At 33.6% G+C, this 72089-nt stretch overlaps 3 protein-coding genes across 3 annotated transcripts; all 3 read left to right on the top strand.

Moving 5' to 3' along the window:
* Window positions 1-9789: 9789 nt before the first annotated feature.
* Window positions 9790-13285, top strand: Smp_173900 (hypothetical protein; the record flags this gene model as incomplete). Its single annotated transcript, XM_018789194.1, has 4 exons — window positions 9790-9843; window positions 9883-10104; window positions 10778-11318; window positions 12867-13285. 4 exons carry the CDS (start codon window positions 9790-9792, stop codon window positions 13283-13285), a joined length of 1236 nt encoding a protein of 411 aa, XP_018654662.1.
* A 7348-nt stretch (window positions 13286-20633) lies between these two features.
* Window positions 20634-22753, top strand: Smp_087980 (putative pyruvate dehydrogenase; the record flags this gene model as incomplete). The annotated part of the gene is made up of 2 exons (XM_018789195.1): window positions 20634-20909; window positions 21493-22753. 2 exons carry the CDS (start codon window positions 20634-20636, stop codon window positions 21679-21681), a joined length of 465 nt encoding a protein of 154 aa, XP_018654663.1. The 3' UTR covers window positions 21682-22753.
* Window positions 22754-40619: 17866 nt separating this feature from the next.
* On the top strand, window positions 40620-58736 carry Smp_170020 (putative neuropeptide receptor; the record flags this gene model as incomplete). The annotated part of the gene is made up of 3 exons (XM_018789196.1): window positions 40620-41717; window positions 47381-47590; window positions 58668-58736. The coding sequence occupies 3 exons, from the start codon at window positions 40620-40622 to the stop codon at window positions 58734-58736; spliced, it is 1377 nt and encodes a 458-aa protein (XP_018654664.1).
* Between the last annotated feature and the right edge of the window lie 13353 nt (window positions 58737-72089).

A 72089-nucleotide genomic window follows, 5' to 3' on the forward strand; every position in this document is an offset into this window, starting at 1 on the left:
CAGACTACTACTACGAGAAGGCATTTGATAGCGTGGACAGGACAACACTATGGAGGCTTCTTCGACACTATGGCGTCCCTGAGAAGATAGTCAATATCATAAGGAATTCCTATGATGGACTAAACTGCCAAATCGTCCATGGAGGACAACTCACCGACTCATTCGAGGTAAAGACCAGTGTTAGGCAAGGTTGCTTACTCTCACCCTTTCTCTTTCTCCTGGTGATCGACTGGATTATGAAGACGTCAACATCTGGAGGAAAGCACGGGATACAGTGGACAGGTAGGATACAGTTGGACGATTTAGACTTCGCAGATGATCTGGCTCTCCTATCACACACGCAACAACAAATGCAGGAGAAGACGACCAGTGTAGCAGCAGCCTCAGCAGCAGTAGGTCTCAATATAAACAAAGGGAACAGCAAGACTCTCCGATACAATACAATATGCACCAATCAAATTACACTTGACGGAGAAGCTTTGGAGGATGTGGAAACCTTTACATATCTGGGCAGCATCATTGATGAACACGGTGGATCAGATGCAGATGTGAGGGCAAGGATCGGCAAAGCAAGAGCAGCATATTTACAACCGAAAAACATCTGGAACTCGAAACAATTGTCAACCAACACCAAGGTTAGAATTTTCAATGCAAATGTCTAGACAGTCCTACTGTATGGGGCGGAAGCCTGGAGAACTATGAAATCCATCATCCAGAAGATACAGGTGTTTTTTAACAGTTCTCTACGCAAGATACTTCGGACCCATTGGCCAGACACTATCAGCAACAAGTTACTGTGGGAGACAACAAACCAGATTCCAGCGGAGGAAGAAATCAAGAAGAAGCGCTGGAAGCAGATAGGACAGACACTGAGGAAATCACACAACTACGTCACAAGGCAAGTCCTCACATGGAATCCTGAAGGTCAAAGGAGAAGAGGAAGACCAAAGAACACATTACGTCGAGAAATGGAGACAGACATGAGAGGAATGAACAAAAACTGGATAGAACTAGAAATGAAGGCCCAGGACAGAGTGGGTTGGAGAAAGCTGGTCGGCGGCCTATGCTCCATTGAGAGTAACAGGCGTAAGTAAAGTAAAACTAAAAAACGATATATGTGTGTTCTAATCGTATAAATGTTAAGTATCTAGATTACATATACTTATATCCCTTGTATCATGAGCTTTTTTTGACCTATTAACTACTATAATACGTCCTACTGTTCTTAGTTTATTCCCAATCTATGAGTTGACACCTCCCATGCAGCCACTTTTAGCCTGGTCTTGTACAACCTTTATTTTTCATTTTATGGTGTGGTCTGGTCTGCTTGTATATAAACTACATATGCCTGAGATATATTATTTGTACGGTAGATGAGGGTTTTGTGTCCTGGAATCGACTGGCAGGTCCAGGAGGGAGGCTACTATATGGAGGACCAATAAGGATTCAGAGTTGACTCAAGGCTGCTAGTGCTGCCTGAAGTGCCATTCTTTAACACAGGAGCAAGGCCATAGATGCTGATATGCTGATTGGCGATTTCGTCTCGCAATATTTGAAAGGGCCATAGTCAACAACAGATTTTATTTTTAAAAATTATAGGTTGTAAGCAGGTAATGAGAATCTCACGAAGTTAAATCAATCTATATCATTCTGTTAAAATCTTTATTCACGATCATTTCAAGATAATAATCAAGATTCAGTAAGTGAAAGATTAAAGGATAGAATAAGACCCGGAAAAACAATCAGAATTAATAAACCCTATACTGCAAATTGATCGAACACCAATAAAGAATAGCAAAAAGGCTTCACAACTACATCCGTGATTCAAAGTTACGAGGTTGACACCCTATTAACAACCCGAGCAATAATAACTGAAAGTATATGAGATGTTCGGACAATATGAGAGTCTGTGGGGTTTGTTCAAACAACCAAAGAAATGAGAAGATATAATCTTACTCTTCTCAAAATTATAATCTCTATAATCTCGGAAGCACCTGGGGAAAATCTGATGGCACATACTTTTAGGTGATAACTGTAGCAGTTCTGCAGGTTTTAGCCCTCTACAACATAATTGTTTTAAAAGCATCGACTTTGAACCTGCAGGACAGTTGTTTTGAGCTCCAGATATTATTCAATTGTTCTTGCTTCACCGATTTGTGCTTTGGATTCGCATAATTTCTTCCATGTTTATCAAAATTACTAACTAAGTACTTAAAGTCTTCCATCATTTCGAGAACTTAGCCGTGGAGTGTGATTTAGTTGGTACTCACTGTTTTGTGCTTGAAGATTTTGGTTGTTCCTCTATAAACGCGGGGGCCTACTGCCACGGGAGCCGCCGTTGTACCGGAAAGTTTCATCTGCATTTTATACGATGTATGGGCAGTCGAGCTATCATCTGCAAAGTCCAGACCATTCAACTGTCTGTATTGTTCACATTAATCCCTGCTTCTCACAGTATGTAGAGGTCTTAATCATACAATCGACAGCCAGAAGAAAGCGAAAGACGATAGTAGGCAGCTTTGGTTGACACCAGTCCTCAAACGAAATCTATTTGTGAGCTGCTCTCAGTGCACAGCTTTGAGGTGCAGTCACTCCTACAAATTCTACATCAATATGACCTCAAGCACCTCATAATGTCAGAGAATCTTCTAAGGGGGATTTATATATTCACTTTGTCAAGTAGTGTTTAGTTGTAAGCGACCGAATTTTCAAGTGATTTTTATGGAAGTCAGGTCGTCTATCTCCAAGATCGGCATGCGTCGAATCTTTAGTTCTGTTTGATAATAGTCGGTCGATTACATTGTCTGACGCTGACTGTGGTGTTATACGTTTTCAGTTCTCACAGTATGACTGTTAGTTGATTAACTGATGAGCTATCGTTGTTCCAGAAAGCAATGCGGAATTCCCTCAGTCTGTTAGTATCTCTAAGTAAGGCTGTGTCATACTTTTGTAATGGTGCTTTCCCAGCTTCAAATTTGGCTTGGCCGTCACCAGGTGATAATCTGAAGGTCTATTGGTTTCTTTTTTCGTTCTTAAGTCTTCGAAGGATCCTCTGGACTCTTTACTGATGTATGTGTGGTGAATTTTTTTTCTGTAGTGTTGCTAGTCAGATCTCAATAAGCTCTGTGTATGGGTTCGTGAAGTAAGAACTTAGAATTTCTACCCATTAAGATATCATAAGTGTATTGCTTTGATTAGCAACAATCTACCCAGTGCTCAATTTATGTGAAGTTATCGAGTCAAACCTAGGTAATGATACCTTTGTTTGTTTGTCCTGAAAAAAGCTTTGATGATTGTGGAGCCGTTGTTTTCTCATCCTCAGAGCACTTTTAGTGTTTCCTTGAGAGGGGAAGAAAAGGGTCAATGGAGTTTTGTGCATGTAGGATATTTTCCTCCTGATGATCAGAATACAATGGAGGGTCTGGTGAAGTTGATCTCTTCTGTCCAGATAGTGTTCAATGAGTTCCACTGACTCTGAGTTAAGTGTAGTTGTATATCATGATCTCATCGGGTATTAGAATGGTCCTTCCGGTCTCCCGTGTTGTCCGAAAATTTCATGTACCATCAATGATTGTATCTGTAATAGTTTTCACTCCGGTTGTCAGAAGGCGAATCAATCTAGTGACTTTCGAAGATTCTTTTCTTTCATTTACAGGGATCACGTTAGCTCTACTTTAAATTTACTCTCCTATGGGAAATTTCAGTAATTTCACTAATTTTTCTTTGGCTGTTAGTATAGTGGCGATATTATTGTCCTCTGTTTATGTTTGTCAGCTTTAAGCATAACAGACTTCGTTTACACGATTTCAGGACGGCGGTATCTCCAGATTGATGCTAAAATTTATTGATCTTGACAAATATTTTGTACTTTTGTTCCAAATATACTACCCCTATCTGAAATGGACCATGATAGGATTTCGATCACCCATATTAGGTCTCGCTTCACACACAATATATCTGCTTTGTCTGGAATGCCTTCAACTCCTTAAAAATCTCTGATATTTCAGTAAACGGCTTCAAAAGAATAACAGGAAAAATCATACGAATCCATGATCGTCCAAGTTTCAACGTTATTAGGGTTTTACGCACCGACATAAAGCGGGAGTCCTTCTGCTCTCACCCATTATCTAGTTTTAGTCACACAATATTCAGTACGATTAAACGAACCACTACCGGGGGACACATTTGTTACCTGTCTTAGTAAACCTATCCGGTCAAACGGACTTCCAGAATTTACTAACCTTCAAATATTCTATTGTTGAAATCATGAGTCGTTTGAAGCTAGACCACCATGGCAAACCTGGAAGCACTGGACGGCCGTTTCGTCCAATTATAGGACTCCTTAGTAGTGTGCACCCGCCTAGCGAGATTCGAACCTAGGACATATCAGTCTCGCGCGCGAGTGCTTAACCTCTAAACCACTGAGCCGGCATCCAGTGGTGTTAATGTCTAACTTCAATTAATCCAGGAAATTGAGCAACCGTTCACCACTGTCTTCAGTGAGTTACCATGTCACAACAGACCTGGTTGAACTCCACTCATGATTTCAACTATAAAATCACTATGTAGGACATCAACGTTGATGGTCTATGTCGAAATGATTGGAGGCCTATTCGAGTTAGGCGGGGACGGTGTAACGAATAAGCTAACTTCGAAGTTACACCTCGCGACCAGCACCATACGTGGATTTCCCCATCGATGTATCAAGGGATCATGGATACTCGGAAGACTGTACAACACAAAGGACGTAATTACAAGAATATATTAGTTAAAGTAGATACAAGCGAAAGTAGGACCACTGCCGCATGGGCCAGTCCATGGCATATGACTGACTGATGCGCTTTGACTGTCCCTGACCTTGACAGGGATCGATGATCTGTTCCATATTCAGTGACCCAACTGCCGGATGATTTGGCTAGGGTTCAATGACATTTCACTGGCCCTACAACTAAAATCCCCACAAAAAGCCCCTTCTTCAAATATTCGTCAAAATCATTACGATTGTTGCACTAAATCGGCCGAACCTTTATGAATGGATCCAGAACAGCTCATTGACGTCAAACCTCGAACATGAAAATACCGCTTGAATCTTAACAATCCAGTACGAAATACTACTTTTAGAAATCAAAGTGCTACTCTGTCCCGTTCCTTACCAGTGTTTTTGTAAGTCCTTATAAGGCAAATAAAGTGGGAGATACTTCTCATAAGTCTAGAGGAACAACGAACAAGCTGCTTTTGTCCAACACATCCGTTTGTTTGTACCCGTGACCTTGGGGGTTGACGCGGGTCAGCGACTTATGACTCTCATGGTTGGTCAGATTGATTGCTTTTAGTTTCGTCCTAAGATTGTCTTAATCCGAGACGTGTTATTTCTGGTTGCTGTCCACTGCTTCTGGTGGTAGATGCAAATACATTGTGTGCGTTTTCTGCGCCGTCGACTCGCCTTTTTTCTCATTCACAGTTCTCACTATGCCTGCTCCCCTAGTACACAAAGTACTTTTTGGCTAGATGCAAACCATTACGTTTTGGCGAGTGTGCCAAGATGATAAGTCCATTAAGTAATGTGGACTTAAACTTGGCCCTAATTAAGTTACCAGGAGTACTGGGATAGTGCTTTGTCAAAAGGGGGTAGCTTTTTAACGGGTTAAACTATCTGTTTCTAGTTTCGGTCCTATGATTGTCGTAGTATGAGACTCGTACTATTTCTGGATTTTGTCTTTTGCTCTTCATAGTAGATGTGAGTGCACTGCGCTTTCTGAGTCGTCAATTCACCTTTTCTTCTTTTCTCTTTTACAGTCCTCACGCTACTCTGTCTGCTCCCCTAGTACACAAAGTATTTTTTGGCAAGACACGAACCTCTATACTTTGTAAAGTAATTGACTTCCCGCCCTGTTTTTCTTTGTTTGGAGGCTTGTTACTTGCGTTTATCAACTTAATTACCAGAGCTTTTCGTCTACGCATTTAAACTGTTAAGTCTTCACGTAAGTGTATCCTGTCCACTCTTTGCTCACTTTCTGTTTTTATAGGTCATCTTGCTGAATTAGCCCTTGCTCCTTTAAACCTACATATACAGTGGACGACTGTTTCTAATCACAAATATTCACAGGTCAAGCGTAAATATTCTAGCTTTTACGGGTCACAGTGTGGTTTTCATATTTTGTGTATTTGTGAGGTGCATTGGACAGCATCTAGTTCTCGTGGAGCCGAAAGTAATTTGATGAGAAACGTAAGTGGCTAGGTTCGCTCATTTTTACATATCCGTTTAAAAGATTTTGAAAAGGGTTATCGCTTGTTGAAGTTATATTCAGACACTAAGAGTGGTAGTTAAATGTCATATTTTAATGATTCGTCAACGTTAATTATCAAGAACTTTATGCTTAGCCTAGGTTTCTGATGAGTCAGCCTATACTCAAAGAATGTGCCAGTATGCTTCAAATGGGTGCGTTTAACGGGTTGTTGTCTTGTTCCTTTGTAGCAATCAGCCACCTGTGGCTCCGGATGTAGACCTTGATATGTAAAAACCAAAAGTAAAGAGATTCCAAAAATCAACTTATGGTGCTATGCCGAGTTGTCAGAAGTCTTTTCTAAAGTGGTTCCGGACAAGTTGCTTAGACCACTTCAGATGAAAGTTCCAAAACTTTGAGTTTTATGGTGTGATGGACACGTCCAAACGATTTTTAGAAACGAAGATATTCCATTTAACTTACTCTTACAACAAGATTACTGATTCAGTTATCTCTTGCTGTCAACAGATTGGTGATACAAGAGTGACTTCTTGAAACCATGCTGTTGAAGTACTAGGAAGTTTGTCGATAGATAATCATGTAGTCACATCAAACACCAAAACTCCAGAGGTGGCCAACTTGTATGAGTCTCTGGCTGTTTCGGTTACTACCAGGATCTAAGTAGTAAGGGAATGGAAGTCAATAAACGCTCCCCAAAACCCGTCTTACGGTAAATACACGGGTTTTCGAGTTAGCTACTTTCAATTTATAGGATAATAAAAGTATCATTATTATGGGCTTATATGATTCCACGAGACACTGGAGCAGGTTTTTCGGTCTATTGTCTGAATTACAAGAATATCACGGAGTTTCGTTTTTTGGTCTTGGCTTATTGACTTTTTGTTTTTAGACCGTCCTTCAAAACCTCTTAAATCCTGGGTTGTTATTTGTTAGGTTCCACTGTTTTTGACACGTCAAAGGGATTCACTTTCTGTCCTTATAGTCGACAAATACCAGAGATAAAGAAATTATACTGACTCGGTTGGTTAAAAACTTTTAAAGACTATCTTACTTCACATATTTTCCCCTGTATGTTGAAAATCAATCAATAATATTATGGTTAACTTTTTTATACTATGGCTTACTGCAGTATCTTGACGAACTGTCATCAAAATTGTTAACCACAAGTGAAGTTCGCTGGGGTTGTCTACTACCTATTTTATTTAGTTTTATCATGAACATCCTCCTAGAAATAACTCACTCTTCCTCAAACTCTTAAGGGGTTTGATATGTCATGGGACTCACTTGACCTAATATATGCAGTCGTATTTGGTGAAAACTGACAAGGCGAAACCTTCTAACCGCATCAAACAACAGTCCAAGCGTGTTTGGGTTACGTTTCTCCTTCTGAAAACAGTATTGCTCCACGATGGGGTGTGGCCCCCTAAGAAAACCACCTGCTGCAGTCTGGGCACCTGGGCAGTATCACAGCCCTCACACAAATCGAATGAGATTTGTGAGGCGCATATTTATCTGGTGCTTCCTTGTACCAATATTTATGTGTTTAAATAAATAAAATAATAAATTGCTCCACGAATGGTCTGCATCGAAGTATGGACCGATGATAGGGAGTGGAGCAATTGACTGCGTCTACCACCACTTAACTTGGAAGTCTAGTCTTGAGAGGTTGGTGTCTTATGGCAACTCGAGTCAATGTAAGTACGTACTGAGTTCTACGTTGTGACTGAATGACGAAATCTCGTTGCAGATTTAAAAAGACTGGTTGGCTTTTGTCACATGGCATAGACGGAGATGCCCGTCTATCAACTAGTGTGTATACTGCCCAGCAGTCTGTTTGCGTAGAGGTTGGTTCTAAAAGTTACAAGAGGCCAAACCAAGATATAGTATTAGTCCATAAAGTCAGTGACTAATGTCCTGGGACGTCAGCGGATTCGGATTACCTGGTTGTGGTTCGCGCGATAACCCTGACCAGTTGTTGGAGGCTTTATGTAGCATTGCTCAAAATCAGTCACAATGGTGTGGATTCATTCATTCACTATCTACCTTCCCTTTGATTTGGAATTCTGATATTCCTTTATACATACCTTCCTACTATTATTTCGAACTATATCTCAAATGTTTAGGAGTTCTCCATATCATAGCTGCTACATTATTTCAGTATGTTCTGCAATTCGCCTTGTTAATTTTACCTCATCCTGGCAACATGGTATGTAAACTTGAGCCAGCGCACATCTTTCCTAGACTCTAGGTTGATGATGACTGACTATCGCTTACGACAGTCTTGAAAATCAGCTTATTTTCAATGAGTTGGCGAATATTGCAAGAGCTGAATATGTTAATCTATAATGGTCTAACACTAAGCGTTATGTTAGTCTGAAGACCTCAGATCCAAATGTCGATATATATATTTTTATATTTATCTACGGATAAACTCGATTGTCTCGACTAGTGGTTAATAAAGATACGAAATCTAGTGAGATAATATACTTTATACTTACATTCGTATCTTTCAGTCTGGAGATAAAGTCCAAAACGCTTCTTCTTACGACTGATGTGTGCAGATGTTCTAAGATTTAAACTGAACACATTTTGTGTTATAAAAAAGATTTGCATATATAAAAATAGGCAAAAAAAGATTGGAATCCTATTAAAGACGAACTCAAATCAATTCAACGGTATACATCTGACAACCACTCACTAGTGAACTAAATTTCTCTGAAATTTCACCAAGTAGATGGGTCTACGGGCTCGTTAAGCAGAACTGTGCATAGGAAGGGCTCCTCTCTTTGCCAATACACACAATTCTATAATTTCACACCGGACCGCTACAAAAGAAATCTGGTCAGATGTCTTACAAGCAGAGCAAAAACGATCTACTCAGAGGATACCATAAAGGAGTTGGAATTTATTGATAACATGCTGATGGAGATAAGCTCCCCGAGTTCGCTGGTATAAGGCTAAAATCCCAACTCGATTTACTTTTATTCGGGGGAGATGACGTACATATAAGTTAATGGCAATCAATATCTTTTAGTTCTGGAGAATATTGGATAGGTTATATTTGGACTAATGGCCAATTAGTTGTAAACTGAACGCTGGGAAGCGCAGTACTTCTACAGATAGATGTGTATACAGTGTTGTTAGCTTCAGAAAGGGTTTTGTGGAGATTTCAGTATTTTTCAAAGTTGAAATCATGAGTCAATTGAAGCTAGACCACCATCAAAAACCTGGAAGCACTGGACGGCTGTTTCGTCCTATCATGGGACCCCTCAGCAGTGCGCATCCACGATCCCGCACTCGCGGGATTCGAACCCAGAACCCACCAGTCTCGCGCCAGAGCCCTTAACCGGTAGACCACTGAGGAATTCCATAATAGGACGAAGCGACCGTCCAGTGCTTCCAAGTTTTCCATGGTGGTCTAGCTTCAATTGACTCATGATTTCAACGTTGTTAGCTTCATTAATTTACTTACCATCTTTGATGTTGAAGACCAACATGCCATTTTGAAGCAAATTACGAAATGAAATTTAATGCTTTATTTAGTATGGTAATTGATGTTGCGTTGCTGCTACTGGATTACTATGGTGGTTGTAACTTCGTATTTATCAGAGTATATTTTATTCTTGTTTTCCCCCAGGTTGTCATTTCTTTGAATTTATTCTTGAAAAAGCCTTTTTACCAACCAACTTACGGAGAACTACTTCGAGTTGCTTGTAAACGGCGGATTCATGGATTCACCGATGGTCTTGAAAATATCATCGAAACAAAAGTTTCTGAAACTGATGTTAGTAAACGCATTTCTGGTCAAGAGCTAACATACAAAGGAAAAAATGGGCGTGTCATATTTTCAGCCAATCAAGTAATTCTTACTTTACACGGTTCTATTTTATCATTTATCCTCCAACAGTGCTCAAATAATTATCTATTTCTTAATTGTTTTTAAGTATTCATTAATGATTCTGATATATTATTCACGTTGGTTTAAATTATTAGTCGTTCTGAGATCACTTGAATAGCTAGTCTTCTAAGCCATTTTCCTATATACATATAGTTGCTCTTAAAACATTTTATGGTTGGATATGCTTATACAAGGTTATGTGATGCGTTATTGAGTTCATTTTATCGCTTATTTTTCTCAGCTGGAAATGTAGTCGTCATTAATCCGTCTAATTACCAGGTGATCTAAATTTGCATTTAACTTTTAAGTGTAGTTGGCATCTAATAGTAAACCGCATTCGCCGTCATACTTAGTCGCTATGGAATATTGTTGTATTTTCATGATATGCTATTGTTATCAATTTTTTAACCGTGTTTATCTGTTTAACTAACCGAAATTCTAATCCTGTTCAAATTCGTAGGTTTGCTAGTTTATTTTACCAGTGTTCATTCATAGTGCCAGATCCATCTTGTCACTTATTCCCTGTACTCGTAAATAAACTGCAAGATTTTTATGTTCTTATTGCTTTCGATTTCATATTTATTTGTGTCATACTTGTGTTTGCTGTATCACCAGCTTTTATTAATGAAATTAGGTTAGTGTCAATCGCCCGGTCGAAGATAGGTGGATGGCTTCTCATTTTGGTGAAGGGGATTTTAATTCTCTTACTCTCAGCGATTACAAACAATCGAACGATGCGAAATTGGCTTATGGTGGCACACTATTTACAGTTGTTGATGGGCATGGTGGACATGCTTGTGCTCATGCAGTCAATTTGCTACACAGTGATTACATAATTTCTGGTCTTCTACCTCCAAAAGTATCTGAAATCGCTTTACGAAATCTCCACCAAATTAAGGAGTTACGTACTCCGCGTTCTATTTGTGAGTTGGCGGTCACATTATGGATGACTTCTGGTGCAGTGGTTACTGGGGAATCTGAACGTATCGGGTTTGGTTTTAAAGCGGATAAAAATTCCAGATTTCCCAATCCTAATCTAACTATGCATAATCAGCCTAGTGTTAGCTGGGGTCCCTGGGGTCCATGGGGCCCTCTACCGTTGTCTGTACGTGATGCACATATTGGACACATCAGTAAATTTCTTGAAGAGTTACTGTCAACCTATGATGAAAGGGGTAGGTCGCACAATTTAGATGCTTAACTTACACGATTTAAGTTTTTCCAGCTTTTATATATTTTCGAGTTGATTTAGATTTCATGCGGATTATTTGGATTATAATTTATATGATTGGTTAATTCCATCACCTTCGATTCTATTTTTGGTGGTAGAGAAGCAGTTCATGATTGTTTTCAGTATTTTGATGTAATTCTATCAATCTTATCTGATAGCCTTTCGGTCTGGTTCAATATCCAATCCATTTGTACCGTTGTTTTGCATCGTTGGTGTTATTTGTGTAGCATCTTAAAACAAAAGACATTTGTGTCAGGTTTCATGTTGTTTATGTTAATTTGTCTGCAAATTTTCGGCATAGAACTTTCAACAAAACGATGGTTGTAAGGTTTGAAGTTCACACCTGAGAGCAAACTAATCAAGGTTTGTTATCAAAACTTAACAGTATTTCTAACAATCCAGGCTTCATATACGTTTATGCTTTGTCGCTGTGTAATTCTCTAAATAAGAACGTTTACAAGGTGTCAAATTAGTGCAGTAGTGTTCACATTACGGAAAGCAGGGTCTATATCAATATCCCTTTCCGTTTTTCATAGACTTTGAGGGTCATGGTTTTGTTTTTCTTTTGCCAAACATAAAGTCATAGGGGAAAATAAAATCTTATTTATTTGCGTTAATTCCAGTAATTCACTAAAGTTTCGATCAAAACATAGGATTCAACTTTAGTTTCACCTTGTATTTTTCATTCGCTGACCATTCATTGATTTATATCAATATGTTTGTAAACTTTTTATCGAAACATCTGTTGTTTGCTTGACTAAATAGTTTTTAATACTACATACTATTATCCACTTGTTAATACGAAAGAAAACATTGGGTCATTTAACTAATACAATTACTGGATCTTTTTTAATCTTAAAGTGAATATGTATATTTGCGCCTCTTCATCGTCCTATTGTATGCGCACTAATGTAATACAAAAGACGTATCATGCGAGTGTTTTTTCTTTTAAACCGTATGCTTAGAGTTTCATGGCCATCTAGAGACCTTAAAAGAAATGCGTTTAATTCTATCTTTGTCATGTTCCTCTAAGTAGCTTCTTGTTGATTATTTTTTCTAGTAGGCCATTTCGCTTAACGATTTACTGATTAATTGGCAGTCGATTAGCAGAATAGTTGACTTAATCCGAGTTTTTTCTTACATGAGGGTTGTAACAGTATAGTCAGTCATTGATTGCCAGTTCGGACCTTTTTCCTCAGCTGTGTTAACTGTAAGTTGAATAAATTATCAAAGTCGATATACCTTACAGGTCAGGCAGTAACAATTACCGCAGTAATCAGTGGTTTGAAGTATAATTGAGCTTAAACTATAGATAAGTCAAATTATGGTCTTCTTTTAAGCGACATATTCGGTATTATATACGTTTGTTTTCGTAAGCTGTTTTTCAAAGCAAATCGTGAAACATTTTATTAATGAATACTTAGCTTCACGGAATTTATTATATGTTTGAAGCGTTATGGTTTTCGTAATATTTTAAAAATTTTCACTTCAGAGTTTTTCTACAGTGATAATAGTGAGGGTGATATGATTGATCCAGATGGGTTCATTACTGCTCCATTAAATGCGATTAAGGAAACTGTTATGAAATACTCCGAGCCTTCATCTTCGTTAAGGCGATCAGAAGATCCCACTTTGTCCTCAGGTTTGTTAGCTAAGTTTAATCTTCATTCTTTTGATTCAGACTTCGATCAGTCTGTTGATGATTTGCGCAACTATGTAGCGGCTACTGCTTGGGCCCTGAGGAACGGTCTCCTTCGAATGGATCTGGACATGTCCTTGGCAGCATCCCCTACTTTCCATGGTCCTGTTTTAGACAAAGCTTTGTTGCGTATTGTGTTTGCTGGCTGTGTAGCAACCTCAGTCTATATACCTCGACATCGAAAAGAAATTTTTGCTGCTCAGGTGAGTTGAAAATCACTATATTGAATTTTTAAGTATGTAGAGTTTTCTGACCCATAAAAATACTTCCTTGGTAATGGAAGGGGGGTCTAAATCATTGTAATTATACTTAAGAACATACTTTTGTTGTCGAAGATATATTTTGATAAACCTGGTGTTGGGAATTTTGAATATATCCATTTGGTAACAAAAGAGAGCTTGATACCTCATTGCTTTTTGTCGATTGTCGTGCTTAGAAACCTTGATTTTATTGCATTGTCTTTTGTTCTAGTTTTACGCATGATTTTATCGTGACATGGTCTTACGAAAATAAGTGATCGGGTTTTTCCCTCACTTCATTAATTGTCGTGTAATGAATCTCTGGTTTTACGCATATATAAGACAGAATCTAATCTGATTTTTTTAAAGTTTTACGGTGATATCAAGCATTAAAATGTTTGTTTGTCAACCACCGAAAACTGAACGTAGTAACCCACTCAGAAAAAGTCTGAAAAGGTTATACTACAAACTGTACTATAGTTAGACTCAATCGAATTTTCCGGAATTTCCACGGCAACAAACAACCCATCTAAATCTTTAGATTATTTTGTCATATTTTTCAGAAAGAAATAATATAACTATTAGATCGAGACAGATGGTTAAGACAAACACTAACATCTTATTCTCTATTAGTACATGACAAATTATTTAGCCTACCAACCGCCACAAACGTGTTAATAACAGTAAGCTTTACTAGCTTTTCCTAGTTAACTATTCTGTGGCAGTTAGTTAATACTTCAGTTATCATTCTTAAAAAATGTACATAGAAGACAGTTATTTTTTAATAACGTAAACAAAAATGTAATTTGTAGGATGTATGAGTCCTTTCCATTGTGTTGTGTTAATATGAGTATGATAGGCGTCAAGTTTACATATGTCGATGACCAGAACAAAATACATCATTCATTTTTTCGTCTTTTAATAATCTGCCTGCATCATTGATTTACACTTGAGAAATCCTGATTTCCATGAATAAAGCTCCCTCAACAACTGACCTGATTTATGTGCAGGATATGCATCTTTTGTTCTTTTGCTTCAATAGGAAACTTCAGTACGGAAAATAACTGGCTAAAGTCATAAGCAGTGATCCTTATTAGAGCGTATTTATGGATAGAATACTTATTCGTACTAGACGTACAGAGGTTATCTTGTAGCATTCAGTGTCTTATTTTGTAGTGGAAAGACAGCATTAGTCAAGAAAGTTGTATGATATACACTTCTTTTACAATGGATGCAAAATCTGTTACATCTCTCTATAATCTGATGGTATCTATTCTTATAATCTATTCACTATCCTAAAAATTTGCTTGAATCCTCTTTCTCCAATTTATTTTGGAGTTTTACATTATCACGTTAACTAATGGTATTTTATGTGTTGATCAAGTGATTTCATTTCAATCCCAATACAAACAATTTAACGGCTACAGTTCAATTTGTAAAATTTGAATTTGATATGATAGATTTTTGTTTATTGTAATGAATATTTTGCCCAAATCTAGCGTCTGATGCAACGTTAGAGAGAATGCCTAGTGGTTCGCTCAAATCTACTGTTAGTTTTAGACATTGAAGTTATAAAAGATGGTTTTCACTTGATTTTTCTCATTTTCCTTTTCAATAAAAATCATGATTTGTGTGTTTATACATATTCGTTGCACCATTTTTGATTTAGCTTACATAATGGTTTAGTGAAGCGTTGGCTATTATTCTTTTTAGTCATTTATAGCTCGTTCGGTGCATCTGGGAGCCCTAAATGTAATTACCAAATAATAAAAACGTTATCAAAGTTACATAGAGATACATTTGGTGAAATTTCCAATCGTTTTGATATGTCCATAATTATAGCAAATAGACTTTACAACTCGTTTTCATCCTCTTATTTCCGGTTCAGCTAGAAATGCTAGATCAGGTCAACTACTTTTGAGTCGACGGAACCCGGGAATAGATTAATTTAATGACTGCTTTTAAATCAACCGTAGCACCAGCTGTGTTAGATATAATAGGTGTTCAAATGACGGTACTTCCAGATTGTTGAAGGGAATGCCGGTAGATAAATGTAATCTTTAAATGAACCGTAACATTCTTATAAAAGTGGCATAACCTTGATATCGCCTAGAACTTTTTATTTAAGAATGTAATCTACACTATGTAAATTATGGTGCTCTAAAAGAAACTTGTTAAATATTCTGTTATCATAAGCCATTTATCACAGGCGTTCTTTCTTACAGACTGAGGCAATCGGCGATCGAGAAAGGTCAAATGGGATTACGTTCAGTTCCCAAACTCTAGCTAATATCCCAGCCAATAGCTAAAACTGGACCACCATCCTTAAAGATCTCAGGTGTTAATCCGCTGCTATCCGCCTCTTTTAGATTAACTGTGGTTTTCTGTACTTGACTCAGTTGAGGGGGGGGGAGATGATTTTGACAACCCATTCAGGTTACTTGATAACTGTAGGCAACTGAAGGGTCACTGAGAAGAAATCAAACGTTTCTTCAAAGTGTTCTGGGTTGGGAGTGAAACCTTGTCCCATCTTTTATAGGAGAGCGGAAAATTCTCTATAAAATTTTTTCTTTGCTTCATCGAAACTGCAGTCAGTGTGACCGTAAGCAAAGACCACGAAGGAGCTACGTTCAGTGCCCCTGTTTATTTGCGAGTTCTTATTGACAGCTCACAAATGACTGCCTATTTGAATTCGGTCTAGGAGAGCTTTTTCTGTGTTTGAACCTAATATTATACCTACACTTGGTGTTTCGGAGACACAACACACATTAATGACACGGGATTCTAGAGTAGTTCTGCCTAAGGATGTCTGTTAGCTTATTTGACATAAAGTATAAATATCAAAAGCTCCGAGATGTAGTTTAGAGGACGGTTTCAGGAGACATGAGATAACATCCCGTGTAGTCAAATTTCCGGTAGTAATGTTGAATGAGGTATAAAAATGATGCCATAGGAGAAGGGTTGATGGTAGGGATGAAATAAGTATTGAAAAACGAGAAAAGACTTTAATCGTAAGCAAGGCGATCTCAGTTGTTGTCCAAGCCAAATTACGTTATAGGTTTAAAATTGAGACCCGTCATTTAAGAGCCAAGTGGTTAGATCACTTAGATGGTACTGCACTACCTTATAAACATTGCTACTTTCATAATTGGTTTGACATTTATTCATTTTGATGTAGGTAGGTGATTGTGGAGCTGTAATTGGAAGTTATTCACCTCCTTGTGAAGTTCCAGTTACAATTCCATCTTCGATAGACATCTACACTCAAACCTCTGGGGAATATACTAAAGAGCATTGGGAAGCCAAGCTGTTGATTCCTCCTCATACATCTGAAAATGAAGCAGATGTTCGGAGAATTAAATCTAGTCATCCTGTCCATGAAGCTGAATTTTTAATTCGAGATGGTCGACTTCTTGGTAAGGATATTATCCTATTTATATTTCTGTTTCTTAATAATTACACATGGTTTCATAATAGTGAGCATATCGATCTGCTGAACAAAACTTTTCCTACCCATTATCAAAATATAAGCAATTGTATGTTAAAGTAATGACTAACTATTAATGTATGGTTACTGGTAATTTTCCTAAGTTGAGTGAACAAAGTCTGACCGTTGCTGCTACCTTGACGTGGTGGTCGGGCTTGCCTATCGTGATGAACCAATCGAGCTACACTGGCTGGAACAATCGTTCCTCAGTGTCCTAACATGCCAGGCAGGTAATTTGATGGGCGGTTAATCTAAAAGGAGCTAACCCAAGGTTCGAGGGCGAAGTCGTACTGCTGGCTGTACAGGGGTGTGACGGCAGTAAGGTGTTTCCTTCAGACAACCAACATAACAGCGATGATGCTTTCCCACAAGGAGAGGTGAGGTTAGAAAAGTTCGATCCTTAAAATGCACACTTCTCAACATGTACGAAGCTAACACGAAAATTACTCTACTGAAACTTCGCTCCATACTACACATTGAAGCCTTCAACGTACTCAACCAATAGACCAATAGGCCTCCTTGGCTAAAACCCTGGAATCTCGTTCCATTGATGTATGTTGTGTCTCCAAAACATGCATACAGGATCCTAGTGGGGTCATACACTTCACTTAAGAAGTCAAGTGTAAATAAGACAATATCGGGAAAAGACGACACTCTTATCTGCTCTCAGCCCAGACGTTTAGAACGATGGGCGGAACACTTTAAGGACCAGTCCAGGCAGCCTTCAGCTACTCTACAACTTCTCACCATTCCCAAACATCCTGAATGGAACACTGAAGTAGGTCCCCCGACTCTAATTGAAGTTCAATAAGCTATGGCTAGTCTGAAATGAGGAAGAGCAGCTGATGAATTGGCTCCAGAGGTCTTTAAGTATATTGGTCCAGTTTTAGAGATTAGGTTGACTAATATTTTAGCTAAAATCTGGGAACTGAATACAATCCTATCTGACTGGTCGCACTCACTGATTGTCCCAATATATAAGAAGGGACCAAAATCTTCTTGTGATAATCACAGAGGGATTAGTTTGACTAATATAGCATCTAAAATGCTAGCCTCAATATCGGGTGCCTAACTAAGGCTCGTGAACTGCAAACACCAGACAATCAGGCTGGCTTCAGACCTGGTCGTAGCTGTATCGACCACATATTCACTTTTCCTCAGGTTCTAGAACACAGACATCCTTATAGGTGTCCGACAATGACAGTTTTTCTTGAATTTAAACCAGCATTTAACTCTGTAGACCGAGAGGTTATGTGGCAGTGTCTGTCATTGAAAGGTGTACCTCAAAAGTCCATAAAACTTGTGAAGACTCTTTACTCGGACACTACTAGTCGGGTCAGAGCTGATGGCGAACTGTCATCCGACTTTGCAACCTCAAATGGTAATCGGCAGAGCTATCCACTATCTCCATGTCTGTTTAATTTCATCATAGACCTACTGCTGGAAATAACTTTTTCGTCGACTGAATTTTCAGGAATCGATCTCGTACCAAGAGGTCCACTTATCGACTTAGAATACGCAGATGACATAGCCCTGTTTGGTGAAGACGCTGACAAAATGCAGTGTTTTTATAGCACTGAGTGACAATGCAAGGATATCTGGAATGTGTTCCTCCCCTCAAAGTCCAAATTGTTGCCCCAGGACTGGCCGGCGTCAACACCTGAACTAAGGATAGGGAGTGGAGTAGTCGAACGTGTCGACAACTTCACCTATCTTGGAAGTCGTCTGGTCAGCCCTAATGGGTTGGTGTCTGACAAAATCTCAGCACGGATTCAAAAAGCTCGTTTGGCTTTTGCCAACTTACGTCACCTATGGCGAAGGTGAGATATCCATCTATCAATTAAGGGATGAGTATACTGTGCGACAGTTTGTGCTGCTCTACTTTACGGCTACGAAACGTGGCCATTAAGAGTAGAAGATACTCGTAAGTTACTAGTATTCGATCACAGATGTCTTAGACCTATTGCCAGCATCTTCTGGGATCACCGTGTAACCAATATTGAGGTTAGACAAAGGGTACTAGGGAATGATGGTAAATCAGTTGATGAGGTTGTGAATCTTCATCGACTGGAGATGGTTGGGCCACGTGTTACGTATGCCTAAACACTGATTACTAAGACGCTCAATGCTGACTAGTGTTGGGGATGGTTGAAAGAATGTTAGCGACAGCCAAACAAAAACGTGGCATCAGTCCACAAAGTCACTAACCTCTGGTCTGTGCCATGTTGGTAGATGCAGACTACTTGATTAGAGTCTGCGTGACTATCGTAACCAGTGGTTGGAGACTCTTGGTAACATGGCTTAGAATCGATCACAATGACGTAGGTGTATGCACTCTTTGTCTTTCCTTAAACCGTGAGATTAAAATTGCTTCATACCTTTATTTCTACGAACTAATTCTTTCTTTCTGTATTATATCGTTATACACAATCTTTCTTTTATATATTACCACCATTGAAGTAACTACTATGAATTTGGTGTTCATCTTGTTGTGTTAATGAGGTGTGGCAACTTGGGACGATGCATATATGTGCCTAGTCCTACGTTGTAACTGACTGACTGACTGACTGACTGAATGAATGAATAAAGCAGGACATTCAATAGAAATCTTTGTTCACACTTTACTTAGGTGCTGAGTAACTGGCTGATGGTAAAGAATTTTCGAAATAAACATATATATTAATTATTTTTAAAATCTGTATTGTCTGTATTATTAATTGCAAGTGAAAGGCTAGAAGAACACAACTGTTTATCCTGATTCCCAGCTTGTTGTATTTATGTGTAACCTACGTGATCGAAAAGTAGAATACAGTGCAGAATGGTGTATGAAAAATTGTTATTCATTATCATATTGGATAAAGTCTTGATGCCAGTACTTTGATACTTGTTTACAAACTCGGTTGAATCAAACTTCGAAAAGAATAGTTCTAGTGAAATAATCTCTACTTGCATTACCAGGGTTAATCTCAGTGTCTAAAATTTGGGAAACTATGTAAAGTACTTTATTTCGGTTCGTTTCGTCTTGCGATTTCATTCGCTTCTTAGAGGGAGATGTACACATAAATGAGTCTGGTCATGGTATGGGAAGCGTTAATTTTATCCTATATTTGGGAATGTTTGAAGTGTTTTGTATAATAATTCATTAATAAGTGAGAATACAGTTGTGGGCGCGAAAATAAGATGTCCGTCAACGGTTTTATTGTTTTCTTTTTAGTTAGTTACAATTTAGTGAGCGCGATCAATGTGCAAGTGAGAATGTTTGCTTACTGAAGAGTCGTTTTGCAAAGACCAAATTTAATAAAAATTAATAAAAAATTATTTTATAGAGTTCAGATCATGAGTCAATTGAAGCTAGACCACCATCGAAAACCTGGAAGCACTGGAAGGCCGTTTCGTCCTATTATGGGACTCCTCAGCAGTGCGCATCCACGATCCCGCACTCGCGAGATTCGAACCCAGGATCTACCAGTCTCGCGCAAGAGCACTTAACCGATAGACCACTGAGCCGGTATCCAACGGTGTTAATGTCTAACTCCAACCGATCCACGAAATTATTTTCCAATGAAAGAGCAAACCAATGTAGGCATATGTTTCTCTTTTTTCTCTCGAAAGCACGTAGCATTCTAACTTAAAAGTGGCCACACATCTTGTATTTGCTCTATTGGAGAACTAAAGTCAGCTGACTTACTAGTAATAACGTGATTTCAATTTCATCTAGTTGACGTAAAGTTGTCAAACCGTACCATACTACTTGAAATAGTATAAGTAGTTTTCAACACAAAAATATTAAGATATATTACAAACTTCCATTTTGCTTCATTTTTAGGTGAATTAATGCCTTTACGTGCATTTGGGGATATTCGTTTCAAATGGCCAACAGACGATTTGAAGAACATCGCACGCTTATTGGATCTCCCTCCTAATTATCCCATCTTTCCGCGTTTTTATGCCAGTCCACCGTACTTAGTCGCCACACCTCAAGTTTTGTGGAAACCCCTTTCTCCTCTTTGTGATCACTTCTTAATCTTGGGAACAGATGGCTTGTGGGATATGATTTCACCCGCAGAGGCTGTGCATGTGGTTGCTCGTCATTGGTATGATTATAAAGGTGTAAGTTTTTGTGTGTAATTTTATGTTTTGTACAACAATATTGCGTTAATATTGAAAAAGTATTTTCCCTCGTGTTTCACAGATTGTTGAGTTCACCTGCGACAAGGGTATAACATCAAGTTGTTTTGTTAGACATTAAAATTTTATTCTGTTTTTGAGTTCAAAGCCTTTGTTAAAGTGCTGTGGTCCAGGGATTAATGGACTCAACATTCAATCCCTTTACTGTTGAAGAATTTTCTATTTGGATAATCGGGCAGTATATGTAATCATCAACAAACAACGTTAAAATCAATAAAAACCTCATTGTTTAGTCGGAATTTTCAGTGGTTGGTAATTAAAGTCACTACAACTCTTTTGTTAGTATAAAAAGCGCAAATTTTCTGGAAATCGAGGATACGCCCTGATAATAAGTATCAAAAGTGGGATTTCAATATCTGACATTATTTCTATAAATCGAGCTACAAGTTGCAGTACATCATAGTTGTTGTTTGCTTTAGAGTTCTGGTCATTTTGTTGCTCTTCAATTATGCATGTGTTGGTTACTATCAGCCAGTTAATTTATACCGTATCTGTTTTATTTCAGAATCCATCTTGTTGTTCTGGGGATACTGCTGCTAGTCGTTTAATTCGAACTGCACTTGGTGGTACAGAAATGAATTCCGAGCAAATAGCCTTACACTTTTCAATGCCAGCCTCTTTAGCTAGATATTATCGGGATGATATTACTGTCATAGTTGTTTACTTACCTACTGCTTTCTGCGATTCTATTTAATGATTAATTATTACTCATATGTAATTTAGATTTGTTATTTCTATTTCAACCCTAGTTCTCATCTGCCTATACTCTTGTTTACTCTTCCAAATATCTTGGGTATCGGTATCATATGCACATAAATGAAGTATTTCACACAATCTAAAAATCTGTATGTTGATTAGTTTCTGGTGTTTACTCAGCAATGTGATAAATACTTTTATAGTTCCTTTATCCTTTGGCTTTATTAAGTTATCTTGTAATGTAAAATAGTATTAGCTATCATCGATTAGTTAACTGACCACCTCTTAAAACTCGATGTATATTGAAACTGCATTTAAATCCTTTCATATATATTATATTAATTAATATAAGTTATTACGATTATTTTGCTTTTAGTCACGTTCTTATAGTAAACTTTCGCTTTTAACTCTAACCATAATTTTCTACTGAAGTTTCTGATGTAAGTCCGATAGAATGTATATCATTATAATTACTGTTGTTTGCAATTGTTCGAACTCAGTTAAATCACATTTCAATACTTAGTTACCTTAGTTTACTTTTCATTTTTAAAAGTTTTATTTGATGCTTGTGTATCTAAAGTTTGTTTATCATAAAACCACAAATGTGATTGTAAAAAGTGGCACAATTAGGAAAAGAATTACTCTCAAAAATTACTGTGATTATCATCCTACTAATTAGTATACTATTGTCATCAACCAGGTCTCGTTAGTTTAACAATTTTATTTTATTCCGTCAAACTGTGAACATAAAGTGCAAATGGCAACCTTTTTTGGTTGCTGTTACTAATGTTATTATCAATAATGTATAATCACATACGTTTTAGCTTGTTTATGTGTGTTTACATTGATCTTTTGTTTTCAAATGTATCCAATTATTTTTAATCCATTCTTCTTATTCTACCTTACCTTCCTATACTTTCGATTCATTCATGTCTGATATTCTTGAACAAGAGAAGCCAATATACATTGTATTCTTGAATTGTATATTTCTTATTCATTATCTCTTCGAGCTATCCGCTGATAAACTTATCATTATCCACTTCCTTTCTTACTGATCTTGACGTCTCTTTCCGGGGAAAATACGAGGTTAAAAAAAGAAGAATCTGAGAAAAAGTGACCATGTATCGTATCACTTTTCTGCCGATCATCAGGTATGAGTTCATGTGTTATAACTTGTCAATTTGTTTTTACTCAGTGGTTTTAGTATATTTGTGTAAAATAATGAATTACAAATCAGAACCATCTCTATGATTAAATATTGTTTGTACATAAAAATCCAATATAATTCTTTACTAGTCACATTTTAAACAATTTTACTTGGTATCATTTATGCTATCATATTCAAAAAGTTTTTTTTACGGGTTTCATCGTTTATGAGCCTAAAAAGACTGATAAGTCACGTTCGGTGTTTAAAAGCGATTGATAAGAAACTCCGAACATAGTTTTCGCGCTAGTTGGAACCCATTCTCTGCGCTTATAGGCAGTTTTGAAGGAACTGATACTCTGTGAGATTTGAACCCATCAATATCAAAGTCAAGAGTATTACCACTAGTGTATTCATGAGGTAACTTCTGCTGTCGAATAATGAAATTACTGTGGTCTATATAAAACCGAATATACTGCATGTTAGTAGCCTATCATTAATTTTAGATACAATTAACTGGACATCAATCCAATAGTTTCTCTTAACTAGTGTCTTGTTTTCTTTAAATATGAGTCCATGAATGAAAAAATTAATATCGTCATCATGTTAAGGCTTGAAAGTTTTAGTTCGTACATTTGCACTACAAAAAACTAGAGGAATTCCACCGATCTAGGTTTTGTCGTAGTCATGATGATTCAAGAATAAGATTTAAGATAGTTATATCATTAAAATAAAAATAATGTCACGATTTTGTCTTCAAATGTTATACGATCCATACTCTCATCGAATCATGTCGATGATAATTTTATTCTCATGGATATTTAAGTTATTTGAGAAATCCATTTATTTGCAAGAAATAAACTGTCATCATCAACCTAACTCAGAAAGGAATCCTAGCATGAGTTTTTCATCATGGTCACTTACACTTCGAAGTTCCATTTGATTAACAGCAATAAGATTTTAAGGTAATAAAACAGGTAATGTGAGAAAAATGTTTCAGTTTTAGAAAAGACTTTTGCACGTCAAATTATCAGACTAGTTTCAGTTGGGTTCGCGAATCGCTTGAAGAATGTCAGGTACAAAACGAATGAAAAGAGAAAAGTAAATAGCTTGAGACAGACACATTTGTTGCGCATCTGAAGTAACATACCTTGTTGCTACTTTCTAGGCTATTCTCATGTTGAATTTAACAACAAGCTCATTTAAACCCCAGGGGATCATTACTACTTTCCAACTTTCTCATTCAACTTGTTCGTTACAATCAAACGAAACGAGTTACGCTCATAATAAACTATTGGTTCCCTAAAATCATTCAAGGTCAGACGTGTTAATATACCTAATTCTTTAGAATAGTCGCTCACGTATCTTCAGGTGTTATGTCTTACTCCTCTTTCATCGTGGTGTATTTTGAAGCATCTCCCCGAAAATTTGAATAGAAATGTTTTTTTACATCCATATATTATCTCCTTTTAAATCAGATTAAACGAGTAAACGTCAAAAGTGATGAACTCTGCTTTCTCTATCATTTACTATGTAAGAGCAAGCATGTTTCATAATTTTCATATGGCAAAGCTTTGTGTTTACTGAGATTATCGAAGGTCACTGAACAGTTTGTTAGCATTGTACTGAAAGACATTACGAAGCAAAAAGTGATAAGCTTGTATGTGATAATAATTGAGTTATAGGATTTTGTGGTACTGGTTTTTTTTCATTAGTGAACCTCTGAGAATCGAACAAAACAGCACTAATTATTGATAACAAGCGTTTCTGAATTGTTTAGAAAGGATATTTTTGTCGAAAACTTCCCGCAATAATGCTTGTTACAACACATTTATAAACTGTCATGAGAGATAACAACATAGTATGCTAATGTACTTTGGCTTCGATTCCACAATGGATTTGGTCCCCGTGTTTGCTAAACTTAGTCTGTCATCAAACTATATGCGACTTAGGAATACTAACATCAGTAACGCGAAAAATTAATGAAAGGAACTCGCTTACAAACGGAAAGGAAGTAAAATCAGTATAATATGTTGTAATACTCAGTAGAATTATTTTTTTTATTCTAAATTGTCCTGATATAGCCTTCATATGTTATTGATGTTATGTTATGTTATTGATGACAAAACTATAACATATTTTGTACAATTAATGTCTATAGAGAATAAATAAGGAGCTTCTTAAAGTAGTTTATCCTCACCCACGTAGTTCGTCATGTGATTTAAGGTCGGATCAAATATTTCAAAAAGCTTACATTGAAAGTGTTACAGTGATTCATTTCAGAGTTCTAGAAGTCAACACAAATGACTTGTATCTGACCGGTGGGGTTACAAAATGACTATAATAGAACAAATAGATAGTAATCGCAATGTTTGCTTAAAAGATGTGGGAGTTAAACTATCTTAATCAACGAAGAGTAAAACGTTTATGAAAAACAGATTAGTTTGTAAGTTTAGAAGGAATTAATAAAACAAGTAAGACTTTAATAGTAAGTGAAATCCTGTGAACCACAGAAAGTTAACGCAAAGTTACCTTTGAGGTAAAAAGAAAATCCCGAATAGATTAACAATATTTTTAAGTCCATGGTATTCGTGGTTACTTAATAACTGGAAATGGAATTAGGGGCCAATAAAATTAAACAAGAGGTTAGTTAATTTGCTCTATTCAAACTGCATGGTCGAACGTAATTAAAATTTGTATGCTCAACTACAGAATAACACACCCATAACTTGAATTTACTATCACAGTTGTGACGATAAAGACATTCTATTATTTAGTAGAGCATAACTAAAATGTTGACAGCTATGTTACCACCACCAAAATGCTTGCTTGTGAACCTTGTACACATTTTTGAGCAATCGAATACATTCAGTATTACTGCTTTCCATTCATTAGTATCAGATGACCTTTCCATATGCTTCATCCAATTTACTTGTAAAATGTCTTCTAGTCAAATTTCTGTAGGCCATTAAAATTAATGAAATTCCCGATTTTTCGCTGCATACCTTTGAATCTGAAATAGATTCGAGTATCTAGAAACAAGTGACCCAGTTGTTTAATTCTCCTAATAAAGTGAACCGCATGTCAAAGTTGTTTTCACTAAAACGATTTCTGTTCTCAACCAATTCGAAAGTTGGATTAGAAAGTCCAACACAAAGGACTAAAACATACATGCATACATATTATTTGGGCTAATAGTATAGATATCAGCCTAAAAATTACCATCTCTATAAGAAGTCTCAGTTTTTAAATATTAAACATGACAAATTTTTGGAGAACATTTTAAATAAGTAGATTGTTGGCGAAAAGGATGTGTTAGTAATGTCGCGTTTCAGTTGTCTTCATTAACACTCATATAATAAAGAGTACTTAAATTGTTTTTAGAATTAGGAAACCTATCGAAAAACACTAAATTTAGGAACATCATCCTCGATCTTTTCATTTCCTGACTATGCTCATATAAGCACGGGAAGGTAGGTTTTACACTTCAGTTCATATATTCACATCTGCAATAACCACCTGGGAATAGTGTTGTTTATTTCCCCATAAGTAATAAAAATAGTACTTAATTCACTGTTTGCAATTATGGATAATTACTACTGGGGTTAAGTAGTCTGATGATTACAAATTAACACGTGTCAAGCAGGTATCAAGAATTTGTGAAGCATTAATTGCTACGTATTAAAAGTGGTAATCAATGAAGAGTTTAGAAACCTATACGTACATATTTCACGTATCCCATCACTTTTGCCATAGTTAAATGAATACCGAGTTTCTGATGCATACTTCGTGGTGTTTGATATTTGGATCTAGCACTATCAGCTATTTGGGTTAACTAGAACTATATTTGTCGAGAGAAATTTACACCGTTATGGTAAATGATATTCCTGAAGATCAATTCAATCTAGCTGTATTATTTGAATATAACTTTGTTTACTGGGAATAAAACCTATGAGATTGAATATTATTATTTGTCGTGATAACTAACCAATATATGTTATTTGCGTTAAATTCGATGAACATAACAAATATTCATAAACTGATTAACTAATTGTTTTATTCTCAAACGGCTGGTCCCAGCGGGCTTTTTGAAGTGGTTGGATGTTTTATGAACTGTTACCCCCTACACTTAAGTCCATCTAATATTCACGTTCAAATGAAATAGTTGCCAACTGTACGAAAACCTATTCATAATTATCTAGCTAACCGAGAATTTGTGAAACGTGTTACATATTATTTGTTAGAAATTATTAGCATAAGTAGATGGACTGTAAATTCTTTAATAGTAAGGTGAGAAATTAGGCTGGTGCAATTAGAGATGAAAAATATATTTAAATCTCATGAAAACTAAACCTCAGTAATTAGTTTCAATATTATCTGAACATCTTTATTCTTATTTTGGACATACACGATGATTCATTTAACTTATGTGAATTTTCGAACTAATTATGAGTCGAGAAATTGGTGAATTATATGTTTATGAAAATTCTCCTATTGCTAAAAGAGAACTTTAATATGTATCCAGACGTTAAGCTATAAGAATGTTAACCTGTCAATAATTTAACTATAAGGCCTGAATGAAATTTTCAGCTTCTACATCATTATAATATAAGGAAAGTAATTTAGAAGTCACGAGATCAGTTTAGCAATCGAAAGTAGGAATCGATAAACTTAAATCATATGTCGGAAGGGGTTTTTGTAGATATTATGATAATTTTAATAGTTGAGATCATGAGTAAATTGAAGCTAGACCACTGCTGAGGAGTCCTACAATAGGACGAAATGGTCGTCCAGTGCTTCCAGGTTTTCGATGGTGGTCTAGCTTCAATTGACTCATGATCTCGACTATTAAAATTAAATCATATAGTTGGAAGGATGAATCAACGATACAACTTGTAAGTCGAATCCTAATTCAATACTTAGTTTTGATAACTAAAGAGATCTTAACATTCGTAAAGCAAAGGAGAAAAATGTCAAAATTAATGGATTGTGTTTAAAGCGTTACCATATACTGATGATCTCATTACTACACGCCACAGTCTTTGAACAGGTTTTCATAGAAAACATTTATCTTCTTCGGTTGTCACTGTAGGGTTTATCTAAACTTGTGATTACAAACGATTCACAAATTAATTCAAGTTCTCAGTATGCTGATACTATCTATCGGTTACTATTTTAAGTTCATATAACTTACTCTAGCTTCTCAACAGGCCAATTTATCCATTCTTCTTGAGTCACGTTTTGACCTTGTTAATTATTCAATCATCAAACTTGAATGTTTTTATATGAGCGTATGTGTGTGTACACTTCTTATCCTATTTATCACATGTCTGTCATTTATTTTTATCTGACTATAAATATTGATTAACGCTTGCTTAAAAGGAGTTGGCTCACACACCTCCACTGCACGTCATTTCGCTTCTCTCTCTTCTCTTCGTCCCTCTGATTGTTTGTTCTAATCACTGAGGGCATGGAATATACATATTCAAAATCCATTCTCGTATTTGACTTATTTTAATTCCGTTATACACTAACTCGAGTTAAGTCGGTGATTTTATACGAGGATTGGCTAAGTGTATATTACAATAACAAGCAATCAGAAAAATGATCAAACGAGAGTCAGATAAAGGGCCACACGTATCCACTAGTTTTAATGATGTATTTTTTGTCAAACATGTTTTTAGATATAAACAATAAGGCGAAAAATTCGGCGGAAGTTTGAATACGAGTTGAACATTCGTCTTAATGAAGCAAATTTATTTGAGTCTCTATCATGTTACTATAGATATTATGAATATCGGACTTCTTCAGTATTTCTTAACAAACCCTTATTTATATTTTTTTAGTAAATGTTTGATTTCTCAAATCTTATTTTGATCAATTTAAATGATATACCTTTAACCTTCTTACTTATCTGTTGTTATCCATGACCAATCATATTTCCAATAACATACTTTCCTTATTCATTTTTGTGTCTGAATAATATCATGGGGAATGTCGGTGTGTGTTTTAAGATTTAATTTGAATTTCAAATGGTGGCAAGATAAGGATTGTAATATGGTTTTCATACCACAAAACATAAGTAGACAATTATATTTTCCCGAAAATTTTATTTCAGTTAATCTTTTCTGCTGTGGTTGACATAGGAATGTCTATTTCAAAATTTATTAGAGTTCACATTGAGTCTTCATGCTGACACAAATACGTTTGGTTTGTTGCTTCCCAGTATTTTAATTTAATTATCGGGTACCATTTTAAAACTCACAATATTGAATTAAACCCATTAAGTCACTAAACAAAGTAAAGACGCTTCAACGAAGAAAATCTTCTTCACAACGATGCCATTTACAGAAGCTGTATAGTTGTATTTGTAGTTATTATTTACACAGTGACTTGGAATGAAATCGTGGCCTGATGTGTCATTAAAAGGGGTGCAAAAAGTTAATCAGAATTTAAAGTTACCTGATACTCAAAGCGTAATAAGAATGGAAATACAATTCATAAAAGTATGAAAAAATAACTGTACAGTTGACGATTATGAAATCGTATGAGCAAACACATAACAACAAAATACTCCAAAAAAATGAGAAGAGGAGTTTTAAGATCATGGGAAGTCAAAAGCCTGAATATACTGTTTCTGAACACAAATATCAGGCTTGAATTGATGAATTTCTCAAGCCTCTGTTATTGGCAACTTTCTAATCTGGCCTCTCTCTCTTACTTTATGAATAATTCCGAACGAAGAATCTGGTGGAGATGAACAGAATTAATAAATTATTCAACAGTCAACCTGGTGGCTGGTTGGAATTCTCCTTTTAATAACTGATATGACGGGAGAGGATAATATGATTTCGGTCAATATTTTTGGACCAATTAATTAGAAATTTCAACCAGGGTGACGGGTGTGAACTTTGTTCCATGTGATAATTACATTCCCGTATCAATTCAGGTGAACTTTATTCGGTGTGTGCTTTTCAGTAACCATATGTTTTCCCTCTATATGTGATATTGCTACGTGTGTGTAAAGATACGTATATAAATGATTGTATTTTAGTCTAATGACGATGTGATTTTGAAACTTGTTGTGGAGGTATTTTTGAAGATTCAATAAATCTTCGTCGCACCAGTATTTTGCGTTCTTACTATGCATAGAGAGAATTGCAGTGGTTTGCGCTTCAAAGTATAAACACAATATGTTTTATGGGAGCAAGAAAACTGGTAGATATATGTTGAGGTGCTCCAAAGATGGTATTTATCCTTGACAAATCCTTGTGTTAAGCATCTGCTGGAAAATACAATTTAAAGCTCAGTTGAATGAAAAGATTTCTCTGAGGTTTCGGATAGTCGGCTTCTTAAAGTCACTGCAGTTATTTCTCATGAGAACGTAATTTTCACGAACAAAATCTTCGGTAAAGTAGGGGTTATTTTAGTCAGGAGTTCTAGTTTCAGGTTGTAAAACAACTGTCACTGTAAAGGCATATTTGTAGAGAGAAATTCAAAGTCGAATGAAAATTTCCACCCCTCAGAGAAAATGATGTCTGTCGAATCGACAATAGTAAAGGAGTCAAATACGGTATGTTTTCTGACCTTATTTTTAAATGGCTAAAGAATTCCTACCAATCATTTGGAAATAAGATGATCTGGAAAGTCGTTTATACCCATTATAGAGTGATGAGGGAAGTTTTTTTTTTACATACTATCAGAAGTTTATAAAGTCGTGGGATAGTAGAACCAGACGGTCTCAAGTGTTCAAATAAGTCACTACTAATATTGTCTTGTCCTTCCCTAGATTTTTGCCAATTTCTGTTCCATCCAATCAATTGTATACTCCTTCGAAGTTTATTCAAAGAAACTGATTGTTTCTGTTATTAAAAAGGATAATTTATTAATACAATCTTTTTTGTCCATGAAGATGATCTCAGTACACTTATCTAAACTAATTACCACTAAATCATTATCTGTTAAAACGTCGTTTGATTGAAATTTGTCTTCTTTTGATCAAAATCATTTCTTAGTATATTTTATGTTGATGCATCAGTGGGAGCAGTCAACAACGTTCGATTTGCATTGTTTGAATTTTTTTCTGAAACTGTTTAAATCAGATATTTGCTCGATAATTACTTTGAACTGTGTTTTGTGTGAATTTTATCAATATTTGTTGGTGTCGCGAAATTTCCAACTAAGCGACAGTACCTGCGGATGAAAGAAATGACGATGAATGTGGAAAGTTCAAAAAATATACCACTACTGTTGTGACGAGACTCTGTGAAAACATAACTTTAAAGTTTAGGAAGAATCCAGGAGGAATGCAATCGTACACCTTACTTCCTAAAACACCCGATAAATATGTGTGTAATTTTCTAGCATTAAGTTATCCATCTTCCAACTGCAGGCTATGTCACTACTCTTCAAAACAGTAATTCATTCACTGAATTATGTAACCAATAAAGTCTTTCCGTGGTTATTTTGGCAGTATCGTTTTGTACAGGGATAATTTTCATTAGTTTTGAGAAGCAAGTCTATTTTCAATCATACTTAAATTCTTTTTTTTTGAAGAATGATATGCATCTTATTTTGTTGCTAGATCATTCTACTTTCCCGCTATCTGAATATTCATACGAAGACAGTTAACCATAAGTTAGCGGCTATCAGTTGTACCTCTTGGATTCATACGACGAACTCCACTGCGAAGTGGTGCATGGAGGACAGCTGGCAGTTATATTTCAAGTAAGGACCAGAGTCAAACAAGGCTGCCTACTCTCCATCTTTCTCTTTCTTCTGGTGGTTGACTGAGTTATGAAGACCTCCACATCTGAGAGGAAGCACGGAATAAAATGGACAGGTTGAATGCAACTAGACGGTTTCCACTTCACAGATGACCTGGTCCTTCTATCCCACACACACGAACAAATGAGGGTCAGGGAAAACAGTGTATCAGCAGCCTCTGAATCAGTAAGCCTCAACATACACAATAGAAAAACCAAATCCTCAAACAGAACACGGAGAACACCAACCCAATCACACTTGATGGAGAAATTTTGGAAGATGTGGAAATTTTCACGTATCTGGGTAGCATCATCGATGAACGTGGGGGATCTGGTGCAGATGTAAAGGCGAGGATTGGTAAAGAAAGAAAAGCATTCCAACAATCGAACAACATATGGAACTCAAAACAAATGTAAACCAATATCAAAGTGAGAATCTTCAATACGAACTCCAACACAGTTCTGTTGTATGGAGCTGAAACATGGAGAACTACTTCAACCAACATCAAAAATGTGCAAGTATTTATAAATAATTGTCTACTCAAGATAGTGAATGTCTGTTGACTAGCTTCCAGACGAAGAGGAAACTAGGAAAAGGCGTTGAAAGTGGATAGGACAAACATTATGGAAATCACCAAACTGCATTACGAAACAAGCGCTAACTTGGATACCTGAAGGGAAAAGGAAAAGAGAAAAGTTGGAGAACACACTACACCGATAATCAGAAGCAGACATGAATAGCAACTGGAAAGAACTGGGAAGGATTGCCCAGTTCAGAGTTGTATGGAGAATGCTAGTGTAGGGCATATGCTCCTCAATGAGGGGTAACAGGTGTCAGTAAGTAAGTAAGTAAGTAAGTATCAGTTGTACCTCGATGCCTGATATTTTATTTCCCATTTTTTATTTTCTTATGTCACACATCATTTAATTGCTTGTGAGCATACCCTATCGCTGTCACATGAAAAGGTAAAGCTTCGTTTAGATCCAGGTATCAGATCTAATATTTGAAAGGCTTAACGTTTATTGGCCCGATATTATTCACGTTTATAAACGATTTTTAAAAAGGAGATATTTATTATAGTCGTTTTTTTTGCACAAAATATCAGGTTTCATTATTTCAATTTTGATGAATATTTAATCTACAATTTTACGTTGTTGCTTTAATCTTTCTGTGATTCTTATTGATTTTGACAATAGCTATTTCTATGTTTGGATGTAAGTCACACAGTTTAAACAAACCTTTTTATTTCTGTTGATAAAGATCTTAATGCCTTTGACCATTAAATTTCATGACAGATATTTGATATGTCGCGTTGTTATTTAACAGAAATCTGATTACAAGGTGGACGAAAATGCATGATAACATTAAAAAAAACCCATTTAGCACTGTAAACGATAATACAACGTTGGAGATACATATTTCTAGTATGGTAGATGGAATAACTAAGGGACTTTGAAAATACTAGTTTCTATATGTTTTATTGAAATTAACAGCAAGATATGTAATCAGTAATAGATTATATATATATATATATGGTGTTTCGTAATCATAGTTTAGTGACAAAATACTGTCATCAAATGTGACTGTGAATTCATTCTTATACAGTCATGATTAAGTGTCTAGAAAAGTTTTTCATATCAACCAGTGATGTTTTCAAATGTACGTGTAAACTGCATACTTGTATCAATCAAAGAGTTTACCGCTATTTTCTTAAGCTTAAATAAAATATTACTTCTCTGCGATACATTTTAATAACGTTGTTCAGAGGTATGTTGTACTGCAAAAATGAAATGCATAATCTTTCAAGGAAAACTATAGCTGGAGTGACACAAGGGATAAAGACTTAAATAGGAAAAAAACCACGTTCATGACTATTCAGTAATTAGTTGTCTTTAATTGCCATCTACGATTTTGAAGCATTAATGTCAATAGATATAATTAAAGTCTGATGGAATTTTATACGTGAGTAACTGTTATAAATTTATGCCTGGCTTTTATCACGTGATCTATCCACCAATCGAAATACGACTTGTCTAATCTTAACAGTGTACCAAATCAATGACGTTCAACTGATATGAGAAGTCTAGCGTCCTTATTGGTCCCTTATCCACCTAGCCCTTCCAATTGAGTCCAGAACACCAATTGCAGCTTCAGCTATGCGAATCATTTATTTCAAGCATACTCGGTTTATATACCAGACAGACAGACCACATCACACCATAAAATAGAAAATAATATTTGTACAAGATCAAGCCAAATGTGGCTGTGAACGTGGGAGACAGTAATCAATAAACTGAGTATAATTTAGGAACAGTAATTAGTACAATAGTAATTTATAGGTCAGAATGAAGCTTATAATAAGGTGAATATGTATATACACAATCTAATTACTCAATAGTTAAACAATAAGAATATGTATAGAATAATAGTCCATTAACAGGTCCCGGAAATCACCCGTACTTATGTCTTTACTAGGATATAACAGTAACGATTCTAGCTAACATAATCCAAATAGTACTGCCTGATTTGTAAGTGACATCTGAAAACTAACAAATAGGTTAACTTATTAATAAATCAACGTAATAACTAATTAGTGATTCATGAGAAAATGAAAAACAGATAAATCATATTATGGAACTGAAAAAAATAACAACATTATTGAAAAATATGTAGCATTACATATTTAATAAGAATGAAAAAAAAAATAGAAATACACGATATTCATCACTAAGCAGAAAGTAGTCTCAATGGAACAAAAATCAAGCTGAAAATGAAAAAAGCTTGATTACTTCCATTCCCTCTGAATTTTTAAATTAGTTGACATTCACATGCTTTAAGCTGAATTTTTTGTACAACAAAAGTCGTACTGTTACTTCAGTTGTTCTGTTTGAGGGAAAGGAATTGTTGGTTTTCGTAGTAATGTAGGTGAATATTGGGATTAAGGTGTATTTTGTAAACTAACAGAAAACAGAACATCATTTAGGATTATGAAGTGGTTCTATGCTCATTTTTAAAGTGACACTGGTAATTTTGAGGGCCTTAAATTAGGGTAGTCTAGTAGGGAATTAAGGCTTAGTTTGTCATCATCTGTAAATCATTTATCTATATCAGTCTATATATGATGAACTATACTTTCATTAAGCTCCACGTTTTCTAGATTTTACCTAGTCGCTTAATTTTGGTCTATTAATGCATTGAGTTTTAAAATGCTTGTATGTAAATGCGAAATAGTCGAAAATTAAGAAACTTGTACATGAAAAATCGTTTCTATATTCAAATGAAATTTGTTTGGAACACTGATGATTATTCTTCATTTGTCTTGTTTTTTTCTTACACTTTTGTCTTTCTTTATATTTGAAGTTGTTTTCTAACCGTACTTTTTTCCTTTCAATATAAGTTTCTTACATTAGTCATTTATGCTTTCTGAATAGTCGGTTTGTTTGTTTGTTTGTTTGACATTTATCACGCTGATGTGGCATTTACTTATCTCCTCTATGTATTGAAATATGTTTTGTACGTCAGTAGTTAGAACATGAGCTTATCTTTTGAAAACACGGCCCATTTATTTTGTTGTCAATTATTTACACTTCATTTATATATGGTTGATTTATTCAGTAATTTTTTGTGTATTTTAAGGATTAACTACTGATGAGGTTGAACTATTAGGTAATTATTTCGTAGTCAGAAATGTGTTCACTTTTCTAAAATTATTGAAAACAGTTTGTAACCAACTTTGGAAATATGATGTTTATCATTTTCCGAAAGACTTCTCCATCCATAAATAGGTCTACTCAGTGTTTACGTAACCTAATACCGTTTTCCGTTTCTAATTGATTAATTATTTAATACAGTAAAACCCCTTTGTATTTTATTATCCATTAAACGTTTTTTTAGTAAACTGTTTTCTATTTTACCCGAAGACTGAATTTTAATAGTGACCATAACAGACATAAAAATCACCTAAATTTACTAGAAATTATACATTTCTGGGATGAGTCAATTGAAGCTGGACCACTATGGAAAATCTGGAAGCACTGGACGGCCGTTTCGCCCTATTGTGGAACTCCTAAGCAGTACGCATCCACGATCCCACCCCACGAGATCCGAACCCAGGACCTACCAGTCTCGCGCCAGAGCACTTAACCGATAGACCACTGAGCCGGCATCCAACAGTGTTAATGTCTAACTTCAACCAATCCATGAAATTGAGCAACCATTCACCAATGTCTTCAGTGAGTTACCATCTCACAACAGACCTGGTTGAACTCCACTGGCTACTGCTTCTCTCTAGAACTCCAGGAAATACTTCATGGAGTCAGTCACTAGTGAGCATATGATCATTTTAGTAATCTCCACAAAACCCCCCTCTGATTTCTGGAATGATTTGGTCCCATGTGATTACGTTAAATTTCGCTAATTCATATATATATATATATATATATATATATATATATATATATATATAGATCCGTGCAGTGAATCACTGTGTACTTTTTCTATTGGCATAAAATAAATTTGGTTATGAATAACATTTTCAAACTTTACATATTTACCATTTTCTACACAATAAAGTATGAAAACTTGAGGTCTTAAATCTTTTTTTTTCATATTAACGCAACTTCAGAAAAGTATGCTTTTCACAACACATTATTAAGGAATCATATTATCAGTGATTATCATAAAATTTGTTTACAACGTTATCACTGTTCATAGGGTTGTGTTTTCGATTAGAGTGCCGTTTTAGGTGATGCTTAGTGAAACTGATAGGAGATTGATCAGCAACACTGAACTTGATAAACTGTTGCTCAATATTTAGCTTTAAAATATTCTTTTAAGTTTGAAATCACAGGTATAATTTCCATTTGTCAACTGAAAAATTGGAGTATCTGATTCTTCATTTTTCCAGTCATATACCAACATTTGACAACTATACAGAAACAGTAAGACCTGGAGATCTTTTTATCAATTACAACCACATAGATGTTTCAAACCACATGAAGATAATAAAACTGTTCACTTTTCTATGAATTTTGTTTTTTTTCTGATCCTAGATCAAAGCTAACCTCTGTAAATAATCAACCGGATCTGTCACTACGAAGTTATTGTATCCTCGCCAAATTACAGACAAATTTACATAAAATTTGGAACATAATACAAAAATTGCCCTTATCAGGAATATGCGATTAGTTAGTACAACACTTGCTTATTTTGTTAGGTCTACCACTCTTTTTGGAGAATAGACCACCTACCAGTGATCTCCGGAAAATTGTCATGGGCTCTCCTTTTTACTTGTTGTCAAGTGCTATTGATTGTCTTGATGTCTTCCTCCAAACGTGGACTCGACGTGTCATTTGATCTACTACTTGTTCTTTTGTCTTTAGAACTCCACGTAAGGATTCCATTATGAATTGTATCCTATCCACATTTAGAGTATTTTCCCTATTTCTTCCTCAACTCGAATCTGGTCTGTTCTGTGCCAATGTAGCATATTACTGATTGTCTGTGAACAACGAACCTGGATTATGTTATGTAGTCAGTTATTTATGAATACGCGTATTTTCGTTGATGACTGTAGTAGTTCCGAAAGTTTCGGCCATCTACAATAGAGTTATTTTGACGTTAGTTTTAAAAACTCTGACTTTCGTTCTGCGGGACAGTTGTTTTGAGCTCCCGACATTCTTAAATTGTAGGAATGATGCTCTTGCTCCATCCACTGGTGCATTTGGATTTGTATAAGATCCTCAATATTCATCGATGTTGCTCAATATGTACATGAAGGCTTCCACCTCTTCGAGAGCTTAGCCGTGAAGTGTGATTTAGTTGATAATCACTGTTTTGTACTTGGGGATTTCGGTTATTTCTCTATGAATTCTGGGGCACACTACTACGAAATCCGCTACCACATTGGCTATCTTCGTAGTTGGTCTTAATGTGCTTCACACAGACTTGGATGAAAGAAATTAATCATACTCGTCATGCGAAATTATATAAAATGGAAACTATAGTGTTTTATATCAGTTTAAGGTCAACTGTTCAGTTTGAGTAGAGACATTATTTCTCAATATTTAGTGACAACTAAATTATAACCCAATTTTTTAGGCTTCGAAAATTTTTATATGTAATTTAGTCATATATTTCATGTTTTAATTAACTTTAGATATTATTTCTAGCTTTATTACCTATTCTATTGTTTGTAATATTTGGGTTTATGACAGAATATTTTGATGTCATAAACAATTACAAGTGCAGCAATTATTTGTTCTATTGAAGTTGGATATTGGCTAGCTTTGAAATCTTGGATGAGTCTTTGTTTTCTTCGAGTCCTGAACTGGATGTACCTGCAACTAAACGTTGATGTTCATTACGAGATTCTGATCCAGTACTTATCTTTTCAAACGCCAATGTGTTATCTATTAAGCTCAGTTTATTAAATTGTTCAACGGGCATCAACATTAACACTGTAAGTTAATTCAACTGACATACTAAATAAAACGTAACGTCGATTTGATCCAGTTTTGCTAAGGTTTCTAACTTAATGAGCAATCGAAACAATCCGCGTAGGGTGTTAATATCCTGATAGAGACTGATTAGATACAGTTTTTAAGATCTGCAACTTGAAAGTACAGATTTTGACAAATTAGTTATTTGCTCACTGTTTTATATCACATCAACTGAAGAACTAACCTTTATTTGGCATTAAATATGCTTTTAAAGGAAAATTGATTTCAAAAGCTACTGTTTAACTTGATGATGATCAATCTTAGAGAAAATGATTGATGACTTTCACAATAATACTATTTCCAATATTAAAAAAAGGCAGTCAAAATTATAGTTGTTTGTTGCTTTCTTACTGTTTTATTTATCAGGTTCTATTTCCCTGTTTGCATAATCAAGAGCAGTTTGATGGACTTTCTTCAAGAGAAAACAAGATAATATGACATCATTAGGTGTGTCACACAGGCATTTAGATAAAAATGCACTTTTAGCTATGTAGTTCAATATATCAACAGATAAAAAAGCGTATTTTATCCCCTCATACTGAGCTATTTCATACTACTTGCGGATTGGTACCTTAAAATTATATGCCTTTTATACCAGATAAGTATAAGTTCACAGAATAATTACTAGCATAATGTCCTAGTTCTTGTTATTGATGTTTCACAAGCAGGGCATGTCAATTTAGCTTAATCGGAAGTGTCGGAGTCAGACGCTGATGGTATCAGACAAACAATCTATGATACAAATTGACTGATGATTTAAGCTTACAGAAAACTAAGTTGTAAATCGGTAGATAGGCTATATCTATGTAATGTTCTGGAAATAGATTCCGTACAGAGTATTATTTGGGTACTTCTTGAAAAGTCAAGATCACAACGGTTAAGCCTTCTAGTACTTTTAAGTTATCTATTATCCTTTAATTATTTTCTTCTAGCGACACAAGATTAGTATCCAGGTTTCAAAATTCCTATATATTAACACAGAACCTCTGTAGTGTCGGTTGATATGTTAAGCCCATATACCCTTATTCTAGCTTCTGGACAAGCCAATTTACCTATCCATCATGAGTCACGTTTTGACCTTGTTAATTATTCACTTATCAACCCTGACTGTTTTTTATATGAGCGTATTTGTGTGTACACTTCATGTCCTATTCATCACATGTCTGTAACTTATTCTTGTCTGACTATAAATATCGATTAACGTTTGGTTAAAGCGAGTTGGCTTACCCGCCGTCTCCAATGTGCGTCATTTTCGCTTCGCTGTCTTCTGTTCGCTTCGTCCTTCTGATTTCCTGTCCAGATCAATGAGTGTACAAAATATATGTATTCACAATCCATTCTCGTATTTGACTTATTTAACTCCGTTATTCATCAACGCGGATTAAGTCATGATCGCGTAAAATTAAAAATGAAGTGATTGAATATCACTTTTATTCATCATTTAGCAGGTTCCAGAATAATAAGTGAAAAAATGAATACTAGAATTTGATAGAAGTTTTCCATATTCACATTTCCTATTGCCTAATAATGGATAAATCTTGTTCCTGTATAGTAGTTGTTGATATGAAAATGTTTTCAGTTCGATTTGATAATGATAGACCCACATTCCATCTTTAACTTAGGATAAAAACTACCTGATTTTGGTTTAATTTATAGGATTTAGTTCTAGAAAATTTCCTTTTGTAAACTATTTTATTAAGAAATGGACATTTTCTATTGAATACGAAGTCTTTCTTTCAAAAAAGTCTTGTGTTCTTAGTTGGTTCAGAGGTTGAGAAATTTTTCCTTAGATTTCAAACCAAAGTTATTAATTTCAGAACGATTATTATCAGGATTATTTCTATCTTTTGTTTACAGACACTTTTATGTGTACGAAGACGATAAGTAAATTAAGAGGACAGAACATTTAAAAGCGCAGCTTTGAACAGATGGTTTCGGCTTACCGTCGTGGCATTTAACACTCTGATTACAGCATTTTGGCAGTTGAAATACAAAATTTATTAGTTACACATCATATTGAGAGGTAAATTTAAGTATTTTGTAATCTTACCAATAAAGTCTCTGTTTTCTTAAACATTGTGTAAAGTTGAGAAGAGAATTTGTCCCTACGTTTTTGCAGATAATTACTAATTTAACATTTTGAAAGCTTTCATATTGGTCTTTTGGTTTTTTGCTTCACCACCCAGTTACGGGAGTGAACAGTAGACTACTGGCTAAAGAATTTATATGACATTGTCATTGATTGATGGAAATGTCATTTCATGGTTTCTACAGCTTTCCTTATTACTATTATTACAGACATGCACTTTATATTTTATTAAAAGTATACTGTTTGGTAAAAGTTTTGTTGTCTTTATTTATAGATAATGAAGATTAGCCAATCGTGAATAACACAGAAACTAACCAGTTAAAATAATTCACTGGGTTATTTATTTATACCACTTGAGAAATGAATGTTTAACAGGTTAGTTTACAGCTTGGGCGTTTCAGTAAATTTCACATATTACGGTTTCTTTTGAAGAAAACATGAATAATTTCAGTTCAGTTTATGAAAGTGGTCAACTTAACATCTGGAGCACAAGTTCTGTTAATCATATTGATAATGTTACGGAAAATTTAATGAGTAATGATATGTATGAAAATTATATTATCATTCATAAAAACGAAACATCAATTTTCCTTAGTATATTAGTATTTTCGGTGTATATTATCACAATGTTATCTTCTTTCATTGGCAATACAATAGCAATATGTATATTTTTGCGAAAACGTAAAAAATTTGGCATAAAATATCGTACTACAATGAAACCATTTACCAGTACTGAAAAGCAGGTAGATCCACATTCAGAAAATTATCTACAGTCATTTAAGAATCGTCATGTTGATGGAAATTATAGCAGTTCAGCGAGTGATTATGATCACAATAATTTATTGAAAAAGAATCTGGATAATTCAATAGAAAAAGCACCGAAACACTTACACCATATTATGAGAAACACATGCCAAAAGCAAACATTTTATATGAATGGAGCATTTAATTATTATTTAGCCAGTTTAGGAATATCTGATTTATTCATGGGCCTTTTTTGTATTCCGTTTACGTTTACACAAATTTATTTACATCACTGGCCATTTCCTGATTTAATGTGTCCAATTGTTGTTTATGTACAACTGGTTATGGTTACAGCCTCGTCATTAACCAATACTGTTATTAGTCTAAACCGATTATTTGGTATAATAAGTCCATTTAGATTTGATCATTGGCCCAGTAGACATCAAAAATCATTGACTATCTGCATAATAATAAGTATTTGGGCTATTTCATTTAGCGGTAGTACAGTACAACTGTTTGCAACCAGAACACAAAGACAAGGACAAAATACAAATCCATTAGAGCAAAAAGAAGGCTATTCAGCTGGTCGTAAATTATGTCAAGAATCATGGGATGGAGATGACTATAAGCGTTCAATTTATACAGTTGTACTTTTCTTAGTAATTTACATCATCCCACTGGGAATACAAACGTCAACCTATGGATATATTAGTTTTAGGTTATGGAACCGCAAAACACCTGGGGAGTCAATTAAAGGTGTAGAAGATATGCGGATTAAAGAAAAGAAACGAGTAAGTTAATTTTCGTTATTTAACATTTTGATTATTTTTTGTGGGCAACCAAAGTATTTTTATACAGATAGCCATGTTTTTATCTTTTGATTAGTCGACATTAAGTTGACAAAAAACTTAAAAATAAGTTGATGGTAATCAGCAAATCAAGTATTTGGACCATACATGAACACTAGTTACAAGAATAAAAAGATCAAGGTAGCACTTGTCATAATAAGGCTATAAAATTGAAATTTTATTTATACAAGATAAAAATGAGCTTCTTCTTGAAGAAATTCACTTATAATTCTTTGTTTTAAAATGAATATATTACTAGGATCCGGATACATTTTATGTGGTATATCTGTATACGTGAATTCGTTGTCCTTTTTCCATTGTGTTAGAATGCTTTTAAAAACTCTTCTTTGTTTCAAGCTATAATCTCCATACAACATTTAGTCATATAGAGCTCATAGACAATGATTTTCTGTTGATCATAAGTTTTCATTTTTTAAATCGGTCATCACTTGTTTGATTGCATTAGACAGTGTTACATCACATATGATTATAACATGTTAACTATACCATTATTATAATGAAAGTCATAAAAAGGAACTGTTGAAATACTATAGCATTTCTTTGAAACAGAAATCTCAGTAAATGTCGATTTTATTGATATTCTTAGTCGTTTTTTTAAGTTCTAACCATCATACTATTGACATTTCATACATTTGGTTTGTTGATAATCGATTAAATACAGCTACAGTAGGCAAGTTACAGAAAAAAACAGTTAACAGAGGGATGCAATGAGACCATACTGTAACAATTCAATCTATTGATTTATATTTTCCTGTTGTTTAGCTGACATTTAAAATAATATTTCACGAAAAAACGTTAATAATGAAGCATTTACATATTTTAAACTGTTTTTTTTGAACAGGTATTTGACCCAATTAACCAAAAAAAAACAGTTTGATGGACAGTAATCTGAAATGAAATGTTGATAATTTATTTGCTTTGCACTGATTTATCTATTTATTGAAACAGTAAATATACTTTAGACGAAATGCCAAAATGAAGTTCAATTTTATTTGCTGAAAATTAATTTTAACATAATAATATACTTGTATGGTGTATTTTATTATCGGTTTGTTGAAATTCGATGACGTTATTGGTTTAGGAAAAAGAGGAGCCACTTCAAAACACAAAGTTTGAAATACGGCCAGTCTCATTTTCTGCTATTTATTTGGTGGAAATATTCACCTAAACACATGTGTTACTACTCCATCGAAGTAACTGGTATTTTGGGCTTACTTGTCTATTGGTAAACATTTTATTATCAATATCCGGTATTATTACTTGTTAATGAAAAAATTTATATCAGTCAGCTAATTGGCAAAATATAATTTGGATAGACTAATTAGTTTAATCCTGACATTTGGTAGTCATTCTTTAAGGATTTTATTTTACTCCAGGAAGGTGTTGATAGATTCAATAAATTACAATAAATCCCTTGAGCATAACTGTTAATAATCAAAATGCGTAAATTCTCATTATCGAAAAAGTATATTTTCAAGATTTTTGATTGCTTTCGGATTTGACTTGTGTTACCACTTACTTTTATTAAAGTCTATGTGAAGGTTAAGATGATCAAATTATCTTAATAACCATCATTGATGTACAAATTGGAATTCATGTGTGTACTTCAATTAAAAACTTGAAGTTCCTTAGCTTTATAGTTTGAAACAGAAGGCTTCAATATATTATAAAAGATCCAAAGTATAGATTTAGTATTTCTCAACAGTTAGGTATTTCAATTGACAGTCACATGATTTGTTATCAGACACTCAAGTAAATATCGATGGGAGTATTATTATATAACTGGATACAGTGAACTGAGATATCCGTATATCTAGAGCAAGATAGAAGCTCAGATAAGAGGCTTGATAAAGTAATAACAAACTGACTTCATTAGAGAATACGGTGAATTCCTCAAAACTCCGAAATAAAACATCGAAGTTAACATAAATCGTTAAGTGAAGCGTAACTGACTCAGTCAAAATAGTGTCCTAAATATGATAAAAGAAATATTTATATTTTCAACAGATAGTTTTGGATATAAATCAAAGAAATAAACCAAAAGCTCTCATTATAAGTCAGCTTGACAAACGTGAGCAATCGGATAGAAAGTAACATTATTTTTGTGTATTTATAATTAAGACTTCATTATTACTCATAGAGCACTATTTTTCTGTATGATTCGATGTTCATATTATATGTCATCAAAAATTCACTAGGCGGACTCATGTTCGGTTTTCTAATAACTAATGTATTAACAAATTCTTATCAGGACCGTCTTTTATATTCCTGAAATCTTTGGGAGTAAACTACTAGACACTTGGATAGTACCCAAAGAATATACACGTCGGTTGCACTACATTTGATGCAATCTACATTGTTTATTTAATCATGCATATTATGAAATTTAACATGAAACACTACTTCTTATTATTGTCCCTCAAATTTACCTATCTACATACAATGTGAAAATTTTCTCAGTTTGTTTAAGTTCTTTGTATCCACTATCAACTACTGATTAATTTATTAATCTTGGTGTATACTATTTATGTATTAAGTACAAAGACCTCACCATAAATGGGTCAAACAATTCGAAAATCAACCAAAAATATAACGAACGCATCATAAAAATAAATTCGATTGAACCAAGTTGAAATTATAATTACAGTATAACCAAAAGGTATAGATATGGTTGAAAAGTGTGATATTAGTTCTTGTCGACGTTTTTCGTCTCACTTGTTACCCAAGGATACATGTAAACTTGTAACTAGAAGAGAATCCAATAAAGAAATCCAAGAAAGTTCAAAATGTATGTTTATCAATCTGTAACATCTTTAAATGCAACCATATAGCAAGACCAAGAACCTCCTTAAATTTGTATTAATCTAACATTGAAAATTATTTTCCCAGTGAATTAGCTCTTTGTATCAAATATGTTTCTCAACATTTATATAATATTTCTTATCAGATAGTAATTTTGGACACGAAAATGTATTCACAGTCATCCCGCTAGTTGGTACAATGTGATTCACACAAATATTTTTATTGATTGAAGTTGAAAATTGTCTAAAAATAGAATGATTCAACCAAATATTTTCAAAGATCATCCGGAACTATTTGCAAAATCAGGTGTACTGAAGAGTCCATTTCAATACCACAGATAATCAATTTAAAAGGTTTTACAAATACTGAATATATTGAGCTTAAGAAGAGACATTTTTACTGCTTATTTTATTTAATTAACGAGATTTTACAGTCTTAGCAAACAAGTAACCTTTTTCTTAAATCCATCAAATCTTACTTACTCTTTACTGAAAATTTGATTATCTTTTATTCTTTCGTCATAGTCCTGAACAATCATTATTTAGATCGAACACTATATATTGAATGTTAATCTCACGATAGACCAAACTGCAATAAAAATTTATAATTAGCTAAATCTGCATTCATGATTTACAATATCAATAAGATCAGTTTCATTTGATAACTAGATTTGAAAGAATGAACTGGGGGATTAGAAATATGTTTAAAATTCCTTAATACATTTATGGATAAGAACCCATTTTCAGTAAGAAAACTGTCAAAGGCGCAATATTGAGTACATTTAATTCTATGAAAGAAGTGATGAGTAAGTTAGCAAATTAAAACAAAACAGACACAGTGTAAAATTTGTACAAGTTGGTTTCTTGATAAACATTAAAAAAGTGAGAATACCACGGTTTGCAGAATAAAACAGATTCATTCTATTTTACAACTTTTCATCAGTACCAAACAGCCTGAAATCAAGTGCTTCGCATAAAATCTATGTTAAACATTTGTTAGTAATTTTAGGTTGTGTGCAGCTGATGAGGCGTTAAATAAAATGAATTTATTTCATTGTTCAAACCTTGTTGTTATGGCTCTATTTAAAATGTATTTATTCGTGCACTTTTGTTGTCCCTAAATATTTCGTCATTTTAATCAGAGAAAGTTTTCATTTTCAGGGAGCTAATCAAACGAAATAACACTATAACTAGCCAGTTTTCTGTTAGTTAATTAAATTGAAAATCAATAGTAATTGCTATGTGGTTAGTTCAGTAAACGATTGTATTCTGTTTCTACATAATGCATTATTACATTTAAAATAAATGGGTTAATAATTTATTCATTTTTCTATGGAAACTGATTACTTAAGCCTGATTTTATTCCACATCAGAACTGGATTTCATCACTTCTGATTTTAAGGGACTTCGAACTATATAAAGTAGTATATCTTCAATAATTCATTTTAGAAATTTTCAGGTTTACCAAACACTTGTAAATAATGCTATTTTGAGAGGTACTGACTCTATTGTAGATATTTAACTACTGTTAAACTTTAGTTAGTTAAAATTTACGATTAAAATCATGAGGATGTAATATTTATATAATACTATACAACCGTATATTTCTTATAGCTCCTGTTTCAGGATCACTTTGATAAAAGTAGCTCTTAATTTCATCAAAATATATTGATTAATTTTCTTATGAGATTTATATAGGTGGTGGCGTTTAACAAATGGACCTTCAGAATATATAAAACTGATTTTAAATTATATCTCTGACATTCATAGCATAGAGAATGGATCTATAGAGAGACGTGACAATTTATTTTATTGATCCTTAGCTTCCGTTATGTTTGTTTGATTACTAGTATCTTCAAACAAAACACTATTATTTAATTGAGATAATTGATTACTGCCTATTGAATTCATACCATACTTTAATTTTTCCGGTTTCAGGATGAAATGAAAATAGGTGAGATCTTGTTAGCATTACTTCTCAGATATTATAAAGTATGAAATATTGAGTGCTTACGATAACATCTTAAACACTCATTAAATCACATAGTAATTATAAGAAGTTTAGGTTTCTGAGTTAATTTGAATTGTATTAAAATTGGTTTTATAAAGTGGTAATCATCTTTTGACGTGCAGCGGTATCATCCAGATATTTTTCCAAAATTCTTGTTTTAATAGTTCGTAGTTGTTGACATATTTATTGACTGAGAAATGACTTTTGTTACTTAATTATGTTATTGTCATAAATCAACGGTTTTTGCCTGTTAAGCTATCTTTTGTCAAAATATAATTTGACGTCATAAAAAGTGAACCTGGGGATTAAAATTTTTACAGTAAGCATTTTAAATTTACTACACTGGGTTGTAATTCAAGTGACATATGTTATTTGATGTTTAAATTTATTGTGTACATTAAATGGTCAACGTTTGGAACAGTTTTCTTTTGATGGACGTTTACTGAAAATGGACTTTAATCGAACATCAGTTTAATGTAGCTAACATTCAATTTATTAATAGGATTACACCATATTCATTGGGCGTATTCCATTTATTAAGCATTTTACCAGGTGTTTTATTCAAAGCATCATGTCGTAGCTGTCAGTCAACCATGTCAGAAAGTTTTTGTTAATGTACGAGGAACCAAAGTGTGAAACATTTGAAGACAAATGATAATATTTACTCCCTAGTAAAAAACATTCATGCATCATATTTAAGGGAGTTTTATGTTCTAAACACCATTGTACAGAATTTTTGAATGAATATTCTTTTTTGGATTTTCTTCATATAGATCATTAAAATGTTGGCATTCATTGTTGCGATGTTTGGTATTTGTTGGCTTCCATCACACTTATTCTTCCTTCTACAAGATTTTAGTACATTATTTCGCAATATGCCTGAACATACAACCAGACTTGTGTATGGTATGTGCCACTGGATAGCAATGTCGAATAGCTTCGTCAATCCAATCATTTATCTAATCATGAGTAGATCGTTTCGGGTAAGTTTGAGACCAATTTTTTATGCTTTACAAAATGCTTAGTGTTCAAACAGAAAAACAATTTCCTAGATTCAAACCAGAAGTGATCTAACGAAACTGATCTTTTGTGTTTTGCATATAGCTGACCTATTACTAGCTACTGTGACAAACGGTATTGCAAGTTCTGTTATTTCAGTTAACGAAGTAGTGTTTAGAAAGGACTGTAGTTGATATTCATAGTTCCCAATCTTTTTTCACTTCTAAATTATGACCTACTGCTTATGTTAAAAAGAACAAGCTGTGTTTACATTTAGTTTCCGTAAATTAAATTCTTTTTTGTATTTCCTGGTCAGGTGCTACTTTCCTTGATGACGTATCTAAACGTGATTTTTATTCCATTATATCTGCTCTCTACATATCCACGCAGTTACGTTATGTATCACTGAAGATCGAACTTCGTAAGAAAAATTGTTGCAGTTCCTCACTGAAAGGATAAAGATGAAACTTATCGGTTCTATTTGTACAGAGCATAAGCATTCAGAATAGTTCGATGAACTTTTTTGTTCGTTTGACAAAACATCGATAAACCACTGAAGTACTGACGGAAATGGCTATTATTTAATAATACGATGTTACATACCTTCGTTCTATTCAGTCATCATTATTTATTTGATTCAAAACTCAGAGAGCTCATTAATATTTAATGACCAATGAGAAAAACGGACTTAACTTTTGTAAAATATACACTTAACTACATTCACAAGAAATTAAATACCTACTAGCAACCATGGATTTATTTGAATATTCTTTTGCCTGACAAGTGGTCAACGACAAGAATTCGAGGTTTAAGGGATTATACGTCAAAAGGGAGTTAAAAATGGTATGTTGTTTCATTATTGTAGGTATATGGAAAGGATAAAATAGACCTAAAGTAGTTTAAATTTACATTTGTCAGAGTAAAATACTTTTGTTTTCAGTTTATTGTCTTTCTGGGAGCTTCTTTATAGAACTAGAGATTTGAATCTATATAGCTCATAAATGATAATCTGTCTTGTTTTCTATTAATTGATGTCTTGTTTTGCTTTTGTACTTTTCATGAGCTGCAATACCCATGAGTTATTTAATAGCCTACTGAAATAATGGTAACTGTAACTGAATACATGACATTAGATTTCCTCCAGAAAACATGATTTCAAAGATCGCTGTGAACTCATTTTGTTCGAAAAGTTTTGAATACAGTCAGTGGTTTATATGACCTGCATGATTATTCGTATACCATTTTTGAAATCTAGACACAGTTTTCTACTGGATATTTTATTTTACAAAAAACTTCTAGAGTCCTTTCAAACTGGTGTATCAAAGAGTATTTACATGTTTCAAATGTAAACTTTTAATTTCAGACTGATTTCAAACAAATACTGCAGTGCATATTCCCCTGTTGGAAATCAGATAATCTTCTAAATTCTTGAATATATTGTCAACGCGCTCGTTATTTGAAAAAATGTATCATTTGTGTCAGTGGAATCGAAGGAATTAAGAATCGCTTTAACGTTCTTAATATATGCAATTTAATTTAAGTCAGGTTGGTTCAAACAATGAATCCCAATGCATTTACCAAATATTTTATTTCAAATGAGGATGAAAACATGATGTGTTTCTCTAAACTATTTTACTGATGATTATTGTTAACTATTAAGTATGCTTATTAACACTTTTTCTATTAAAACTTTCAAGTTATTAACATATAATTTACATTGAACTAATATAAGTCGATAAACTGGTATATCTGAAAATTGTGTTTTATTTGAGCACCTGAAAGTGACTAGGGACAGCATGAGCAGCTTTTGACTCATGAAAGTTGGAATTCGTTACTTAGTGATGAAATATATTACATTTTAGGGTTATGAGTACTTTTGATGGATAACTGCGTTAAACTAAAATCACTTTCTTTGGGATAGACATAAACTTCAACAAATACTTCCATGTTACCCATCCTGTGCTGAAATCATTTCAATTGATTTCCGTAAATAGATATGTTCAAATTATTTTAAACATTTATTCTCTTCATGATGTTTTATATTGCATTAAGGAATTGCGAAACGTACGGTTTAACATTCCTAAAGAGTTGAGTTATTATTCAGTAAATTTAAAACCATATTAGAGTTTCAAGAAAATCACACCATGTGGTCATTCAGTTATATTTGTGCACCATAACATGTTTTTGTAATAAGGTTTGAACTAATTTACGGTTTGCTGGCCAAAATCAACCCCGTGAAATTACTATGGAAATGACACTGAACCAGCTTCATTGAATGCAAGCAACTAGATAATTAACAGAGATTTACCAGTTGTAATCTCTTTCACAGCTTTATTTTAAAGGCTTATAATGTACTACAAATGCAATGTTTATCAAGCTGATAAACTGTTATCTCCTGTTAAAAACTACGGAGTAATACTTCCTGTCTGTTAGTAAAGCAATAATAAAATATTTGTAATAAATAACCATGATCTTTAACATTCATGTAAACGAAATATCCCTGGAATTAAAAGTGATACTCAATTAGAACAAACATTTAAACAGAATGAGTATGAGCTAGTCTTAATACAGTTCCATATGATGAACCAAAATCACTTGTGATTCAATAGCCACCCTATAAAATAAAGAGAGAAAGCACTCCTCAAAATGTCACCATTAATTTATAAAGAATTTTTCATTCGGTTATAGGTATTAACACATTCAATTTTCTCCTGTTAAATTGCTAAAACTCTCTCAATTTACTTCAATGATCCAGCAAAGTTTCATTAATTATAAGGTTAACTCATCATTATGTTGAAAGAAGTTAAAAACATTCGTGTTTAATGAAGAACTACAATTCAGCTATTATATCTGAATATTTATCATCGAGTTGAAGAGATACAAAACAACAATAATAATTGGGTTCTTAAGTTGCTTGCATTAATGAGGAAATGCTAACAAGTTGATTTGTTTCGTGCTTTTGCTTGTATATTAATTACTTTTACACGAATATAATATTCATCTTAAAACGGATTTGAAAATGTTTTTGACTTCATACGATTACCAAAGTCGCATTTTGCTTACTAAGAAAATGTATTAAAAAAGATGACCAAATGGGCTGAAAAACTAAAAAACTGGAAACGATTTCGTTCAGCGAGAAATAGTATTTACCGTCAATTAAAAGTCCAAAAGCGTATTTTCATAGTTGAAATCATGGGTCAATTGAAGCCAGACCACGATCGAAAACCTGGAAGCACTGGGCGGGTTTTCGATCGTGGTCTAGCTTCAATTGACCCTTGATTTCAACTATGAAAATATTAAATTCTTCACAAAACCCCCTCTGATCTATAAAAGCGTATTAACATAGAGATGGTCTATGTATTTGATACAACACACGCTAGTCGCCTTTGAAAGCAACAGAGAGACAGATATTGCGATCATATAAACGGTACTGAAAAATGATAAGATTTCACGCAGAAATAATGTGGTGAAATCGAATTAGCATTTCATAGGAATTTAAAGTACAACTGTCTTTTGCATAGGTAAATGTACTTGTTATGAGATTTCTTAACCGTTGGAAAAAACTTCGTTTAACGTAGATAAAAAGCTTGCTAAAAAGCGACCATGTCGGAAGACTTGAATAATGTTTAGCATTAAACATGTTCTTCCTTCACAATATTTAAAACGTTGAAACTTAGGGAACGCAAAAGCATTTTGGAGCTAAACCGATGTACAATGATTTGTAAAAATATTATTAAATTATGTCATTGACGTCATTAAATGTATCGTCTATACTCACTAAAATTCCGCTACTAGAAACTGTGTATTTTATTTTCAGTGAACTAGGAGAAAAACCTTTATTCTTGTATCTACAATAAAACAGTTAATTTTCAGATGCATGATGAATGTCCACTTCCTATTCGACAATAAATATTATGAACAGTTGGATGATATAACCATGGGGTTACCATTGGGCCCTCTCCCAGCAGAAATTTTACTTGCAGGACTGGGAAATTGACCACTTGAAGACAAAATCAGTCATCTAACAGCTTACTGTCGTTATATAGATGATATTTTCATAGTGTTAGAAAAAAGCTTGTGAAGTATGATTTACCTAATATATCTAATAACATTCATCCATCTATTAATTTTACACTTGAGGAAGAACAGAGTAATAGCATATCTTTTTTTGATATCCAACTAACAAAAAGAGGGATAAATAGAGAATCTGCAGTTGGGCAATACACTTGTTTCTTTAGTGCTGTATCAATCAGATATAAAATAAACTTAGCAGATATCCTGACTCATCGTGTTAGAATGATTTACTGTAATGACACCATTGTAAATGGTTCGAGAAATTTCTTAACATGGTTAGTAGGAATGGATGTTCAAGGAAACTTATCAAAGAACACATGAATGAGATGAAAGGAAGATCAAAAGTATCTACAGTTCCAAAGAAAGTATTGTCCTTAAAACTACAATTTCTAATTGATGCTACCGAGAAAATCATGACCCAAAGGTTAAGAAAGCAGATCAAAAACATTTAGTGCAGCCAATCGGAATACAGTTTTCTACGATTGCCCGATAATGAAAACCCTAAACAAGGACAGACTGGCAGAATTCGCCACATTCATATATATTTACCAATCCAACTGTTCCTGTAGAGCCAATTATATAAGGTGCATAATTCGAAAAGTCTTTCATCTCATAGCAGAACATCATCCATTTTTGGTTGAGTAAATGATAGGTAAGAGTGATTCAGAGTTCTATTCTCTCCTCCCTCGGTGGATATAGGTTATCAAGTTCACTTAAATAAAGTTTTTAAGGATATCCACCATATTCCATCAAATTTACCACATGGTTTACGAGTTGGTCTTTTGCACATTTCTGAAACCATAGAAATCCATGTTCATAAACCAAACCTTTGCATTCAAAAGAAGTTTGTACAACCGCTCTTGCTAGCTTTGCGATCGGTATAGGAGTGAGTTTTTATCTGGACTTTGATTAGGCTCTTTCATTCAAAATATTTAGACGATTTTCTAGTTTCTTCCATGTTTTCAATATTCGTTTCAATTCTTACATAACTACTATAATACTGACCTTTCATCAAAACATTTCATTATGCGATTAGCAACTATTTAATTTTTTGAATAACTATCTTGACTATTATTATCCTCTTTCTTTCAATTACTCAATATTACTTTATAATCAATGTGACGTGTAATTATTACGTAACGTGACTGCTCTATAAGTATTATTTCATTGTTGTATAGAGCCATGATGATGAACGAATTGAAAAGAAATTTCTCTTCTCTATTCGTTCTTTTCTACTGAATATTGTTTGTCGTTGACGTTTAACCAAATAAGGAAACTTCGGTTTTTTTAAACTGTAATATTTTTATTTCATAGATTATAAAATAAACCCACGGTATTATACCCGAATTTCTTACAGATTTATAAATAGTTGTGGTACTTTGTACTCTATCGACATGTAACACATTGTAAGAATAATATACTTCTTCCAATTAATTAACTGTGTGATTTTGGTCAGTAGCTTAAGTTTAAATGTTTTTTCCACGAAAATTAATATTTCTAAAAACAAATAGCCATTTAAGCGAAGATGGATAGTGACTAGCAGTGGAATTCAGTACGTGCGTTTCGTCCTATTTGGGACGATTATATGTGAATTGAAGACACTTGACATAGATCTAAATCAGTTGTAACATCCTGATAACAGTGCAACAAAAATGTTTATTTTGGAATCATTATACTGACCTTGATTGATCTACTACGGGACTTTTATTATAAGTGACAATTATTTTAAAGCATGGATCGTCAACTTCCAATCTATTGATAATAAGTGGAAAAATGATTCTCACCACCTTTTGGAACCAAATATAACGGAATGAAATAAAGCAATCATCTCCTGCAGTTATCAAATTATTTTCACCAATTTATTATTTTTAAAAGCTAAACAAGCATTTATGAAATCAACACAAATGTTTATTAAATGGATTAATTGCTTCCAGAAAGCGGGATTTTTGTTATGAATGTAATAAGAAATTGGTCAACAATGGAAAAGTAGATAACAACTACGTGAATTTAGCGAAATGTCCTTATGATTTTCAATGTTTAGTGTTTATTTAATTTGTACACTACTTAAGCACTTTAAATTTAATGACTGATAATTTAAAATTAAATTCGATCCCTATGGTGAATAAACATTTTCGTTAATCACGAATAAACGTATTCCCTATTTATTTGACTGTGTAAACAATGCATGAACTATGCTTTCTGCATGTTTTTAATCGCAGTTATTGTTGTCATGGTAAATTAACAAAATATGATTGACATTTTTACACATATGCTGCTAATAGATTTCAATTGAAGTAGGAAATTTATTCAGAAAACCATTTTGGATAAAAAAAACCCAGTAAAAATAGCATCAAACACGTGAAGAGCTTATAGAGGCATCATAAATGCATCTTGAAAGATTCTAACAGAACCGTGATTTAATTGACCAACCCACCTAGTTACCGACCATGGACGCTTATGAAATTTTCTTTAGAAAGTAACTTAATAACACAGAAAGAGATTAGTGTGTTATTCGTAAGCAAAATCTATGGACAAAATTATGGTGTCAAGTGAGAATCGAATCCAAAAACAACTGTTTCATATTTTAACAAACTATATTGACATGATTGAATAAAACAAATTTGAGTTTTAGAGCGGCTTCTCAGAAGCAGAGATTATTTTTAATGTACGATATATTCGATCTATTTAAACACCAAAATTTATAAATGAATGTTCGTCAATAAATCTGGAAACTTCGAAAGGTTAAATCACTAATCTTAACCAAATATTACCCTGGTTAAGCAAATTGCTACTGAGTTAGGAAAAAAAATAAATAAAACATTTAAAAAAGGAAACGGAACAAGCGAAATATTTGTTCAAAGTTCGGAGAATGATCACCATCATATTTTAAAAGAAATGAGATGAGCATCACAATTTTAATCAGTTAGTAGAAACTCCTTTGAAATGATTTCGTCACAATATGTCTTTTACAAGGCCAAATAGACCAATAACTGTTTATTCAAAGGAAAAGCTTATAAAATGAGTTTTAGCATATAGAATAGTTTAATATTAAGATTTATGTCACTGTCTCCAAAAGTTTTACTTATTTATTACAAACAGCTCATTATTCTAAAGTCCACTCTGATTGAAACGACTTGGTCACTGGCCGTACTTGAACGTGAATGAGTGTGATTTAAATGGAGTGATTGAGTGCCATCGCAAAAAGAACTGATTATCTGTATAAACACTTTAAAAGGGACTTCGAGAAAATAAAAAAAGTTTGTTTGCTAACCAATTTTAAATATATGGGTACACAACTGTTTCACAGCTCATATGAAATTATCTAGTTGTTAGTGCATTGCAAAATTAATGATCACAATGAATCTATGAGAAATGCTATCAACAACAAATAGAGTCTGTTGTGAAACTAACAATTGGAGTCGTCTTTGATACATACTTTCGTGATCTTGTAAACTGCTGTTCTACGATTTATGTTGTTAGTTTTCAGGTAATACCTGAGTAAAATGCCTAAATTTTCATCCAAAAATAAGTAGAATGTTAGATAATAGGCCAATTGTAAGGATTTAACAGTGATATAAAATTGTTCAGTTTCATACCATTACTTTTCATGATAGTCTGGTAATTAGTAGTAAAACAAAACAAAATCTATGTAGTTGAAGTTTACTATCATGTATTTATTTGAAGGTACTGCCAGTTTTATACTTGCTATATTCTGCATGATAAGAAGTTACCCATAAATCTGAATATGTGGAAGCTGATAAAAACATTGATTCAAGCATTTGTGTAGCATTGCGAAACACTGTCGAAATAGTCTTTATATTTGAATAATAGTCCTTTAATCCTAGTTTTACGAAACCTATGTATTTTGTTGTGCTGATGTTCAGTTGGGGCAATTTAAAATGTAGAAGACAAGCTCTTATAAGCGGTTTGCTTTTTATGCTAGTTTATTTTTATACTGTACAATTTCTAGTTTGTCATATAACAATTATACAGTCATTTATTTTGATGGGATTTGTTTTGTTGCTCACGGTAGTCAAGTCACAAACACACAGTTGTTTGGAATGTTTAATGATATGAACCCACCCCTATGAGGAAGGAGTCGTAAAATATATTATTGAACCATGATCTTTAAATAATTATTTGAAAAGTTAATTATATTTTGGAATGTATTTGTCTAAGCACATTTGGATTCTAATTATATCAGGAAATATTCGGAAATTAGAACTTCACATCACCAGAAAGATAATACACAGCAAGCCCATGGAACTAGGAATAGAATCGGTCATACATGAAATCTATGAGAGGATTCTTCAACATGGATCACCGTACCAGTAACTCCTTACATCACGTCTCGTTACATACAATCATATATTATAATTATTATCAGAAGGGGTATTTGTGGATAATTTAGTAATTTTAGTAGTTGAGATCATGAGTCAATTGAAGCTAGACCACCATGGAAAACCTGGAAGCGCTGGAAGGCCGTTTTGTCCCATTGTGGGGCTCCTCAGCAGTGCGCATTAACGATCCCGCCTCACGTGATTCGAACCCAGGACCCATCTGTCTCGCTCGCGAGTGCCTAACCTCTAGACCATTGAGCAGGCATCCAACGGTGTTAATGTCTAACTGCAACCGATCCATGCAATTGAACGACTCATCCACCATTGTCTTCAGTGAGTTACCATCTCACAACAGACCTGGTTGAACTTCACTGATAGGTCCTAGGTTTGAATCTAGCAAGGTAGGATCGTGAATGCGCACTGTTGAGGAGTCTCACAATAGGACGAAACGGCCGTTCAATGCTTCCAGGTTTTCCATGGTGGTCTAGCTTTAATTGACTCATGATCTCAACTATTAATATTGTAATTGTTACCTAACAAAAACGTGACTGCAACGTCTTTTCGTACATAATTTTTGTCTAATAAAATATAGATAAGGTTTTAGTACTTCATCTTGATGAAGACTTTCGATGCAACAGAGAATAAATGAGAGAAGATTTAGGCGAAAAACATTTCTGGTGTAAAACAATAACACGTGGCTCTTGAGAATAAAACACTTATAATTATATCAAAAATGTAACAAGGTAAGGTATATGGTCTTAATAGTAATAGTAATGAGAAGATATCTATTTAAGCCCGAGGTAGAAATGTCCATTTGCTTACCAAAGTTGTTAAAACGTAGTATTTAGTTGAGAAACATGTGGATTTTTCAGTTTATTAGGACCACCTTTATGAATCAAACAATGAGCTTTGTAAAATGTCGAAAAACCTATTAAACATCACTGAAAGATAAGAAATACCAAAAGTCATGTATAACAGAACCAATGAAATTCATGTAAAAGCCGGATGCTTTGTTTACATAAAGTAAAGTTAAAGAGGAAGGATAAAACACAGATTCTATAGTTCACTCTTTCAAGGAAGTGAAAATAAGACCGTTTATTTGTTTTGCAATTAGTAGGTAGTCCTTCAAGCTTCTCTAATAATGAACGTATATTATTTTAATAAAACTCAGATCTAGTTCAACACCGAAAACCTAGATCCATAGATTATATATTTTTTCCAGAAGACGACTTAAGAAATAAAGGAAAATTCAGTTTTCACTGAATATTCAAAGAACGTGGATGTTGTGTTTCCAGTCTCATTAAAATATTGTTTAATTATAAAGTTGTTTACAATCAAGGTAAAAAAAACTTGTAATTATGTTAATGAAAACAGTTTGCAGTTCGCTCATTTTGCAATACATTTTACAGCAACCGATTTGTAGGTTGATGATATTACATGTACTACGTTCAAAATAAGATTGGATTCTAGATATATAAGCATTAATCTCAAGTTGTTGTATTACTAAATTGCCTATTCTGTTTTCAAACCTGGACTAGCTTTTTTAGATTGATTAGAGACAGAAAAACATTCCCACAAACTAAGATGATTTTTATGAACTTATTACACTTTGCTTTTGAAATTAATTACCATTCCTTATAAAAATGTAGTTGCTATTCACTTGTGTCACTTCAGGGAAGTATTTGGTTACTTCAATCTTGTCTCTCGTCCCTAAAATTGTATCTAGCACTTTTTAAATGTTGGATATCAATAGCTTTGACATAAACATTAACAACAGAATTTCGAGTCCTTTTCCATGTGATAAGTTTTGGTGATTGAACGCTATACTCGGATCCTAAGCTAGTCTCGTAACCCCCAAGCTAAATCTACACAGCGACTTGAACATGAGAGAAAAGGCTCAAAATATGCGAGAAGCACTTTACTTCAAAGGTTCAATCATGTATAGAGAATGTAGGGTTTTTATAGTATTTTAGAAGTCCTTGGGTTTTCCTGAAAATTCTGGGATGCTACTAAACACAATAGCTGTGTAGTAATCAGCCAATCAGAAACTCTACATGTGACTTTTCATTTTCGTGATGTTTCTAGCAAAACTTTTAGTCAAACGCTGATTAAATAAAATGCTTCTTGATCTTTCCTGAGCTTGTCATGTCTATTGAGAGAAATTTTCAGGATTGCCTCAATACCATGATGTATCTCAGACTGAAGTATCAAATAACAAGAGTGATTCGAAACTATTAATTATTTTCTTACTGTATATTTGGTTACTGGTTGCATAGTTTTCATTCTTAGAGTACATTGTTCAGAAGAAATCCAGTTCCATGAGACTGTTTAACTAAATAGTTCAGATTTGTTATATTCACAGAATCCTTTAAATCTTGGAATCTTATAATCATATTTCATTTTCTAGGTTCAATAAAAAAAGCATGAAAAACATAATCCAAGAAACCGTAGTTTCATTGAAAACAACAGATTTTCTATGAAAATACAATAATATGGGCAGTAGAAGAATACATTCACAGATTTATATTTAGAAGATTTACGGGTTGATTCATTAAAACTCATTTGTTTAATCAAAAGAAAACTTATGTAAAAGTGAAGAACAAGAGGTAAAAGTATAATATACTGACTATTATCAGTAACCTCACAGTCAATCAGGAAAAGCTGCCTAGTTACAGAAGAATTAACAACGAAAAACAATATTGCAAGAGCGAAATAATAACTTTGATTCTAACAATCAACCCTCACATGTCGAATTATTAGGGTTAAGGTTTTCATCACGAACCAACATAAGCGATAATTCTATTCTTCGTGACCCTTCTGCTTATAAACTTATTAAGCTTAGGAATGAAATAAAAAGAAAGAATTATGGTGGAAAAGTATAATCTAACCTCACAAAGCAATCTTGAATACGTACTGAATCACATCACGTACTTAGGAGAAGGTATGTTTTGTATTTTGGCTGAAGCACCATTTTAAATTCACTTTTTGGTTGCATAGTACATATTTTTATTGATTTCGAGCATTTTAAAGACCAAATATTGCCAATATTTACTTCATTTATAATAACACAAACGTTATTTATCACTGCACTTTAAATTTCTCGCAAAATACACGAGGCATTATCGTAATTCCGACTGGTTAATTCAAGGACATCAGTATATTATCATCATACCGAACAAATTTCACAAAATGATATAAATGAAACTCATTAAAATGCACTTTCATAAAATGAAACTTCTTTTGATGTAATCTCCAGGAAATAGAGCTGTTTCTAATCAAGCACCGAAAATTTATATTCAGCTATTAATTTACGCTTATTTATCGGCTAGAAAAAACCTGTATGGTATTATACGTTTACAGTAGAATGAATAATATTAAAATGAAACTTTTATGGACAAAATCAGATACAATAACATTTGATTTTATTTATTCAAGTTTGTTCGGAATCAACTTTAGCTGTTCACAGAATTATGAAAAGGGAACATGAAGTTTTTTATGTAGGTACAAATCATTATTCTATTAATACTTTATAGATGCTGACGGACTATTTAAACAGTAGATGTAATTGTGTATTATTTTACAGGTTATTACAAACATGATACCTAAATGAAATGGTTTATTAGTTATAAAATGATGACTGATATCAATTATTTATTATGTTCTGTTTATAGATTTGAAGTAAGTAGACACTTACGGGGACCTATGGATAAAATCGGTTTTTGCTACAGGTTGCTGAGGGCATTCGATTACACTATCATTGTTAGCTGTTTATGAATCGGGTGCCTGGGTACTTATCTTCGAGAAAACTGATTGCGTCGAATCACATTTTCAATGGATTTACTCGGATACTGAGTTATAATACTTATAGCATTCACACTATGAAATTAAACTTTACCTCTCACTTTATTATTTATGTGATGTCTTCATAGTTTTGGCCTAACTTATTACTAAAATTGGTTGTTTACCCATTTTACATCAATTTATTTCAGCTTTTTATCTATTCATTTACGCCCATATCAGAATTTATAAATATGACTGTTGTTATAATGACATGCGTAAAAGTTCCAAAAAAAACTATTGTGTATTCCTATCCACAAATTAACTACGGACAATCTTTAATTGACTTATTCAACTGTAAGAAGAATAGAATATCCAGTGATAATATGTTGTTTCCAAGTTGTTTTGTTCCAAATAAAATTAATGACCAGGTGAGAGATGAGGAAATAAGTTGAATTTTCACTGTGATAGTCTTTTAGTTAAATGCGATGAATATGTTACATACATATCATTCGCACACAATGGTGTTGATAGACAAGAAATGGTTTTGTTGAAGATAATTGTGAAACTATTTTTGACTAAATTAAGATGTGATTTTGAACACGGCTTTCTTTCCTAAAGACTCAGGGATACCACAGCTCATCCTGCAAACTCCATGAATCACGCTTCACATTCTTAGCCAGTTAGTGAACATAATTTTATAAACCAATTTTATCGTTTAAATAGATTAAATTTAGAAAAAGGAAAGGAGAAAAGAAATAAGTATATTTTGGTTTTCTAAACAAATGATCAACTTATTAAAATTATCGAAAAATATTGAATATAGAAATTTAGGAACAGAACAAATCTACTGGATGTCATTTAAAAGTTTATTTTTAATGTACTAGGTCTCTTCTAGCTAGTGAAGAGAAAAGAAAAAAATTTCGGAACTTAAATCATGTTCCACTTTTGCGCAGTAATCAGTTATTACAAGATTTGTTCAATTTACGCATGCTACTTTAGTCTCAGCTCCAGTATGGTAAGAACAGGAGTCAAGGTGGTTTGTGTTAGGCCTGGCAATGGATGGCCATCAGATAAATCGAAAGTAGGAAAGCAGTAGGACCTAACAACATACCAGATGAAACACTGAAGTCAGATATAGAAGCAAATGAAAACATGCACCATGTCCTATTCACGAAGATTCGGGAGGAAGAGAAAGTGTCATTGACAGACTGGAAAGGAAGACACCTCATCGAGATACCAAAGAAAGGGGATCTGAGAAAATGTTAAAACTACAGAGGCATCACACTACTGTCAGAACCAGGAAAGGTTTTCAAGAGAGTATTATTGAACAGGATGAAAGACTAAGTAGACACTCAAATTCGAGATCAATAGACCAGGTTCTGTAAGGATCGGTCGTGCACAGACCAAATAAGGACACTACGGATCATCGTTGAACAATCACATGAACGGATTTCCTTACTATACATCAACTTCCTTGACGATGAGAAGGCGTTCGACAGTGTGGATAGGAGAACCTATTGGAACCTCCTTCGGCACTATGGAATGAGTGGCTGGGAAGATCGTCAACATCATACGGAATCGATGCATCGGACTACACTGCAAAGTGGTGCATGGAGAACAGCTGACAGTTGTATTTCAAGTAAGGATCAGAGTAAGACAAGGCTGCCTACTCTCCCTCTTTCTCTTTCTTCTGGTGGTGGACTGGATGATGAAGACCTCCACATTTAATGGGGAAGCATGAAATGAAATGAACAAATTGCATGCAACTAGACGATTTCGACTTCACAGATGACCTGGTCCTTCTGTCCCACACACATGAACAAATTAGGGTCAAGACAACCAGTGTGGAAAAACCCTCTGCATTAATGGTCCTCAACATACACATAAGGGATAAACCAAGATCCTCAAGTAGAACACGGAGAACACCAACCCAATCACATTTGATGAAGAAACTCTGGAAGATGTAGAAACATTCACGTACCTAGATAACACCATTGATGAACGTAGGGGATCAGATGCAGACGTAAAGGCAAGGATTGGCAAAGCAAGGACCGCATCTCTACAATCGAAGAACATATACAACCCAAAACAACTGTCGACTAATTTTAAGATGAGAGTCTTCAATACAAACATCAAGACAGTCCTACTGTATGGAGCTGAAACGTGGAGAGCTACTACAACCATCGTCAAGAAGGTACAAGTATTTATAAACAGTTGTCTACGCGAAATACTCAACATTCACTGGCCGGATACCATCAGCAACAGCCTTCTGTGGGAGAGGACAAACCAGCTTCCAGCTGAAAAGGAAATTAGGAAAAGACATTGGAAGTGAATCAGACATACATTAAGGAAATCACCGAACTGCATCACGAGGGAAGTCCTTACTTGGAATCCGGAAGGGAAGCGGAAACAAGGAAGACCAAAGAATACATTACGCCGGTAAATAGAGGCAGATATGAAAAGGATGAATAACAACTGGAAAGAACTGGAAATGAATGCCCAGGACAGAGTTGGATGGAGAATGCTGGTGAGCGGCTTATGCTCCTCCATGAGTGGTAACTGGCGCAAGTAAGTAGAAAGTTAGTAAAGTATTGTTGAAACCAATCAGTGTTATGCTTATTAAAATATTTGGTTTGAATATTTCAGTCTCCAAAATAGACGATTATGAAAAATTAGGAATAGTTCATGGTTTTTTTATTCAAAACTATGGATTTCCTAACGCTCATTATAACAACATTGCAGACGATACCTAATAAAGTTATGTTTCCATTGATATTAGTTAATATAAAGTCTTTTTAACGGATTTTATCTAGTAAAATAATGAGCGTATATTCAGACTTAAATCATTATGTAAAAGTACCCAAGTTAATGGGCAATAATAGTATAAGCCATATTTAGCTCGTCTGATTTAAGCAACTTTCTTTCCCCATAAAATGTAACCATTTAAAAATTGAATTATGAATTTTATCCCTTGTTTTGTTCATTTGTTCTATAAATGACTCTCTACTTGACGTTTTAGTAAATTAGATATTTGTTGAATTGTTGTGGTATATAGTCATGACGGAGATTGTGATATAAATTATGATTTATAGGAGTTTCCCATTGACATCAGTTGTTTTAATATAACAAAACATTATAATAAAACCATGTCATTCTTTCCTAAATGAATATTATTTTTGCGTAAACATGTGACAAAGTTGTGTTGGAAATGGTTTTCTGTGTTTCCAAACAAAGAGATGGGAAAAGCTTGATGTAAACTTGGGTAATTACTATCCACTAAATCTACTAACATGTAAAAGTGTTTTCAAAACAGTGACGTCAATTATGTCAGCAATTTGGTTATTTTTTATATCAGTCTCTATTGTTTACATAATCCTCAAAACATTCATTAATATACATTAAATAGGTGCGGCGCTTCTACAGAGACTTTTTATATTGTTTTTGATTTTTTTTTAGTCTACAATCGAGTCGGAAATATGTGTAAAATAAAAGTTGGCATTTCACTTCAGTTCTTCTGTGGTCAAAGTGATACCATATAGTCTGATGAAATTGTTTTACATTCCACCATTTTTAATAAATCAGGTCATTGACCATTACTAAACGCCTCATGACTTAGTTCACTTTCGTTTTTAACCGTGATACTTATTTTAGCGGGTATTTTTCTACTCACTAACATCATGGTAACTTCCCTTTCATTTTTTTTGGGCACCCATTTTCTCTTCTAAGCTTAAACTGTGAATTATACCTACATGTCTTATCTTTTTAAGAAATCTTTTACTCTACAATGTTGTATTCATTGTCATAACTAACACGGATGAGGTAACAAGAAATTTTATATTATGAAGGAATTTTTCAATATTCTCACTATTTTCAAAACATTACAGTAACTATCTACAAAAGTCTGTGCGTCTAAAATGATGATGAAGCATTGCTTTATTAAGGAACTGACCATGTAACTATCAAGTAAAGTGTTTTTATGAGAAAAATAAGCAGTGTCGTTACCAAGAATTTATGCTGTTTATACTCAACCCCTCACTAAAAAACATTTTAAGTGACACCACTAAAAACATCTGATTTCAACTAAGAGTCTATGTAATTATCATTGTTCTCTTTTTTAAAATACTTTAGAAATTTCCAACTTCTGTAACTGATGTTGTGATAAGGCCATTTAATGCAGTATATGGAATGAAGATCAGCCTATATATTAACAGAGTATTCCCGCTCAACAATAGAAATCAAACGTTTATTTTCAATATCTCTGAGTTTAAATTTAAAAAAGAATTAATAATAACGTTTCAGTCAGATTGGTTTAGGTGAGACTGAGTTATATTACACATTCAATAATATCACGTATTATTTAAAATAACGTGACTCACACTTATTTCTTTGTAACTAATACAGATTATGAATGTTTAATGTCTCTTTCTTTGAGCTACTTACTGTCACATGAAAGTAGAAATAACAGAAAACACTTAATGAGTTACAGGGTATTGAACTTTAAGAACAAAATGCCGTGCACTCGTTACTAGCAATGTTGTTCACTAAAAGATGTATATGCAATGACAATCATATCATCATTGTTTAAGAATTTTATGTGGAAATGAGTTATATTTTAGAAAAATCAACAGTGATAGACGGGAATCAAGGAACTCTTGGATATTATGTGTTTATTTGTTTTTTAGCAACTGCGAAATGAATATCACGGCTTTAATGTGACATTACTGTTTACCTCGGATAAAGATGGACACTTCAGAAAGTCATACAGTCAATATTATAATTCATGTATTGCTTATACTGGTTATTCAATAGAATGATAAATTGGCTTCATAATGGGTCATTGCGTAATATATATCGTCATGGGGAAAAGAATGGAAAATAGAGATTTATTTAAATTTTCATGATGTCAGACGATATTTCAACAACCTGACATTGATATTTAAACTTATTTTTTATTAATATTAAAACAATAATACTTTTTGTGGTATCTCAGTGAGTGGAAATTTGCATTTCTAGCGTTTCATGACTCAATGTAAGTCCCTTCTTCAGAGTAGATAGATAAATAACGGAAAGAAATCAACACAAATTTAAATAGTATGGAGGAAACGAAGCAAAAAATTTTCAGTATAATCAAAATTATAATAAGTCTGAAAAGTTTAATGTCGTGTTATTTTTGATGAGTGTTTCTGTATGAGACATTGCTGTGTTGATTAGTGTGTATTATTATTTGTATGAAAAATATGTAATTTGTAATACGAAGCAACGGAGCTAAAATTTGAGTTTATGTGTGTAGATTTTGTGAAAAATGAATACAGTTAGATGTGGTTGTTTAGAAAAACAGCCCAATTTGGATGAATAATCAGGCCTTCTTTTCTATTGAGGATAAAGGGATTTAGTAATAAATGAAACAGCTCAGCTCCTAGCCCTTCATTATAATTGGAATAAACTTTCCCAGTTATTTCGATACTTTCAATATCGATTTGGTAGTTATCGATTTGTAAATTTTTCAGTTGTACAGGATTATTAGGAGTTCTTTCTGTGTAGCTTAAGTGTTCCTTAGCACGAGTCAAGATCAAGTGAAATACTAGTGTATAAAGAGACAATATCATAGCTTACCATTGTTTCGTCTTCATTCACATATAATTTTTCAAGTTGACAAATCAACTGTGACATTTTATTTACAGGTTCAAATGTTTGGCAAGGATCATTCAGAAATTTAGCATACAATCAAGTTAATATTTCTATGCATATGCATATGATTTCTCTTTATCTGATACTACATTTAATAGACAAGTATTATTTAAAATAATTCTAACTGAACTGACACAAAATCAAGATAATGTTTTCTTCTTCAGTTTCTCTTGAGCTAGACTATAAGTCAATCATTATATATATATATATATATATATATATATGTATATATATATATATATACTTTAAATGGATTACAGGATTCTGGGTTGTCAGTACGCACTGCTGAGGATTCCCATGCTAGAAAAAATTGACCTTCCAGTGCTTCCAAGTTTTGAATGATATTCTAAGATCGGTTCGTGATCTGAAAAACATGAAAATTCTATCATCTCTACAAAATTTTATACTTATAAAATAATCTATTACTCATTTATGGAGAAATTTTAATAGCTCACTTTTATCTCGCGTTTTTTGAAGATGTTGTCTAGAAAGACAATGAAACCATAATAGTTAATCCATCTAGATAAAAGAAAGTAACCTCATAAATATGGAAAGTTTTATTGTTTTCGTAAATTGTAAAATATTTGAACAGACCATTAGTGTCCAAGTTAAAAGAAGATAATTTATCATTCAGCTAAGTTTTAACACTGAATGTTCCTTTAAGTTTCTTCTATATGAAAACAAATTTCACAAAAATAACAATTCCAAATGTTACTGATTTGGTAGGTAAACTAAGATGTTCAAAATAAGTCATTTATTCTTGTTTTCAGTTTATTGGAGTTTGCACTATTCCTAAAAACACCATATCCATCTAGACTAAATTATCTCTAGGATGGACTATATTACTGTATATTTATAGACAAGTCAATCATATACTGGTTATTCACAAATCCATTGGTTTAGAATAATAATTTGTAAGGGAAAAAAAATACACTTTTCCACTAAAACTAGCTAATTACATTGGTCAGCAATTTACTGAAATCTATAATTGTACATCATTTGTTTATTTTAAATGAATTTATATAGCTGCATTTAAATTTAGGATGTAGTAATCACATCCTGTCAAGCATTTTAAACCATCGATTAAAAAAGACTAGTAGTAATTTCATATGCTGGGGGATCATATCTGTAAACGTTTCCATCATCTTTTCATAAAGTTAATTGGCCCGAGTAATGAGAATTTTGTAATGTCGGTCTTCTTCTTTTGCACAAATTCTTTAAAACTTCTTATTAATAGTAATTTTAGTTTACGTCTTGAATGGATCAATACTTTCTGTTTGGTATTAATTTCAACTATGTTTAACATTCATTACTAGTGTTCTCTGAATCTTTACACTCCATGAAAAATCCTTGTCGAATTCAATGATAATTTTAGAATCCATCTTACTGAGATAATAATGCTCATAAATAAACTAGTCAAGCGGAGCTTGATTTAAATAATACTATATATTTTACTGTTTTCTGATGAAGACAATGATTTCTTAGAAGACCAGTAGCACGAATACTTATACTTGGCTTATTCACCTGTGTACTCTCTAGCTTTATTAGTAGTTATTTATTTTAGCTGAGTAGTTTTATGGGACGGTCAATAAGAGATGTTTCTGAAATATCATGATTAATAATCTAAACTTCTGAATGCCCTTTAATTCTAAAATAAGTCATAGAAGTTCTATGTGGATAGCTGAGAGACATTAGCCAGTAAGTCTTATATATCATGACCAATGACGATGTCTGGGATCATATGAGCCGTTTGAGTAAGAAGTATGGAGGCTGGAGAATATAAGTTATCGTCGAATTCTCGGAAAAACCCTTAGAGCGTTTTGAATAAAGAGTGGATCGTCATTGTCGCTTTTCCATAGCTGTTCTTCCTGGAATGTTTTATTTTGGTTATTACTTTAGTGCCCCCCAATGGACGTGTGAATAACTTTCCGAAGAATTTATCAACAAACATAATATTTTGCAGCACATAAAATTCCATTTCGTTCAAGCCTCACTTTCTTACTTGAATCAGGATAAGAAACCACCGTTTTTTCTTTCCCCCAAATAACATTCGAAAAACATATGATCCATACTGTTGAATGTTTTGTAAAGAGATAAGTTCATTAATATTGGTTAGCGTGTTCACTTGGTTATATTACAGAATTTAACATAGAAAGGTGCAATTTTCCTTTTTAGGCAAACACAAGAAAATAATATGCATCTAGAACGTTCTTCAATTCTCTTTACTGCCTTCGATAGTTTTTGAAAACGAATGCTTATCGATGCAGAATTTTGCTGTAAGATAAATCATTTTTGACGCTTAATATTACCGAGGAGTGTTTTATTAAAAACTGGCCTTCTCAGATTCATCAAAAAATAATCCGACATTCCCAATTTCGTTATAAATTTCGATAAAATTTCTTCCAAGTGACTGAGTCAAAATGTCAGAAAACATGTTTGTCATTTAGCATAAGAGTGCATTTTACTTTTATTGATATATCGAACTCAATAGGTCTACTATAGCGAATCGTTTTCTTGGACGGATGCACCGCTATCATCTTTATATAAAGGTTGATCATGTTTTGAGTAATAAAATATTCAGAATAGGGATCCATAAACATCCAGTTTGCAAATTTCATATGGAGCAAAGCTGATGTCTTAGATCCCGTTAGTAGCCACTAGCGTAAATATCTAAAACTGAAGGCATTTTTAGATTGTTCTGAATAAATTAAAACTATAAATAGGAACGTAACATGATATTTCCTACGACAGTCAAAACGTTTGTACTATGTTTATACACGTTGACGCAACGTTTAAATTTGCTCACTTCCATTAAATTGTAATAATAATCTAATGACACATACATTAGGGGAGACTTATGTTTTCTATAAGATAATAGTATCCAGATGTCATCAGAATATTAAATCGTAACTTTTTCCCTCAATACATTTGTTGCTTCTGTTCTTACGTTTTAACTAATAGAAATTGTTTTAGCCTGCAACTTAGATAAAATGGCAGTAACCGTAGTTACGTCAAAAAAAATTGGTCTTTATTTCGTAATTATCATAAAAGCAGTTGAAATAAATAGAAAAAATGACGTTATTGTTGATAAAGGAAAAGCAATGTTATCTATCTAAGAACAGTGTACTAAATAATAGACAATACATCTGACAGGTTATCAACTTTACTGAAACCTTAACGTACCACATAAATATATTAATATTTATAAACAGTACTTAAAAACCAAACATTTCAAGAAACCACAATACCTTTGTTAATAGCATTACATTTAGTAAATAAAAACAGTTCATTCACTTGATCTGTCAAATGTAACTTGAATATTTATGCTTACATGTTTGGAAATGTCAATTTACTATTATCTTTTTTGACAAAACATGAGACATTGAACGTTTTTAACTGTAGTTAACTGTTCTTAGACATCTTATATCTACACAAATAGGAATATACTCTCATTTGATATATTTTGAATAATTAAGGACTATATATTAATAATTCATCACTGTTATTATTACTTCAACATATCCTTACTTAGTACTAGCTTTGTCAGAAAACAGTGTCAGTAAAATAGCATTTTGCCAAGCCTAAGCAAATCTTATCATAAAATCAGGATATAACTCAGAGATTTACTTGACTTATACTTCAATGGAAATGTCTCAGGTCTAGAAACCTTATGGAATTTGTTTTAAAAATAATTTAATTTTATTAGAAGTGGTTTTAGCTTAACCTAAGGTGAATTTATTTCCATGGTAATATAATCCTATATTCATGGTCTTTTTCTGGCATCAAACACGGATCTGATATCAATAATAATTACAATATTGGCTGTTTATTTAGGTTTAAACTTCGGAAAACTGTTTGTAAAATGAACCTAAATCAAACTGGATAAACTAAGCAGTGAAAAAAAGGTAGTTTAAACGTTAGGCCCTCTTCACGTCTTCTGAAGGAACTGAGTTAAATTCCTGGTCGTAGATATTGACTGTTGAGGGGTTCCACAACGAGGCAAAACAGCTCTTCCGAGTTTTCTTATTTTCAATATATATATATATTACGTAGAAGAAAGTCTGAATGCGTAGCTACAGGATTAATAGTAGGAATGGTAAAATATTTAATAAGAATTTCAGTATTAATAATAACAGTTGGAATAAATAGTCAAACGTTTGATGACAGAATTAAGTAACAACCAAGATGTAAATATTAAACTACATAGAATACTTAAGTGAGCAAAACTCTTAGATTTGTGAATGTAGGCTTATGTCGATAGCTAATAAAGTTGTACGAACTTCTTTATTTTACATAGGTTAGGCTTCTGAATATGGTTTGCGATGACTGCGATGAACCATGTGGTATCTTTGATTGAATTCAGCTGATAATCTTATGAGCCCTATTCAGTGTAACCTGATGTTTTACATTCACCAATCAAGCCAGAATATAATTCCCTATCACCCTTAGGTTTTCCATTGTTTAACCAGGCTGGATAATGTTCTGCGATGTGCTGACAGACCTGGGGAGTTGTACGTCCTACATAACTGACTTCCGCTGGAGCATCTGAAATGACAAGCGCACATAGACGTGACGAATTTGAGAAGTCTGTCTTTATTGATGGTAATCATCATGGGACGACAGTTAAAAACGGTATTTAATTTGGTTGCGGCAAATGTTGTTGATTAGCTTTTCTTCTCTTTGTGTTAGAATTACATCACTTTTCGATTTGCAATTTTAGAAAAGCGTCTTCATCAGAACTGTTGCTATCATTGAACACATTTTCGTTTATGTCATGTATTTATTAATGAGTTTCATTGTATATCTATTCTTGTTAGGAAATTAAATATTCCAATTTTTTTCGTTTTCAATTAAGATTTATGACTAGTTATTAACCCATCTAACCCGTATTCTGATGGATTTGGTTAGTATTCACAATTATTTGCATAAATACATCTAACATTATTATTAATGGCTTTATTCAATATTATAATCTGGTACAATATGGAATTCTCAGTACATATTACCACTTGTCTGATATTTTATAATGAGAAGCTAATTGAAAGGAAATAATTTTTCCGCTTTACTCATCTTTTTACAAAATATCTGAATGGGAATTATGCATTGTATTACTGTGTGTTAAATTAAATTGTCTAAAAGTTTCACCTTAATCTAGGAATAATATCCACATACTCTAAATCATATTACAAAGGTTTTGAGAACTATTAATTCTTTCATGACTTTAGCATATATACACCTATAATAACACAATTTACGGTAGCTGCTGTTGTACTTTGTTTACTGTCTTTTACTAATCAAGTGAAACTCATTAACTGGACCATATTGATATATTACTGAATCAAGGTATGACATTGTATGAAATATAATTAAATAGACAAGAATCAGACAAACGGAAGGGGTTATTTTATAATTTTAAGTTAACGGATTTTAAAGGCCTCAGTAGTGTATTAGTTGTTAACTCGACTTCCGTTTGATCCCATTATTTTTACCATGCAAATGTGCTCTCGATTTACACAGATAAAATTATGAAGTTGCAACGAGTTAAGGGCTTTGCCTTCAATTGATTGATTGTTTCATAGTCAATTTGGAGAAGACAGTCTACAGTTAAATATCAGTTATTAGATGATGTTGTATGTAATTCATATTCTTAAAGTTTACAAACATACAATTACGTATATGTAGATGCGATTTTCATACAATTGCTTTGTTAAATCTAAACTAAGAAAGGACAAGAATATGCTTATCATAAAATGAATTCATTCCATTTTAAGGATTCTCTTTGGATAGTATAAAATCAAAGTTGATAATATGGTTATAAAGTTTTAAGTGAAAACATAAGTAATACCCATTATACAATAATAAACAGAGCAGTTAGGATCAATTAGTCCCAATATGTTGTTGAAAATGAAGTGATATGGAGGAGAAATTATTACCAAGTCATATAATCAAGATGAAATTAAATAAATTAGTGGAAATTAAAGGATTGTCAAAACGAAATGCTTAATGGGTGAAATTACATCAATAGGATTATTTTACCATGGTATTCACTCTGACGATATTTATTAATAATAAATTGAATACTGTTTTCGTTTAAGACTTCAAAGTGTAATGCAATTATGTTGCTTTAAATCTTCTCATTATGCTTGATGTTCCCTAGCAAGTAACTTGGTCGCATAAAGTTTTAGGATGTATTCAAAACACCACAATATTTAAAAAGGAAATTCTGATTTCAGGCGTTTGCAACTAATCTAAGTAAATGGACTTACAGTTGAGATTATGTGGATCAAATCAAACTTTATCGTACAAACTTTCTTTCATTTTACTGATTTACTATTGCAAAAGTATTAATCGTAATTTGTTTATTTAAACTTGTAACCCATCACCTTTATAAAAGCCACCTGCTTTATATGATGTATTGAATCGGTGTTGTAATGATTCGACTCAGTAACTCATCACGACGTGTATAAATGTCTTCTTCAACGTACAGAGGTCGTTTCGCATTAAGAATCCTATGAACCATAATTGGCATAAATCAGCAAACAAAAAGGGTTACCTAACGCTATTAGAAAAGTTTGTTAGTCTGTCAAAACTGTTTTCTAAA

The sequence above is a fragment of the Schistosoma mansoni genome, chromosome W, assembly GCF_000237925.1.
Source record: "Schistosoma mansoni strain Puerto Rico chromosome W, complete genome".
In the NCBI taxonomy this organism is placed as follows: Eukaryota; Metazoa; Platyhelminthes; class Trematoda; order Strigeidida; family Schistosomatidae; genus Schistosoma; species Schistosoma mansoni.